General features: G+C 36.3%; 2 protein-coding genes and 1 long non-coding RNA gene across 4 annotated transcripts; 1 reads left to right on the top strand and 2 right to left on the bottom strand.

Moving 5' to 3' along the window:
* Positions 1–39,177: 39,177 nt before the first annotated feature.
* Positions 39,178–47,143, top strand: PAP16 (purple acid phosphatase 16). 2 transcript variants are annotated; one of them, XM_082898422.1, is made up of 5 exons: positions 39,178–39,810; positions 44,733–44,957; positions 45,585–45,861; positions 46,203–46,371; positions 46,714–47,143. In XM_082898422.1, exons 1-5 carry the CDS (start codon positions 39,558–39,560, stop codon positions 46,924–46,926), a joined length of 1,137 nt encoding a protein of 378 aa, XP_082754548.1. In that variant the 5' UTR covers positions 39,178–39,557; the 3' UTR covers positions 46,927–47,143. The 2 variants fall into 2 exon arrangements, with proteins under 2 accessions (XP_082754548.1, XP_082754549.1); XM_082898423.1 differs by lacking the exon at positions 44,733–44,957 and having other exon boundaries at positions 39,344–39,810.
* LOC145804470 (uncharacterized) lies at positions 39,359–42,452 on the bottom strand. Its single transcript, XR_014346240.1, has 2 exons — positions 40,795–42,452; positions 39,359–40,642 (listed from the first exon to the last, which is right to left on the bottom strand). It is a non-coding gene; the product is annotated as an uncharacterized LOC145804470 (long non-coding RNA).
* Positions 45,527–53,374, bottom strand: LOC114261193 (glucan endo-1,3-beta-glucosidase, acidic). The gene is made up of 3 exons (XM_082898424.1): positions 53,223–53,374; positions 51,191–51,751; positions 45,527–48,200 (listed from the first exon to the last, which is right to left on the bottom strand). Exons 1-3 carry the CDS (start codon positions 53,359–53,361, stop codon positions 47,806–47,808), a joined length of 1,095 nt encoding a protein of 364 aa, XP_082754550.1. The 5' UTR covers positions 53,362–53,374; the 3' UTR covers positions 45,527–47,805.
* Positions 53,375–72,089: the final 18,715 nt, after the last annotated feature.

The following is a 72,089-nucleotide window of genomic DNA, read 5'->3' as shown; positions in this document are numbered from 1 at the left end:
TTAGGGCGTCATGCTTTGTTTAGCAAACTCCATGATTTGCATCCACTTGTTTCACATGCATAGAGACTCGGTTCATCATTCTAACAATGCATTGTCGTTTAAATACTTCGTTGAATACGTGTTTAACCGTATGCTATCAAATTGATTCATATGTCATATTAGTAACCGAGCCTAGTAAATTGCACATTGCATGTGTTGCATTAGTCATATCGCATAGTTAGGATCATGCATTATTTTAACTATGTCATCTTTTTTGGCTTGGAGTAATAGGTAAGCTTTCATTTGTTTTAGCATATTGCATTTATATGTTAGTGTTGCCATGTCAAAGCATCTTTATCATGAGGCTAAGTGCTTAAATGATAAACTGTTTGAATGCCTATGGATGAAGGCTAATTGCTTGACATTGGGATAGTTTGATTAATGTACATTTAAGCCCACTATTCCAAGTGGCATATTCACAAACAATTTTTAAAACCAACATGAAATCAAATGTTCCGATTTTTGCAAATTAGTCTATACTTGTGTGCGCATCACATAGTAATGTTAGTCTAATAAATCGGAACAAGAGCATATAATGTAAATAAGATTCACATCATGATTAGTAGAGGCCGATCTTTGATCGAGTGAACGGGGGTACTCAATTCATAACCTTTCCCTCGTGTACCTAAGTTCCCAAGCCGAGACAATCTTGGTAATGACGGATACGTGGCCTTTGGCACGAGTCATGGTTTCGATTCAAATTTTAGATGCCCGAGAACAAGTGCTGAGGGGCAAGACCATACCCTTGGTGAAGGTGTTGTGGAGGCACCACAAATTGAGTGGACAACTTGGGAACAAAAGGCAGAAGTCTGCTTCAAATACCCATATTTGTTTAGTAGTGTTTAGCTAACTTGAGAAGTATGGTAACTTTTGATGTTGATTTGAGGAAATAGGGCAATATTGTGCTAATTACTTGTTATGAAAATTGTTGTGATTTTAAACATGAAGATTGCTTTGAATAATCAAAATTTTTGATTTAATTTCATGATTATGAATATTGCACCGGTTATTGTTGGGGCCATGATTATGACGCTATTGATAAATGATGACCATTTCAAGATATTATGGATGTTATGGCCTTTGAGTTAAAAATTGACTTGTTGTTATTGTGGGTGTTGTGAAAGATTTGGTATTATTATTGTTATTTGGAAGTTAGTTCTGTGATTGGAAAATGGTTGCGGTTATTGGACTTGAGCATTGTTTCTTGTTGAGAGTAATGGTTTAAATTCAGGGACGAAATTTCCTAAGGAAGGGAGGTTGTGATGTCCCAGGTTCTTTTGAAAACAAATTAAGTATTTCAATCTGGAATTTCCACTTCTTTTGATCATCCTTGCTACTTTAGAGCTTTATGAGTCTTATCTTGTTGTCTGCTCTTTCTTTGGAGTTATTCGAGTACATCCTAGTGTGTTTCAGGGTGTTGTTTGCATTTGTGGGTGTTAGAGTGAGTTCGGGATTAATGAGAGTGCATTAAGGTAATTGATGTCTCTGTTCTGAGTTGGGACTGCTCAAGCGGTACTTTCATCGCTCGAGCGGTAACGTCGTTCTTCTAGTATCTTGTTTTGCAATTTGAACTACTAGGAATATGTATTTTTCACTCGAGCGAAAGTTTCTGCTTAAGTAGTCTTTTGCAAGGATGAGTGAGATTCTGGGAGTTGGTATTCTTCGCTCAAGCGTTCCAAAATTTAAATTAACCACTCGAGCGTAGGATTATTCGCTCGAGTGGCATGTTTGCAGTCTGTTTTGAAAAATGTGTCCAATCATTTAAAAGTTAAACCCTTACAAACTTCTCTTCCACCTTTCACTTCACTCTCTTTTTACATTTTACTCTCTCTCTTTTCTCTCATCTTTGTCGAGAAACCCTCCACCCACCTTATTTATTTTCTTGATCTTTCCATATCCTTTCTTTAATATTGGATAGCTCATCAAGGGTTACATTGTGTGTGGTGGAGATCGGATTTTGACACCAGCAATTTTGAAGCTCTTCTCATCTTCTCTTTCCAAGACTTGAGGTAGAGAGTTTCTTTGAGTTATATATATGGTTTGAACATGTTTCCTTTGTTTTGCCTAGATTTTGTGTAGAGGGTTGGGATTTAAATGTGGGGTTTTGGAAATGTTGAACAAGGACTTTTATTGTAATAAAGTTTAAATAAAAATGGTTTTATGAACTTGTGAATCTTTTGGGAGCTTATAGAGAAAAGTGTTTTGAAAATAAAAGGAAAACTCTCTTTTACTAAAACCCTAGATTTGGAAAAAATCATGGGAAATTAGATTTTTGTGAAATAATTATGAAGATGTTAGAAATTTCTTAGAAAAGAATGATGAAATTTCATTTGTTGCTATTTTGATTGAGATATCCATAGGCTGGACAAACTTTGTGTTGGGAAATTTATATGATAGCATGATTTTGTATATGCTTGGACTACGAACTGAAAGTGAAAATTGATTGTGAATATGAGATGGTATCATATATTACATAGATATGGATTTTGTTATGATTTGAGCAAATGTTGAGAATTGTAGAATGTTACAATGAAACTTTATAATTACATTTCATTTAATTCATTTTGCACAAGTTTTGAATATCATTTATTATGGCTATGCCTTGGGAATTGATTTATTATTTTGAAAAAACAATTGGGAACCTTGATATGTTTTGGGGTAAATACGTTTGGTAAGTCTAGATAGAGGGTATAGATGGTAATATTTAAGTTGGCCTGAGTGTCCAGGGTGAAAACCCAAAAACACGCACGGATGAGGTATTACGTGCCTTCCGGTTAGGAGCGGTAAGTGAGAAATTGATAAGACTTGTTATGCCTACTTGCTGATACCAGCCTAGGGATTTTCTAGTTGTATTTACTACCTCGTATTTTAAATTTTAAAATTTATTGAGATAATAAATTATCTTTAAAAGATCATTGTATATGATTTTCAAAGGAATAAAACTTGTAAATTTTGGAGCATGCCATGGTGTTGTATTTATGTTTATAGGACTGCCTAAACATTTATATTTTGTGTAGATATCTCTACTGGATTTTGTATTCACCCCTAGTGGATTTGTGCAGGACAGGATGTAGTGCTCCCGCCTAACCCTAACTAAGGGCATGAGAAGTCTTTGAAGAGCATAAGGCTCTTTCTTTTGTTAGTTCTTTTGGACAAGCCAATGGCTTAATGTGCATGGTCTGACAACCATTTTTTTGTAACCAGGTTTAAGCCTTGAAAATTTTAGCCTTTGGACATCTACTTTGTTGTTATTTTCTTTTATTTTTATATTGTCATACATGTTATGGATTCATCATTTTAGAAGATTGAATATGTATTGTATGTGGACACTTTTGTATACCTCTCTTTTAAATGAATACTAACTGACAGAATTGATTAGTCAAATTAAGATCGTTTATTGGATGGACTAATCTGGCTTATTTTATGTCAAATTTTTGGGGTGTTACAGCTTAACAGCCCTATGTATGATTAGGAAGGAAGTGAGGCTCATATTATTAAAAGTGTAAGTTAAATTTGATTGATTGTTAAAAAAGTAATATGATATTCAAACATCCAATGATGTTTGGAGACATTTGCTTTTAGTAAAATTTTTAATAAGAATTTTAGTACCTGAAATTATCCACATTATAATTTATAATTGATCTGTGAAATTATCATGTAACCTCTTATAGATATTGATTAATTTTCTCATAATAACCAAAATACTCTCTTGTGGTTTTGATTAGGTAAATAGGTTATGAAAAATGCTTAGGGATCCTAAAATTTCTTCTAATTATTTATATAAGTGTGGGTTCCTATAATGTTGAATATAAAAATCAAAATATTATGTTTGAATATGGCAATTAGAATATGAATTATTTTCCTTATAGGAATCTTACGTTGTGTATATTGTTTCCTTATAGGAAGTTCACCTTGTGCATATTGTTTTCTAAAGTGTATCATGAATATATTATATATACATGGCCTCTAGCATCTGACAGCCTTTTCTAACTTCTTTTCTCCCTCTGATAGCCTCAGCCTAGCTTTAACCCAGTCTTCGCAGCCACTCTCATTCCCCGTCTTCTCCTTGGTAGGCCTTCTTTATCCCTGTTGAGGCTCTGGCTGCTGCCGACCAGACTTGGTTCTGGTATTACGTGCTTCGGATGCCTTTTTAGGTGGTCTGTGGCTTTTTTTTTTCTTCTGTGGCTTTTTTTTTTCTTCTCTTCTCGGGGTGATTGGACTGATGTATTAAGTTCCTTTGTCTGTCATGTTATTCTTTTGGGCTACCGGGTTTATTCAGTAGCATCTATTTAGATAAGCCGTTGAGTTTTTTTTGACTTCTTATTTTTTCTTGGACTGTGTTGCTATCTATGTGTGTTTTTCAGCCACTCTTCTTCCACCATGACTGATCCATCCTTTGCTGATATACCCACCAAGCATGTTCCAGTTAGTTCTAATTTTTCTCTTTCTCTTCACATTCATATTCATCATATTACGAGTGTGGTGTTAAATGGAAATTTTTTGCCACTTGGAGCAGCTTCCTTAAACTCTATTTAGTGGGCAAGGGAAAAACTCATTGGCTTTTATCTTCCACTACCTAGCCTGCTATAATAGATCCTACCCGTGCATAGTGGGATATTGATAACTTTACTATTTTGGGATAGATGTTCAACTCCATGAAAGATCATATTTATCACATGTTTCTCTATTGCGGCACAGTTCTCGGTCTATGGCATGTTTTGTCACAGATGTATGCTCTTGCTACGAAGTCTGGTTCTCGGGTTCTATTGGTCCAGTTATTTGTCATCATTGTGGCATTTTCCGTCATGTTCAAGCTCATTGCTTCAAACTTCATCTTGAGTTGAGGCAATATTCCTCTTACCCTCGTAGTGTTGGCATCCCTCGCACTGCGGCTCTAGTGGATTCCGCTACTCCTGCTCCTAGGTCTCCTCATCTCTTTAATTTATAGGAGTTATAGACTCAGGTTGGTTAGCTTCAGACTTAGCTTGGATCTCTTACTGCCAGTTCTCCTGGCCCATCATCTACCACTACTGCCACCTTTGCAATAGGTACTTCTACTGCTTTCCATGTTCGGTCTGCTAGTCCCGCATAGGTTCTGGATTCTAGGGCTAATGATCATATGACGGGTGAGTTTTCCTTCCTTTCTTCGTTAGTCTCTACTACTATTGCCCAATCTGTGTGTTTTACTAATGGTTCGTTATGCTCTGTTCTTCATAAGGGAGTAGTGTCTTTATCCCCTACCATTACTTTATTATTTTCTTTACATGTTTCAAATTTTGCATATAATCTCTTATCTATTAGTTGTCTTGCCAAACAATTTAATTGTATTATCATCTTTTTACCCTCCTCTTGCCTTTTACAGGACCTGAGTTTGAAGAGGATTTTTGAAAAAGACTATGAGTGTGATGGGCTATACTACTTTGGGGATCCACCGAACGAGCCTTCTTATTATTTCTTAGCTAGTTTTCAGGCCTTTGTTTTGCCTGCTTCCATGTCTTGTTTTTTTATTTTCAAACATTAGAATTATGGCATGCTTGTATGGGTCATGTTAATTTTCAATATTTATGTCAACTTTTTCCTTTATTTAATAAAGCTTGCAAAGACTCTAAGTTTCATTGTGTGCTTTGTGAGTTGTCTAAGCATGCCCGCACTAGGTATATCCCTCATATGACTCGTGTTCCTAGTGCTTGTGATCTTATACATTCTAATGTCTAGGACCCTTCCCCTGTCACTGCTTTTTCTGGTCATAGATATTATGTGACTTTTACTGATGATCACACTAGGTGCACTTGGGTTTATCTAATTCGTCGTAAGTGTGACGTCTTTCCCATTTTTGTCCAATTTTTACAGATGGTTAAAACTCAGTTTGATGCAGTTGTTAGGACTATCCATTCTGATAATGGTGTGGAATATATTTCTAATGCATTTTGTTCTTATCTTAATCAAACCAATATTCTTCAACAACTTACTTGTCCTCGGACCCTTGAACAAAATGGTGTTGCTGAACGCAAAAACCATCATATTATGTCTGTTGTCTGGTGTCTTCTTCGAGGTATGGATGTTCCCAAGTCTTATTGGTATATGGTTGTCCTTACTGCTGTTTACCTTATTAATACGACCCTTAGTCGTGTGTTGCATGGACTTACTCTGTTTTAAACCCTTATGCCCACCACCACTTTGTTTCCACTCTTATATCGTGTCTTTGGGTGTGCCTGCTTTGTCCAAACTCAGAGTCCCACATGCACAAAGTTAGATGACAAATCCATTCGTTGTATTTTCTTAGGATACTCTTCCATGTCCAAAGGGTATAGGTGTTATGACCATATCTCTCATCACTTTCACCACACTTTGGATGTTACGTTTTGTGAGGATCTTCCTTTTTTTGGTACTAACCCTTCTTTACAGGCTTCTCTTCCTATTACTTCCACTGTTCGCCCAGTGACCATTTTGGATGAGGTTGAGAATGAGGTTGTCCTCCTTCCTCCTTCTCAACATTCGCATTCTCCTCCATTACAAGTATACTTCCGTCACCCATACACTTAAACTCTCCTGCCACCTCTTCGATCTCTGGGTCAGGTAACTCTTTTCCTTTAGCATCTCCTCCACTTCCTCGTCATAACCCACATCAGGATCGACATCCTCCAAATTGTTTGACTTATTTGAGTAGTACTTATCATCCTATTTCCCAGTGTCTTTCCTATGATGGGGTTTTCCCTTCTTACCGTTCTTTTCTTGGCATGCTTGAGTCGAAGTCCATTCCTTGTTCTATATCTGAGGCCTTTCACAATCCTAAATCGGTAGCGGCTATGCAGACTGAGATGACGATCTTAGAATAGAATCACACTTGGGATCTTGTACCTTTACCTCATGGGAAAAGCACAATTGATTGCAAATGGGTTTTCACTATAAAGTACCTCGTTGATGGCTCAGTTGATCGTTACAAAGCCTGCTTGGTGACCAAAGGTTTCACATAGATTTATGGCAAGGATTTTGGTGCCACTTTTGCTCCTGTCGCCAAGCTTACTTCTATACGTCTCCTTATTTCCCTTACAGCATCTCATTCTTGGTCTCTTCATCAGCTTGATGTCAAGAATGCATATCTCCATGGAGATCTTTTTGAGAAAATTTATATGGCTCCTTTACTCAGTTTTCGGGCTGAGGGAGAGTATTCGGGAAAAGTGTACCAGTTACGCAGATCCTTGTATGGTCTGAAGCAGTCTCCATGAGCATAGTTTGGTTACTTCAATTCTGTTATTATATCTATGGCCCTTGTTCAGTGCCACTTCGATAACACTTGTTTCATTTGTCGGAATTCTGCAGGTTAGTGTACAGTCTTGTTAGTTTATGTGGATGATATTATTCTTATAGGTGATGACTCTGTCGGCATTGGTCAAGTAAAAAAGGACTTGGGCCAAACTTTTAAAATTAAAGATTTGGGAATTGAGGTGGCTCGCTCAAGGGAGGGGATCTCCTTATCTCAAAAAACGTACACCCTTGACTTGATTTAGGATACTGGTATGTTAGGGTATAAACCTACTTCTACTCCTATGGATCCTAATGTCAAACTCACATCAGAGTTTGGTGAGTTGCTGGATGACCCAGGCATGTATTAGCGTCTTGTTAGACGCCTCATTTATTTGACTAACACTAGACCTGATTTGACATTTGCAGCCAATGTTGTGAGTCAGTTCATGCATGCACCTCGTAAAGGGCACCTTGACACGGTTCATCATATTTTTAGGTATTTAAAAACTTCTCCTGGCTTAGGACTATTCTTTACCACTGGTCTCTAATTTGGGCTCTCCTGTTTCACCGATATAAACTATGCAGGATATAGGACTGATCGGCGTTCCACTTCTGGCTTTTGTAATTTCTATGGTGATCCTCTTATCTTATGGGAAAGTAAGAAGTAAGCAGTGGTTTCTAGGTCTTCTGCAGAGGCTGAGTATCAGGCTATGCCACATAGGACATGTGAAATTCTTTGAATTCGCTCTATTCTGGAAGAGTTGGGTTTTGAGGAGACTGTTCCTTCCTCTTTATTATGTGATAACAAATCTGCAATTATGTTATCCTCTGATTCTAGATTTCATGAGCATACCGAGCATATCGAGGTTGACGTACATTTCATTTGAGAAAAGGTTCGGACTAGCATTGTGTGTCTATCCTCTGTCTTTTATTCTCAACAGTTGGTAGACATGTTCACAAAATCTTTGGGACCAACTTTGCTCCAGTCTTCCATTGATAAGCTACGTTTGTTGAATATCTTCACACCAGCTTGAGCGGGAGTGTTGAATATAGAAATCAAAATATTATGTATGAATATGGAAATTAGAATAGGAATTATTTTCCTTATAGGAATCTTTCCTTGTGTATATTGTTTCTTAAGGTGTATCATGACTATATTATATATACATGGCCTTTACCTCATTGATTGGTAAGTTAAATAATTCTTTTCATTCTTTTTGTAACGTCTCGATATTTTGAGATCAAATTAAAATTCCAATTTCATAATTACTCATTCAATTTCATGAAATAAATAGAACAAAAGAATGGATTAACAAGTGACAGTAATCCAAAGTCATAATACTTCTCTTTCTCATTGAACTACTAGCAAAATATGATAGTTTATCCCCTTTCCAAATTACAATTAATTAGATTATTCATAGTTCAAGAAGTTAAGAGAATTTAGAAGAAATTTCCCTAAAGGCTTACAACTTTCAAGGCAAGTGCCTTGGTTACACAAAAAGTGGATCTCTGTCCCAAAACACATTAGTTCGGTGCTTTAATACAAATATCATCAAAAAGCCTTCATGCTCTAATCAAAATCTCCACCATTTTCTTCATTTGGGTGGAGGCATAGTCTTGAAAAATTGTTAGGGTAAGAATGAATAAAATTGTCCAATAGAAATATATTTAACAGAGTATGTAAACATTTGATAATGATCATGCTATACATATGCTATGACAAATTCCATAATTTATTTTCCTTTTTAAAGAAATGATGCTCAATGCACTTTTGTTGTATCAAACTCAACATCAATAATGGGGTGGTAAATATGCCATAGAATCCCAAGGCATGAGTCAATTACATATATATATATAGATTTTACATCAAAATATCCCCACATTTACCGGCTCACAATACGGTAGGACGATAGGTACCTAAAACAAACATCCTTTCTACATTGCCAGCTCACAGTATGACAAGGCTATTGGACACCCAAAAACATTTTCCACATTCATCCGACTTCAAGCACAAGACAGGACAATTGGGCACTTTGACTCCCTGTGCGGGTGCCAATACCATATACAACTCATTTATAAATCCCGACTCAACTACTCGGATCCCTATGCTATTTACCTCCTTTAAAGGTTCAACATTTCTAAAACGAAAAGCCATTCCCATTTCGAAAATCAATGCTAATGCAGATGCAATGCATGAGTTGCAAAAATTCCAATTTTACCAAAGGTTCGAATTACAATTATAATCAATAAGCAACAAAATTCATAGAAGATGTAAATTTTATTTCATACTTCCAACATTACCAATATCATCCATTGTAAATAAAATTTCAAAAGTTACTCCTCGTCAATTATCATACATATCTCAAATGAATATCCACTCAATTTCATATTACAACTCTTAATTGGACCAAAGCCCGTTTGTAAAATAAAAATCAAAACTAGAGTTTTATGAAATTTGGGGTTTTATTATCAAAGAAACCTCAACAATCAACCATTATTTAACATTGTTATTCAAAATATAGAAAAAAAAAAAACCTTGAACAAAACATCCTCTAGGTACATCAACACTTTTTAAATCAAACTATCCATCTCATATATTCTTATAACTATAAATATACCACATATGTATATCAAAACATAGATATACTGGGTTAAAAATATTCCTACCTTGAAGAAGATAGAGAGTGAGAGAAGACCCAAACTTTGGCCGTGGCGAAAACTTGATCTAATCGTTTCAAAACGTTGATCTCAATGTGCTCTACGTTTTTGCCTTAACTAGGTAGATTTTTAGTAAAAGTAGATGAAATCTAGGCTTCAAGGATTAAGGTTTTCGGAAATGGAGGAAAAAGAGAGAAGAGAGTAAGAAAAAGAGAAAAGTTTGAGGCAAAAAGTTGTCTTTAAGTAACTGATTTAGAACAAACCGCTCAAACTCTCACTTTTGCGCTTGAGCAAAGGATAAGAGCTTCTAGTATATCTGGTGTATGGGGAGCAAACCGCTCAAGCGGTAAAATCTGCGCTCGAGTGTAGAATTTAAACTCTCAGAATCTCAAACTACAGACCACAATATTGGATGGTTCAAAAGATTACTTGAGCACTCACTCTTGCGCTCGAGTGAACCTACAGTCCCACAACTATGCGAGTGTTGATAGAAAATGCGCTAGAATTTTTTTGTTTTTCTTAAACATTGTTCATAGCTCATTCCGTTTTCTACCATTTTGTTTCCTACTAAAATTGCATTCATCTTATCTACAAAAGAAAAAAAATAATAAAATTGCATTCATCTAAACATTTTACACATGATGGTGATGTATCATCCAATTTATTATTTTTATTTGGATAAATTACATTGACCTCCTTTGATGTTAGAAAAAAAAATATAGTCCCATAATTTTGATATAATTACATTGAGTTTTTTGAAATTATTTTTTTATATAATACTTAGCTCCAATTCCATCACTAATTTGTTAGTTATATAGATAAAAAATGATATTGTTATATTTTTTACACAAAATATATTTTAAGTTGTTTATTTTTGTGTTTTCGAACCATCTGATTACTTTCGATCCATTTTACATTATTAAAAGAGATATTAATATAATTATGTCAAAATTGTGAAACTTATTATGTTTTTTCTAAAACTTAAGGGGTAAGTGAAAAATACCCTTCTTACGTGTATTTTATGTGAATACATAAAACAAATGCCACTTGTATATAAACAAACAAGAGTATCCCCAAAAAAAATAAGGACAAGAGTGAAGTCAAGATTTTTGCTTAGGAAGTTTAAAGTCTTATCTAAACTATACACAAACAATTTTCTATTTGATAATGGAGGAAAGTTATGTATATATATATATATATATATATGAATATATATTGACAATCCATAAGAAAGAAATTATAAATATAAAAAATATTACATCAAACTGTTTTTTATAGGAGTTGGCTGTGTGTTATACTTTAAACCTTAAATTTATTTTATTTTAACGTAAAAATATGAAATTACAATATAAATGTTCTATATTCTAACCTGACATGGATTCACAAAAATGCAGTCTAAAAATATAAAACTTTCCAAATCATAATAAAAATGTTTAAAATAAGCCTGCTTATATATAATACATATACACACAAATCAAAAAGAGAAAAATGAAAATTTTGAAGCAGATAAGTAAAATTAGTTGTGAAGGGAAAATTGAAATTTTTAAAAACCATAGTTCTTTTTTTCTTTTCTTTTAGTTTTTTAGTAAATTACATTAGCTTTTATTGAGATTTGGATAAAACTACAACTTTACACTTTTGATATAATTGCATTGACTTTCTTTTTAGGTTAAAGGTGCTAGAATAAATACATCTAGTGTAAAAATATAAAGATAAATAATTAGAAAAAAATACATTTTAATGTAAAAAAATGACAACTTTATTTTTTAATTCATATGACTAATGAATTATTGTGAAAATGAGGCTATTGTTATGTAAATTAAAATTTTAAGAGAACTTAATGTAATTATGCTAATATTATGAGGCTTATTGTATTTTATCCAAATCTACGAAGAAATTAGTGTAATTTTTTTTCTTTCAAAATTTTAGTAGGATATTTTGAAAAACTTAATCTAAAACTAAAGATAAAACAACAATTTATTAAAAGTTATGGGGAAATGGCCCCCATTCGGTCTGGCTGGGTATCGTATAGTGTTATGCCATGTTTAGGATGTGTCATATCAGGTTTGCGGATCAAAGATGTGAACACAAACATAATCTGTTTAATAAACAGGTCATATATCTAAACATTAACACGACCTATTAATAATTATATCAAATCTATGGATAACACGATTAATTCGTGCACCTATTTAACACACCTATTTAACATGTATGACACAACATAGGTTGACCTGACACGAAAAATTTGTTTAACATGCTAAATTGTTGTTTGAAATTTTATTTATACAATCACCATTCAACAATAATAAAAAAAAACATAACCAATTTTAGGGTTTCATCTGTTTACTTTTTATATTATTACATCAATAGTTGAGATTAGTTTTTAAATTGAATGAGTGACTAAGATGATTTTTTATTTTTTTATTTTTATCAAATTATATATCTAATATATGTATACCAGTGCATGTCGTTGGTAGGCCATTATCGGGTTGTAGGTTAGTTTCATGTCAATGGGTAGGTTAGACGTGTCCATTTCGAGTTACACGAGTTCAATCCAAACACAACTTGTTTAATTTACATATCGCAAGTTGTGTCATATACGTATTCTTGTTAGAAAAATGTTTAACCCTAACTTGCTAATTTCTTATACGGTTTGAGTCACGTTGGAAATTTCCACCCCGAGTTGGAATCATCACTACAACAAAAATGAGCTATTAGGCACATTTTATAGGGTAGTTTGTCAAAAGATCTCTTAGCCTCCGTTTGGGAAGTGGGTTGGCTTTTTGGCTTTTTGACTTTTTTGGCTATTTTAGCCTGGGCTAAAAAGTTTGGTTTGGGAAGGGCTTTTTGACTTTTTGACTTTTTTGGCTTTTTTTGTGAGAGAAGAATGTAATGATTATGGGTTGGATGTGATATTTTATTTTTTGTGGCTAAAATAGCCTATTTTATTTTTTGTGGCTAAAATAGCCAAAAAAGTCCCGTTTAGCTCTTGCCAAATGGAGCCTTATAAAAAGATCAATAGGGCAGAAACATTTGAAGTGCAACGATTGATTAGGCTTAATGGGACAATTTGGCTTGCGTATGTCGAATAATATCAAATAGGTGATTTTACTGGTTATTTTAGTTAGTTTTTTAGATTTTTACAGAAAGACGTACAACAATGTAAGGAGAAGAGTTGACTTTTTGATTCTTTTAATTGGTTGCCAAAACAACCTATGTGCCTTAAAGAAAGCTTATATATCAGGATAGTTTGTGATTTTAGAACACAACGGGGTCATAGTTGGCATTACTAATGTTAGCATTTGTGTTCTCAAAAACCAATTTGTTGACTTTATTAACTGATTAAATAAATTGCTTGGCATTTTATTTTGCACTTTGTATATTATTATTCTGGATAATATTATATTTAATGTTACATATGATGTGAACACCTTGGGTAATATTGTAGAAAAACATGCTAATAGTTAATGAACCAAAAGCTGGGAGTTATGATATTTTGATGCTTTGTAGACCCAATTAATGTTCTAGACTATGGGTGTTGATTGGGCGTCGCACTACTATGATCTACACCTGTTTTGCTGCTAGGTGATAGAATGATTAACTCTATGATTGAAATAGTGACCTTAGGCAAATAAGTGGGTGTTATGCAATAAGTACATGCACTGAACATGATTGGTTTTGAGAACACTAATGGAATGATCACTGTCAGTTTAAAAGGTAGTTCTATTACAATGCACTTATTTTCCTTTGACATGAGAGTCTTGTATAAATTAATTAACTATTCATTTAACTTTGATATTATCAATCAGTGATGCCGAACCAAAGGTTATACACAGACATGTTGGGTTATGTGAGTGGTAATTGATTTATATAGGTGCTTAATGTGAAATCCACTATTCACAAAGTGAGAAAGTATATTCAAGCAATTTTTCCTATTAACGTTGGACCAAAAGAAAACCGGCCGCTAAATTTTTCATAAAAATATTTTTATACATGTATAATTACAAAAGTACTATTTTTGAAAAATGCTTTTGGGGTCCAATTAGAAGAAGCAAAAATTTAGAATTCGGGTACATGAGTTAGGGTTTTTTGATAGTGATAAATTTGTCTATACCTAGCAGCTTATGTGGAATATAGTTTGGTGGATGGAAGTTTGTGACTAATTATAAGAAAGGGCCTCACTTGTAATTCTCTACTTTTACGGTTTAATTGTAATGTGTTGATGGACATTATTGCAATTAGTGGAAATTCTATATTATCTATTTAAAAGATAATTAATGAAAAATTGGATAAGTTGTATCCTACATTTTTAAGATAAAAGATACATATTTTATTTTATCTTCACAACTAAAAGATAGAGATTCTTAAGGATCCCACCTACATGTAAACTCTATCATGTGTTGTGTAAATATATATGTATTTGATACAAAATTGGCCATCAGAATTTTTAAGGTCTGTAGAAAAATATACACAAAAATAAATTCAAGAGGGTGCAAAGTAAATCACTTTGGAGGAAAGACACTTGGATCGCTTGGTGAGGTATTATCAACAACACGCTTGAATTAAGGTAATTTAGATTGGGTAATCAGGTGGTGTTTCTCTTGAAAAATGTTTTTCAAATATTTTTTTTTTCTATAAACTTTCACTATTACTATTATTTTTTGGGGGGCGGGGGAAATAGCAAGCAATATAAATTTGCAGTCAAAAGTTTCATACCTAGAAGTATATCTGACCACTGTCCTATATTGTTAATGGAAGATGAGAGGGATTATGGACCAAGGTCATTTAGATTCATAAACGCTTGGTGCTTGCATCCTAAATTTATATCTGAAGTGAGGAAATCTTGGGAAAAGAATCAGATCAGTGGTTGGGCTAGTTTCATGTTAATGAAAAAGCTAGGAAATCTCAGAGTACATCTCAGAAGATGGAATTGTGAAGTGTTTGGTAATATTGATGAGCAATTGAAACAAGCTAAGGTAGAACTCCATGACTGGATATTGAGGCTAAAGGTAGGAACCTGCAAGAACATGAGGTCAAAAGGAGAATGGAGGTTAGAAGGCTAGTTTGGGAGTTGAACAAAAAGAAGGAGTGGTTATGGCATAAAAAATCTAGACTGACATGGGCAGCCAATGGGGATAAAAATACAAGGTTCTTTCATATTTTGGTTACTAGCAGGTAGAGGAAAAATTTAATAGATTCTGTAAATGAGAATGGTGTCATCTTTGATTAACCAGATGTAATTAAACAAGCAGTTGTGAGGTATTTTAGTCAACTATTTTCAGATGACTGGAAGATTAGGCCAAAACTGTCAGGCGCATTTGTCTCAATTACTCCTGCAAAATCTGGTTTGTTAGAGACAGAGTTTTTAGAGGAGAAAATTTGGCAAGTAGTCAACGATTGTGATGGTAACAAAGCTTCGGAGCCTGATGGGTTTAATTTAACTTGCATTCAAAAGTGCTGGAATATAATGAAAAGGGAAGTAGTGCAGGTTATTAATGAATTCCATTCTAATGGTAAGTTGGCTCGAGGAGTGAACAGTTCTTTCATTACTCTAATTCCCAAAAAAGATAATCCCATGGGTCTGAGTGATTATAGGCCTATTAGTTTGGTAAGTTCAGTATACAAAATAGTTGCCAAGGTTTTATCAAGAAGATTGAGAAAGGTGCTTTCAAAGATTATTAGTGAAATGCAAACAGCCTTTTTGAGTGGAATATGTATCTTAGATGGGGTGCTAATTGCCAATAAAGTGATAGATTGGTGGAAGAGATCAAAGAAACAAGGTATCATTCTAAAGTTGAATTTTGATAAGGTAAGGTTACTATCCTTCTATGAAATGGTATATGTGTTTAGACCCTCTCACTGGTAAGGTGCATATCTCCAAACATGTGATGTTTAATGAATCTTGTTTTTCATTTTTCACCCTTTCCTATACCTCTTCTCCACATTCCTCCTCTTTCTTACTCAATTTTTCTAGGGTTCTTCTTCTTCTCTGTGTTCTTCTCTTCTTTAGTCCGCTTCATCTCTATCTGTCCTTGCTTTTCTGTAGCCTTGTTCTTCCTCTTCACATTCTGGTTCTTTAAAACCCGCTCCTCATTCTATTGAGCCTTTCATAGTCAAAGAGGCTCTAGTGTGCACAAGTGTCATAGCTCAGGAAGGATAGTAGCCTAGCATGCATACCTGTAACAATTAGTTAGGAAGTTAGATAAGTTTGTTAGTTTGTTATACAAGTGAGTTAGTTAGAATAGATGTATATTGATTCCAAGATCCAGGATTGTATATAAACATCTATAGAACTACTCATTTGAGTATGAAATAAGAATTTCCTCAGTATTATCTATGTGCTCGTTTATGTTTGTCTTTGATTCAGTTTGCAAAAGATAGAATTGAAGGTGATTCTTGTAATAACATATGTGTTCTTATATATATATATTTGTGGAATCCAAATATCTTTTTATTAAAGGAGTGTTGCAATAATAGAAATTTCATTCTGTTGTCAGGTACTTCTAACCGTTGTTTTGATTGTGTTATTGTAAACATTTATGCTCCAAATGAAGTACTGAAAAGAAGGCACCTATGGGAGTCTTTAGTAAAGCTTAAATCTACTTTTTTTAGTCCTTGGTGTGTAGGTAGGGATTTTAATGAAATTAAAGTGATGAGTGAAAGGAAAGAGTGTTTGAGGAGGGACAGAGGAATGAAGGATTTCAATGATTTTATTGATATTTTGGAATTGCTAGATATTCCAATGATAGGCAGAACCTTTACATGGTGCAATGCTTTGGATGAGGACAGGTGGAGTAGGATTGATAGATTCTTAATAGACCATAAGTGGTTAGAAAAGTTCTCATTTAAGCAGTGAGGGCTACCTAGAAGTATATCTGACCACTGTCCTATATTGTTAATGGAAGATGAGAGGGATTATGGACCAAGGTCATTTAGATTCATAAATGCTTGGTGCTTGCATCCTAAATTTATATCTGAAGTGAGGAAATCTTGGGAAAAGAATCAGATCAGTGGTTGGGCTAGTTTCATGTTAATGAAAAATTTAGGAAATCTTAGAGTACATCTCAGAAGATGGAATTATGAAGTGTTTGGTAATATTGATGAGCAATTGAAACAAGCTAAGGTAAAACTCCATGACTGGGATATTGAGGCTAAGGTAGGAACCTGCAAGAACATGAGGTCAAAAGGAGAATGGAGGTTAGAAGGCTAGTTTGGGAGTTGAACAAAAAGAAGGAGTGGTTATGGCATAAAAAATCCAGACTGAAATGAGCAGCCAATGGGGATAAAAATACAAGGTTCTTTCATATTTTAGTTACTAGCAGGTAGAGGAAAAATTTACTAGATTCTGTAAATGAGAATGGTGTCATCTTTGATCAACCAAATGTAATTAAACAAGCAGTGGTGAGGTATTTTGGTCAACTATTTTTTGATGACTGGAAGATTAGGCCAAAACTGTTAGGCGCATTTGTCTCAATTACTCCTGCAAAATCTGGTTTGTTAGAGACAGAGTTTTTAGAGGAGGAAATTTGGCAAGTAGTCAACGATTGTGATGGTAACAAAGCTCCGGAGCCTGATAGGTTTAATTTAACTTGCATTCAAAAGTGCTGGAATAAAATGAAAAGGGAAGTAGTGTAGCTTATGAATGAATTCCATTCTAATGGTAAGTTGGCTCGAGGAGTGAACAGTTTTTTCATTACTCTAATTCCCAAAAAAGATAATCCCATGGGTCTGAGTGATTATAGGCCTATTAGTTTGGTAAGTTTAGTATACAAAATAGTTGCCAAGGTTTTATCAAGAAGATTGAGAAAGGTGCTTTCAAAGATTATTAGTGAAATGCAAATAGCCTTTTTGAGTGGAATATGTATCTTGGATGGGGTGCTAATTGCCAATAAAGTGGTAGATTGGTGGAAGAGATCAAAGAAACAAGGTATCATTCTAAAGTTGGATTTTGAGAAGGCATATGATTCAGTAAACTGGGAGTATTTGTATTCAATGATGACCAACTTTGGTTTTGGAGAGAAATGGGTAAGGTGGATGAAGACTTGTATCTTTACAGCTAGAGTCTCAGTGTTAGTTAATGTTGTGCCCACATTAGAATTTTCTCCAATGAAAGGCCTTAGGCAAGGTGATCTACTTTCACCTTTCCTTTTTAACATAGCTGCAGAGGGCCTTAACTTATTAATGACAAGGGCTAAAGAAGTGGGTTTGATTAGAGGAGCTTCAATTGGATCAAATGATCTGAGATTATCTCACCTTCAGTTTGCAAATGGTACCATCATATTTTGTGAAGCAGATTGGGAGGAAATTATTGCTATTAAGAGAATTCTAAGATGTTTTGAGGTTATGTATGGACTTAAAATTAATTTTCACAAAAGTCAGGTGTGTGGGATAGGTGTTCAGGATGATTTAGTGAAAGAATTTGCAAATAGGCTTAATTACCATAGCCAAAAGTTGCTTTTGAAGTATCTGGGTATGCCTTTAAGAGCAAATCCAAGGAGATAGACCACCTGGCAGCCAGTGGTGGATAAATTTAAAAAGAAGCTAGCTTTATGGAAGAGAAGATGCTTGTCTTTTGCAGAAAGATTAACCTTGATAAGATCAGTGATGTCAAGTTTGCTAGTCTATTTCTTATCTTTGTTTAAAATGCCAATGGGTATTGAAAAATCACTTGATAAAATTCAGTCTAACTTTCTCTGGGGAGGATCTGAATTGAGGAGAAAAATACATCTAGTTAGTTGGAAAAAGGTATGCTTGAGCAAGATTCAAGGAGGGTTAGGGGTTAGGAATCTGAGGGAGGTAAATGAGTGCCTACTTCTAAAGTAGTGGTGGAGGTATGGTAGGGAGGAGAATGCTTTGTGGAAACAAGTGTTGTGCAGCAAGTATGGAGGGTTTGGTGGCAGATGAAGTTCGTTACTAGTGGGTTCAGGTATGATGTCTATTCTATGGTAGGATGTCTTATCAGTAAATATATCTAATCCTATGTTGAGTGAATTCTTTATAAAAATGTCAAAATAGTTGTGGGTAATGGTAGAAGGATTCAGTTTTGGATTGATAGATGGTTTAGCAATCAGAGTCTTTGTAAAGTCTTTCCCAGATTATTTTCATTGTCAACTGAGAAAGGTGAGTCATTGTTGCATTTTGTCCAAAGGAAAGGAGAGGGTCGTGACTGGAAGCTAGCTTTTAGAAGGCCTCTTTTTGCTTGGAAAGAGGAAGAAGTGTCCAAGTTGAATGATTTGTTGCAAAATGCACCTACTATAAGTGCTTTGGTGGAAGATTCTTGTTCTTGGCTAGTGTGGAAAATAGTGGAATCATCCAATGGTCCTGCAAAATCAGTTACACGGAACATTTGGAGGAATATAGCTCTGCCCAAAGTGCAATTCCTGAGTTGGCTAACTTGGAGAGGTAGGATTAAATCCTTAGCTTTTTGCTTAGAGTAGGAGTGTTGAATCCAAATGCCAACCCATTGTGTGTGTTTTGCAAATTTGAAGTGGAGACCATGAAACATGTGCTTCTACATTGTCATTCGATATGGAGAGTATGGTCTGATATTGTTAACTGGTGGAATTTGAGTTGGATCATCCCTGGTTCAGTGGAGGAACTCTTACAATGGTGGTCAAGTATATGACATAAGATTCAGGTGACAGAAATTTGGAAGGTAGTTCATTTAGCAATGATGTGGTCTGTGTGGAAACTAATGAATGAGTGTTTGTTTACAGAGGCAAATCTAGATTTCAATTAACTGAGTTTGTCATGACCCGAACCTGCCCCCGTGGGTTAAGGACATAACCAGCCAGGAATCAAGAGATTACCTACGGCCTTGAACCAAACCAAACGTATTTTAACAGAGTTAATGGGGGCCAAACGGAAGCAATTTAAAACTTTGTCCATAGAGCTGTGCTTACATTGCACATCATAACAAACCATACGTATGCGTATTAATAACTCACCACAAAATATGTACTACATAAGGTTCTGTACATATAGAATCATATAAGTCTAAGTTAACCCATCACGACTATATACAACAGATGCAAAGCCTTCGCCAACATGATAGAATATAAATACATAACAAAAGGGCGAAGACAGGTCTCGTGCGTGAGACACAAGGGCTGACTCTCCCATAACCTTTGTTGTTCCACCTAGACTTCACTGGGGCTGGGTTTGGACTTTTCTTGGCTCACCTACAAAACACATGAATGAGCGTGAGCGAAAGCCCAGTGAATAATATCAATTAAAGAAGCTATACAGACGATATGTAGAACAACATGCTTCAAACGGCCTTAGGCCCAATTCATATTTCTATTTAACATATATACACAATTTAGGTCAAGTGACTGCAGTTCCAAACAAACTGGCCTTTGGCCCATTCGAACTTTCATTCGTGTCAAAACGGCCTTTGGCCCATTCAGATGACAAAATGGCCTTTGGCCCATTCACTCGTTCATGTCGAAACGGCCTCTGGCCCATTCATTTATGTCAAAACGGCCTCCGGCCCATTCATTCTTGTCAAAACGGCCTCCGGTCCATTCATTCTTGTCAAGGGGCCTTTGGCCCATCCATTCATGTCAAAACGGCCTCTGGCCCATCCATTTATGCCAAAACGGCCTCTGGCCCATTCATTCTATTATTCAGATTAGACTGACCTCTGGCCTACTCATTTGGTATAGCAAACATTGTCCACCAATCGAATCAATGAACTTATAAAACTTACATAGAAGTAAGCAATTGGACAACAACATATTTCAGATATCTCTGTTAAGATATTACTCACAGTGATCGGTCGGTTGGTTTGCCCTGGAGCTTGACCCTACACATTCTATGAACACAAAAGGGTCACAAACAATTCAATCCGTCCCTTAATTCACATATTCCTCTTTAGGCTTCATTCTTATCTCTTTAACTCATTTAGAATGCTCAATGCATGCCTAAGAGTGCTTACAAGTGAAAGAGGACGGAAAACGAAACACAAAACGCATAAACAAGATTTCAGAAAACAGGGTCCCCGCTCGAGCGTGGACTTCCCCGCTCGAGCGGACCCAAGAGGCCTGCAAAAGTACTGGCTATGTCAAATTTACGCTCGAGCGTGCATTCTAGCGCTCGAGCGGAAGGCCTCTCTACATGGCTCCCCGCTTAAGCGTGAACTTCCCCGCTCGAGTGAACATCCAAGTCTGCAAAATACTAGGAGCACGAAATTCAACCTCGAGCGGCGGTTTCCCGGCTCGAGCGGACATCAAATTTTCTGGGTTTTCCAGAACATGTTCTTGAGCTCCAATTCGACAGTCAATGGTTCTAGATGCATGCTTTTGGCTCAAACTTCACATAATCATATACTAACATGGTACCAACACCAAATTATAACACAATGGAGCTCAATTTCACAAATTAATCACATGCATGTCCCAATCTACACCAAATTCACTTTCAACATAACAATTTCATGCACTCAAGCTCATACTTCTTATGAATGGTACATGCATGTGAGATATAACCTCCATTTCAACTCAAATTGTACAAATGGTGGTCACAAGCATGGATTCTAGCCACAATTCTACATGGATCACATTTTTCATGCTCAACTATACAAATTCATGGCTATTATGCACATGCATGCATTCCATGACTTCAAATACAACAAAATCAACTCAATCTCCTTATAATGAAATTAATTCATGTTCTTGACCATCAATCAAACTTGAATTCACAATATTACACATTAAACTCATGAATTCCCTTACCTAGGAGCTCAATCTTCCAAACTATAGCAAATTCTTGAGTTTAATCTTCAAATTCCCCAAACCTTGAGCCAATATTACACAATTCTCTCCCTTTCTCTCTCTATAGCCGGCCCTCTCTCTTTCTAAGGCACAAGACCTGATTTTGAGCTCAAGTGTGTGAATAGAGTGTATAGTGCCTCTCTTTACAAGTCCCACTAACCATAATTATCTAATATTAAATAATTCAAGCACTATGCCATTAATTAAATCAATTTAATCTGATCCAAATCTATTTTCAATCAAATTTCACCATAGGCTCTAAAAATTATGCCAATCGCAATGGCGCGACTAATTTCGGTTTCTGTGGCCGATAAGGCCTTCAATTTAATTTCCAAAGCAGATAATCAAACAGATATTCCTACGGTGAATAGACAGAAATTCAAAACCACATATTTTCACATAATGGCACACAAAATCATATGAAACACATAATCACATTCATGTTAAGGACCAATTAACATATTACAGAACAAGGATATCACAGAGTTGGTAAAGGTTAGAGTTGCTTTATGGGTATAATCAAATTTGAAAGAGTTGCAGTACTCAGTGCATGGCATAGTATCTAATGTGAAGCAGGTATGCTATTGTGTATAGTTGGAAGTCATCCTAGCAGTTGCTGTAGATATGGAGTGTAAAGCTTGGCAACTGCTGATATAGGGCTGCTACTAGATTTGTTTCTTCTAGCCAGAGTTTATTGTTCTGGTCTGTGCTTGCTGCTTTGTCTCTTTGATTGTTTGTCCTGTTATCTGTGTCTATGTATATCAGGTTCACATTAGGGAGTGAGGCTGTATCTTGTGCTTCTGGAATGGTGGTTGAGTTTGTGACTGCATAGTCTTGCTGATTGTTGAAGGGTGTGATGGTTGAACAGATCTGTTGGTTTGCTATGCCTAACTGGCTGCTTTGCTGCTATGTTCAATTATAGTTTTGTAGCTGATAGTCTTGGTGATTTTTGCTGCTATGCTGTGTTGTGGTTTGGAAAGAAGTTGGTTGCAAGCCTTGGTGGTTGTTAAAAGTTGGTTTTGTATGTTGGTGTTTTGCTTTTGCTCTGTATGTTGGTTTCTCACCAACTTGAAGCTTGGAGCTTGGAGCTTGGAACTTGGAGTTTGTGCTAGTAGATGATGCCGGGTTCATCTTGGTGCTAATCTGGTTGGGATCTTGATAGGTCACTGTGATGCTTTTTGCACTTTCCTCTTTATTGATGTACTTTATCATACTTTGTACGGTTTTCATCAATAAAGCTTTCTTTTTGCTAATAAAAAAAATATATCTTTGTATGCATGTGGGTATATACAACCTTTTTTTTGTTATTTTCTTCACATGCAGTTACCCACTTTTTAGGTTCTAAAACAATTTCTATAATGTCAAAGTTGTGAATTTCATTCGTTTTCATGTGATATCTATGATTGATTCCACTTAATCATGTCATATAATCTCTTTGCGTAGTGCAAAGCAGTCCCAAGCAAAATGAGAATTTGGAATGGGTTTAGATGAGACAAATAACCTTTTAGACCACTAATTAATCAAGTGTGCTTATTTGACTTATATGACTTAGAATTTATAGCACTTATGTTATATTCTTCACTTGTTGCAAGTATAGTGATTTATTGTCCCAGACTCCCAGATAATTTTTTTCCCTATTGCCTAATTCTGATTGCCCATGATCTATTAGGCCTTGTTTGGTACCACTTTTGTTTCGCTTTTTTTTTTTCTTCTTCTTTTTCTATTTATTTGAAGAATTGAAAATAAAAACTTATTTGGTGTACTGTTTTCATATTAAAAATGAATAAAATTGATTCCACAATTTTGAAACTAGTTTAGATATATGAAACTTTTGCTATGTTTCCTGACCTCTTCCTATGAAGCACAGGTGCGGGTTTGAGTACGGTGCAGGTGTGGGTACGTCGATACGGTAAAATTCAAAAAAAGTATGATACGAGTATGGTCGCGGTACGCCGATCTTTTTTTTTTTTATAATTATAATTATGATTAAAGGATCCAACCTACAAATTAAAATTAAATATGAAAACTAAAAAAAGAACTACAAAACTAAAAGACAAATCATATTTCAATTCAACAATGCCAACGTTAAAAACTTTAAGCATAAAAAATAATATTTGTAAAAATCTTTTCTAAAATCTTAATTTATTTTTAAAATCTTTTTAAAATCTGTGTCTGTCTATGACCATAATTTATTTTTAAAATTTGTGTCTGTGATAATAATTTATTTTTAAAATTTTTTTCTTGCTCATTAATTTGTTATTTTTATAGGGTGAGACCAAAGAAATAACAGGGGCACAAAAAATTGCTGATCTACAGGGGCGCAAAAAAAAAAAAAGTGAGAGAGAGAGAGAGAGAGAGAGAGAGAGAGAGAGAACACTCACCGGAGGGAAGACGAAGATGATGAAGAACACTTGCCAGTTGTTGATCTGCAAAAAAAAATGAGGAAACGAAGATGAAGACGAGCCGAAGAAGAAGAAGATGAAGAAGAAGAACACTCACCGGAGGGCTTCGTCTCGTTGTGTCACCGTCGGCTTCAAAGTGAAGAGATGTTGTTGTTGCCGAAGAAGAAGACGAAGAAGCCTACGCTAGGGCTTCGCCTCTTTGTTGTTGTTGTTGCTGCTGCTGAAGTGAGTAGATGCAAGAAGGGACAAAACAAAACTTAGGTGTATATATTATATTCTTAACATTATAAAATGACCCTGTATTTTTTGTTTTTTTTTAATAAAAAACATAAATAAATTGCTCCGATAACCCTAATTCTCTTAAAAATTTGATTTTTTGTCCCGGCATACCCGAAACGTACCAATGGCGTACCCATGTCGTACTTGATTGAACCAAACGTACCGGACCCCTTTTTGCTGTACCCGATACGCATGCAGCTGTATCAGTACACATACCCGCACCCGATAAGTGACCGTTACTTATACGACACTATTTTTGAAGTACCGATACTTCATAGACCACTTCTTCTTACTTTTCAATCATAAGTGACCAAATGATATATTTGATTTTTTTGGGGAGCAAGTTAAGTTGGAAATCTAGGCTTGGAACCTTTTTGCGGTTCACCAACTAGTTGTACAAACAGTATAAAAAAGTTGGTCAGTTTTGGCTTTTTTCTTACGAATCATAACATAGGATAAATTCAAGATCCCTCTAGGAAGAAACAACTTGAAATTCTGTTAACAGCTGCTCACTTGATAATAGGGGTCCATTTCTTGTCTATGAAGAGATTTATCTTTATATCCCATTTTTTGTCTCCTTGCTAGTTCATGAGATTTGGTATTGTTATAGCTCAAAGTCCAAAAGACAAGTCTAGAAGCCTATCAAGTATTATGTCGAGAGTGTATGTAGCAAATATGATCAAATACTCGTTGCCTAAATATACCCACAATAATATTAGGGATGACAATTGATAACCTACTTTGTGGAGATGGGTACCCACTAATTTCTCCATATATATATATTTTTAATTTTTTTAAAGGATTCACAACCAAAACTAAATATACATTCAATATTTTTTCTTTTATTTATTTATTTATTCAGGTTCACAACCAACTTTTTTTTTTTAAAAAAAAGATTCACAACCAAAGCTAAATATACATCAAATTTTTTATTTTTTATTATTTTTTTTTTATTTTTAAGGTTCACAACCATTTTTTTTTTTTAATTTTTAAGATTCACAACCAAAGCTAAATATACATTCAATCTTTTTTCTTTTGGTTTTTTTTTTTAATTTTTTAAATTTTTTTTTAAGGTTCACAACTTTTTTTTTTTTTTTAAACGATTCACAACCAAAGCTAAATATACATTCAATCTTATTTTATTTTATTTGGCTCAACAATAAAATCAAATACACATTAATTAACATTGTCACATTATTCTTGTCAAATTTTAGACATATCTAATATTTTTTAAATTTATTTAAAAAAATTAAGGATACTATCTAGTGCAGGTTTCGATTTGCTTTTCTATGTTATTTTATTTTGTTATGTATTGTAATTTTCAGAATGGTTTGCTTATTCTGAAATTTCAATTAACGAGTATGAATCTATTTGTTTTATGTTATCACACAATTTATACAATATATATATATATATATATATATATATATATATGAATGTATTTGAAAATAAGGAATTGTAGAGAATCGAAACAAGCATGAGTCGTGATTGGTGGGAAAGCATGGGTACAAAGATTTATTTGCTGGAAAAACAAAAAGGGAATACAAAGTCTTACTAAATAATTTTTTTAAAAATAAAAGAATTTTTCTTAGTTATGAACAGATTTAACTGAAATCAGCTTGTTTCCCAATGTTATGCTTCATTTATTTAGGTAGAAAATATTTTTTAATGAAAAATATTTTTTATAAAAAAAATTAAAAATATATTTTTTTATATTTGGTGGTGGTGGTGGTGGTGGTGATGGAATGAAGGTGAAAGTAGAGATTGTGACATAGTGGTGGGGTGATGGCGGCAATGATGATGGTAGTGGCTATGGTGATGGGTAGTGTGATAGTGAAGGTGAGAGTAGTGGTGATGGCGTTGTGAAATTAGTAAAAATTTAATTGAACAAATATTTTTTGTTTTTTTAAAAGTAACAAACAACAAAATTCGTAGGGGACTAAAGGAAGAAGATGGAGGATGGATTGAGTGTGGTAAGGCATAGATATCTTAAAATGAGCGGTTCAGATTTGTTAAAAGGTATAATTAGATTTTGGATAAATTAAAATGAATGGTTCAAATTTGCTAAGAGAAAGATGGTTTAATGTAAAATGTCCGTGGCTAAGAGATCAACAAATAATTCCTAGTTTATGCCCGGATGCAATTTAATATGGGTCTTATAACACTTTCTTCAAACAGGTTCTTTCACATTTTATTTCTTCAAACAGGCTCTTATAACATTATAAACAGGTTCATATAACATGTAGGGGAGAGAGTGAGAGTGAGAGTGAGAGTGAGAGAGAGAGAGATGGTTGTAATTTTTTTTTTAATCTTCCACGTTCTTCCACATTTTTTTTTTCAATTACTAAAACTTTATTTGATTGTCTCAAAATTATATATTTGATTATTATAAAACAAACTTTTTAATTAATTAATTAATGTGTATTTGATTTTGTTATTGAAGCAAATAAAATAAAATAAGATTGAATGTATATTTAGCTCTTGTTGTGAACCTTAAAAAAAATAAAAATAAAAATAAAATAAAAAAATAAGTTGTTAACATTAAATATATTAAAAAAGAAAGCAAAAAGATTAAAGGTATATTTAGCTAAAACCTTTAAAAAAAAAATTTGTTAACATTAAATATATTAAAAAAGAAAGTAAAAAGATTGAAGGTATATTTAGCTTTTGTTGTGAACCTTAAAAAAAAAAAAGTTGTTGACATTAAATGTATTAAAAAAAAATAAAAAAGATTGAAGGCATATTTAGCTTTTGTTGTGGACCTTTAAAAAAAAAAAGTGGTTGTTAACATTAAATATAAAAAATAAAAATAAAATAAAAATGGGGATAAAAGTAGGTTGGAGAAAATTCAAACCCATTAAGAAATGGGGAGGGTGGTACCCAGGAGGAATGAGGAATGGGGAATGGAGAAAATTTATTATAAGGAAATAGAGATGATGAATTAATATTCACCCCATTAACTCCCATTGCCATTCCTAAATAATATGTTTGTCTAATGACCGATAACTTTCGAGTTTTGCCTTTTCAAACATCCAATTTATGAGATTATCTATCTCTTCAAAATTTGCTTGTTTCAAACTTCTTGTCAACTATCTAGACTCTCTACTCTTAAGGGGTGAGAAAGAGTTTCTACCTCTCCAAGATGCTATTCTCTTGGAGCTTCTTGTCATCTAACTTGAAGGGAAACTTTCTTGTCATGAGTGGTGCTCCAAGTTCTGTAACCATATACTAATTTCCCATTAATGATTTTCGATTTAATTTTGTTTTTGTTTACTTTCATGCAAATATAGTTTTAACATCTCTTGTAATGTCAAAACAAGTGTTTCTGGTAAAAATTTAGTATAAGGGGTTATGTCATAAATGTTAATATAGGTATTTCTGAAAGAAATATATATATATATATATATATTACTTACATCATATATTTTGTTACTTTGACTTAATGGTCAACGAAGGAAAATGGGTATTTTTGTTATGTGCATAAAAATCTCGAGGGAGTGGAATGTAATTTTTTGAACGTGATGGAGAAATTTATATTTTTAATAAAATTTTAAAGGGTGTATTTACAATGTACTCAACATATTAAACATATTTAGTTTCTTTTTACGGAATATGTTTATTTTTAAGTACTATGTATTGAATCGAGCTATGATACTCTTTATTTTTTTATAATATTTCCTTTTTTTTTTTTGTCTTCCAAAAAATCTCTATCTCTACTACTAGGGGTGAGCATGGTCTGGATTGGACCGGATTGGGATAAAACCAGGACCAATCCATTTTCTACAGTTCTTAAAAAATTAGAACCAACCAATCCATTTAAATCATGGAACCAATCCGAACCAATCCATTTAAATACGGATTGGATCGGTTTAGAATCACGGATTCACATAATTAAATAATAAAAATATATTTATAACACTTTAATTTTATAAAAATATAAACATAGCGCTATATTAGTTCCACAATAGCAACATATTTTTCTATAATAGCGACATACTGTTCTAAAATTTAAATAATCATAAGAAAATTAGTTTCACTATAAGTATTTAAACTATTACAAATTAAAAGTAAAAACCAACAAACAAGAGTAATAAAAGAAGATATTATACGATTTTAGGTTTGAGTTTAGATTTTATATAGAATTAAGAGAAGATATTATGGGGGAGGATGTATAATAAAAATATAGGCTATTTGTATACTGTTCGGATCGGTTCTAATCCGGAACCATGGGGTTCAATCCGGAACCAATCCGTAGACTATGAATTTTTAATTCTTCAATCCGAAACCAAACCGTGAATTTAAAAAACCAATCCAAATCTATCAAATTAGACTGAACTAGATCAGATTACGAATTTCACGGATCGCTTGCTCAGCCACGATAAAAAGAGCGAAGGTTTAACAAGAATTTCTATCATATCTTTTTTTAATCCATAAAAAACAATAAATGGTCATCTCTCCATGAAATAGAAAATCTATAATATAATGGCCCACATATGACTTGATAAGATTGCCATGTGGTTTCAGAAGAAAAATCCAAATAAATAATTCTGGCCATATAGCACAGTTCTTTATTATTTTCTCCACCAAGGATCCTCTAGAGTGAAATTTCCCTAAAGTTTCCTAGAGTGCTATATTGTGTGGTTGAGATTTACTGACAAGTCACATCAGAAAAATTGATGTGACTTGCCAGTAAATCTCAATCATACACTGCAACACTTTAGGAAACTTTAGAGAAAAATTACTCTAGAGGATCCTTGCTCTATTTTCTCAGGGCACTTACAGGCCGATCTTGTTAAGCAAAATTATTTACTTATAAATCCTGTTCATTTTTCACCTATCAATATTCTCAAAACACTCTCTCTCCACATTTTTCATCCCCATTATCAATAATAGCATAACTCTTCTACCGCCTAACTATCACATTTGGTCATCGTCTCCGACTGTCGGCAAATATCTCTAGCCACCATCTCCGATCACTGGAGACCACCTCCAGTCTCCAACAATAGTTTTTTGGTGACATTTTTCAATGTTCTCTAGTCATTTTTTTTAATATAAAAAATAATGTCATCTTCACCACCACGACTTACATTGTCATCAATATTTTCCAGCAGCATTTGTTCGACCATTTTTTTAGCAAAAATAACGTACATCTCCACCACATCACCACTGTCACTACCTCCTTAGATCTGATGTGACAAAAGAATAGAAAAAAAAAAAAAAAAGAGAAAAAGGAGGAGAAGAGAGAGGAAGAGAATGAAGAGAAAATGAAAGACCTTACTAAAAAATATTTATCTTTACTGTCATAGATCAACATAATCATACCTTTGCCAACTGCTTTCTGTTCTCTTTCTAGTGATAAATTTATCACTGATAAATTTCTTAAAAAATTTACAAATGGCATATTTGATTTTAAAGAGGGAGGGGCATCACAACATTCGATCATGAAGCACAATAATCAAACACCAGAATATGGCTACAAAAATTTATATATAGATAAAAAAAATTTAAAAAAAAATGGCACATAATCATATACAAAAATAGTGCCAGATGTGCACTTGATAAAAAAAGACTTCAAGAGAGTTCAAAAGAAATACAAAATAAACATAAAAAAAAGCATAAAGACACAGAAGTTACATATACAGAATTAATAGCAGAGAAGTCACAAATTTACTGATAAATTTATCAATGGTAATCAGTGATAATTAGCGATAAGAGTGATAAATTTGTCACTAATGACTTTATTCAGGCCGGTTCTTTCAATTTTTATACAAAGTAAATCTAGTTCACAGAGAGACTCAACGTTGATAAGGGTTATAATACTAGATCGGCATATTGAAGTAGTAGATCGGTGATGGAAATGACCAGATCTAAAGCCTTCAGTAAAGGTCAGAATTGAAAATATTAGATCCGTAATAGAAGTGGATGGTGGTAGCAACGTCAAATATAGCAGATCAATGATGGGAGAGAAGAATGGTGATAGCGGTGGTGATGGCAACGAGGGAGGAGAACTGGTGTAAGGAGAGCAATGAGGATGGCTGTAGACATCCCATTTTGACCAGTCCTAAGATGTGGGCGCTTTTTTTTGATTACCCAATGATAAAAATAAGAATATATTTCTCGCAGAATTCTCAGTAAGAAATATGAAATTTGTGCTTCATTTCCAATCCTAAGCCTGTTTTGGCCAATTGTTTAATTCTCGTTCAAAGTTCTCTTTCAAAGCCTTCTTTCTGCGCTTTGTTCCGAATATTTTCATAGTGTTCCAAGACTCACTTTTAAACTTCAAAATAAATTTTTTTTTGAGGAAATCAAGCAAAGAAAAATATGGAAATAGGAGGAAAGGATGATAATTCTGTCGAAAAATTCTGTTTTGTGCAAAATAGTCAGCTATGGCCAACATTTTTGGCTAGCCAGCCAACTTTTTTGTTAGTTGGCCGACTGACCAAGGTTTTTTGGCTGGCCGGCTAATTTTCCCAGAAGCAAGGTAATTTCTATAGAATTCTTGTTGAATGCTTGTGGGTCATGCCATTATAGTTGTTTCTTGATAGATTCATGTACGAGATACGCACCCACCCCCCTCCATTGGCCTCCATTGTCAAAAGGGGAATTGTCTTGTTCCTAAAAAAGGACATCGATTTTCAACCACCCTTGTCATCCAATCAACCTTGTCTCCCACCTTGTCTCTCACCTCCTTGATTGAGCTTGCATTCATTATCTATAGAGAGCATCAAAATGGAGGGAAATGGAATTGAAGTGGAGGGAATGAATTAAGAGAAGAGAGATAGAGAGGGAAAAAGAGAACTTGATGCTTTGAACCAGAGCTTTCATTTTCTTCAACATACACTGATATACCACATTTTCATACATCAAAACATCCTATAAATTTTGTTATAGCCAAATTCCAAGGGCCTTGATCAAAAGAGAGTGAGTGCTATTAAAAGAGAGAAAAACAAAGAGTTGTAACTCTCCCCCCCCCCCCCCCCCCCACACACACTGTTAAACCACCCAAAAAACACTATTTGAACTAGAATTTCAAATTTTCAAATTGAGAATTGAGAACACACTTCCTAAACTTGAAAGTAATCAAAAGGAAGTTTAGAAATCAAATCTTTTTGAAAGCTAAATTTTGTAAACTTTTCATTTTCTTTTACTTTCTTGCATTTTCTTTCTTGTATTACTTTTCTTGCTTTGATTTCATGTTATAAACATGTTGAAAGCTAAATAGAAGTGGTTAGTTAAGCCACTTGCATATTTTTTGTTTTTTTCTGGTGTTTGAAGCAAAACAGAGTTTTCGGCCTGGTCTGATTGGCCGGCCGGCCAACTTTTCGGCTGACCAGTTCATCTTTTGGCCGTCCAACCACTTTTTATTGGACATAACCTAGCAGTCTCCTAGTGTTGAGCAGGACAGTCTCCGAGCCCCCCTTGAAGCTTTCTATTTTTCTTTTAATTAGGGAGTGTTTGCGAGGGTATATTTTGTTGTAATATTTTTCCTCTCTCCCTATTCGGATTTGTGATATTCAAAGTGATGTAATAATTCCCTACTCTCACTTCTTTCTATCCCATTGTTTTTTTTGCTTTCCTAACCTGTACATATGTAGTGTATCATGATTGTCATCATATTCATGCTTTGCATTCATGTTTTATGCCTTAAGATCCGGCTACATTTGCATTTGTGAGTTTAATCGATTATTATGTAATTTTGTATGCTACCTCATGTCTTGAGATGATTCATGTCATATTTTAGAAGCCGGATCTTTAGTTGCATTTCATGAGTAAATTGCATTAGGATCTTGTATATAGGATCATGCATGTTTTACTAACTGTTTTTTGTGCCTATTTGTGGAACGTCAGTAAATATGTAAGTTTTTTGTGCTTTAGCATCCCTTCTGTATGTGATTTTCTTACTATGTTTGGCATTTTACCATTTGGCTATTTGCTTATTTGATATAACTCTATGCATGCCAGTGGGTGAAGGTTTGTTACGACCCAAACTCATCTCTATAGGTTTAACGTCGTAACCGGCCAGTAATCTTAGGATTACCAAAGGCCTCTAACCTGAATATCATATAAGTAAAGGGGCTACGGAAGCAAATATACACAATACATTGTCCATAGAGCGGTGCTGACGTATATGGGACAGAAATCTCAAAACTTTATATACAAATTTGTGATGTCAAAAGAAAGTAGTCTTACATTACATACATTACAGATATTGTCAAAAGGGGACTTAGCTTGATATATAGATAAACAGAAAACTTGTTTATATACCAGAAAGAAAGCAAAGTCTCATATGTTTACAAAATATGACTATCTAACATTTGGAACCTCCTCGGAAGGCACGATGGCGGCTAGCAAAACAAAACTCTCCAGGCAGCAGCTTAGGCCTGGTCACGCGTCTGCTCACCTACATACATAATATAAATAGTGAGCGGAAGCCCAGAGAATAATAACATAGTAAATGTTTTAATGAATGATGTCCATATTAGATTCAGAAATCAAAATTCAGATTCAGAAACAGATTCATATTCATATTCATATTCGTGCTCAGAGTTCATACAATTCATATGATAGTACGTGGTACATCCATTAGCGTTATCAAATCCGATGACCCATGAAGGGACGACCGTGAAGGTATTCCGATGACCCATAAAGGGACAACCATAAGGCATTCTGATGACTCATGTGTACAGAGATGTTTCTGATGATCCATAAAGGGATAACATAAGGCATTCCAATGACCCATAAAGGGACGCATATCATATGATTCTAAGGATGCCATGAATACATTTCAGAAACTTGAACAATCAATCATTCAACAAACATAGCATTTCGAAAAACTGATCATTTCGTATCATCAGAAATAATTAAAGTTAAACATAACTTTACAGAGTTATTATTCACAGATGACTCCGATAGTAAAATAGAGAAAGCGGACGATTCAGATAGTCTATGGCGCATGACCTACACAAACACATAGCAGATACATATTGAAACATACACTTGGAATATACTTAACTCATTACGTTTCGTTCTTAGTGTGTTTCTAAGTCTTATCCTCATTATCATATCTTAACTAAGGCTTAAGAATGTCTAGGATGCAATGAGGATGCTAAAATGCACTTGAAAATACTTAGTCAAATATGCGGGAAACAGGGATCTTGCTCGAGTAGACGTCCAAACATGAGAGTGGTCGCTCGAGCGATCTACAAACTTTGCAAAAGTACTAGTTGCTTGATTTTTCCACTCGATGTACGCTCGACGGTCGCTCGAGTGTGAGACTGAAGTCTTCGCTCGAGCACAACTCTTGTCGCTTTGCGGTCTACAAAAATGGTAAACTTCTAGGAGCATGCATTTTAAGCTCGAGTTAACTTGTGATCGCTCGAGCAGAAGTGCCAAAATACGAGTGGTCGCTCAAGTACAGGTTTTGTCGCTCGAGCGGAGAGGCTGAATTTTGGATTTTCCAGATTGCACTCCCTAGTTCAAAACTCAAATTAAGCACTATAAAACTCATCATTTTGGGCCAAAACTCAAGAAAACATTTAGAAACTTGTATAATATCAAGGATTGAAGATCATTTCGCAAAAATCAATGCCCAATAGCATGCCAATTGTGCAAATTCAAGCTTGAAAGATAGAAAACATCACATGCATGTAATTGTTTGTCTTCAAAGCTTTCAAAACACAATCAATGAAGGTAAAATGAGATGAAACTTGATGACTTACCAAACCTAAGGTGAACTAAGGACATACATAAGTAAATTACTTAAAATATAATTAAAAAAATGTGATGAAAGTGCATGCATGCATGGTAGGACTCAATTTCACCAATTCTAGCTCAATTCTTGCATTACACAGCTTAATTCTCTTGAATTCATGGCTTAGGCTACAAAATTGTACAATCTAAGGGTTGAATTCTTACCTAGACTTTCCAAGGTGAGAGCTAGACGCTTAATTCTTGAGTCTCTAAGTCTAATTCTTTTTCTTCCTAGCAAATCCTTTAGCTTGAGCTCAAGTCTTCTCCTTTCTCTTCCTCTCTCATGTTTGTTGTGTGTGTGTGGGCTCAAAGGTGTGATTAAGGAAAATAGATGAGTGGTGGTACATATAGGAGCCTTATATAGGCTTGATTAGTAGTGATTAATTAAAGCTAATCAAATAGATATTGACTATTTTAATTTAATTGTTCCGAATTGGATTTTAATTAAACCTACCATAAAATTCTAGAAATTCTGAATAACATAGAAACCAAGTCAATTTTGGAATTGGATGCCGATAAGGCCTTCAAATCGCAGAACAAAACAGAAATATAAAAAGATATTCCTATAGCAGACAGATATAAATACAAATAATGCAACTCACACACAATTAATTCAGAATTTCACCTTAATTACATCTTAAGCATATTTAATCATGGATCAAGGGTTAGTCATAGGTCGGAGTTGTTACAAGGTTGTGTTATTTAATTTGGAATAAAATTGATTTTCATGGTTGCACTATTCAAAACACTTTCAAAGATACATGAAATCGAATTCCTCCAAATTGAATGACACAGTCTATATATGTTTGCTTCGTGTAGAAATTTTTAGGATTTACTACTAATTGGAACATGAACACATAAAGTTAATAAAACTTATATCATGGTTTAGTAGAGGCCGATCTTTGATCGGGTGAGCCGGAGTGCTCAATTAATGACATTCTCTCTCATACCTAAGGTTCCAAGCCAAGTATCCTTGGTTATGATGAATAGTGACCTTGACACGAGTCACGGGTTTCCTAATTTTTCTAAAATATTAAGTGGCGACTCTGAGATTTGATGACGCAATCTATTTTTGGCAAAGATTAAATAAAATGAATTTTCTATAAAAGTTGCCAAATTTGGACACTCACCTACGTTTCACATTCCACTCATGAAACTAGATCGAAGAAATCGAGAGTCTGAACTGTTAACGTGCGCAGATACTCCTTGGGAATGTTACAATGGCGGAGGGGGGGAAATGACCATGACGGCGGTAGTTAAGGTGAATGGCATTGAAGGCGACGAAAGACGACGATAGTTGAAGCAAGCGACGCTAAAGGAAACAAAGGAGGACAATGGTTGAGGTGAGCGGAGCGACGTTAACAGAAACAATGGTATGTACCAACTGGAGAAATAGTTGGAGGAAGAGAGAGAAAAAGAGAGAGAGAGAACAACGAACATTATTTAGGGCAAAACAAAGAGAAGGCAGACAATAAAACACTGAAGAGTAGAAAAGGTAAAACAATGAATATGACGTGACTAATCCGTGCATAAGTATATTCTTCAAGACTAACAAAGTAATAAGTCCCAAAAGGGGGACCAAACCGTAATAAACCCTAATTTCTTTTCCTCAGCCATTTGAAACACACTAAACAATTTCTTCGGAGCTGTTCTTTCTCATCCCTTACTATCTATGTTTATGAATTTTTTCTTAGTTTGTTTCTCTCACAATTCAGGTTTAGAATGTTTCCCCCCCCTTTTTTTTGACCCCCCCCTCTCTCTCTTTCTCTTTCGCTGTCTTGATTTCACAATAGAAATTTTGTATCGCAATCGATGACATGTGAAAAATCTCAAACTCTCAATTTTTAGAGTCTAATACCATAAAGTCTAAGGCGAAAAATATAAACAAGTAAAGAGAATGTTAGTCTAGCAATACAATTAACAATATATTAAGCATGGATATTATAATAACAATAACAACAAATAATAATATATATATATATATATATATGTAGACAAAAACAGGAGTAGAGAAAAATAGTTGTGAAATTATGAGAGTTGTGCTGTTACTGTCCTAAAACTGCTTTTACTTCCCTCATGAAGGTACAACCAGAGCGAAACAGTTCTAAGATAAAATTTAAGTTGCTCAAAACGTCCCTCATCTAGTGTTCATAACCATGAAGAGGTTTGAATCATTCTACGAATCAGAGTTACCCAAAATAATATATAAAACATATATGAATGTATATAACAATATAAAGAATTCTCCCTCAAGATCTTTCATATTTTTATCATTTTTATTTTTTTTTTCTCCCACAAAGAATATATGGTTTCTTAAGCGTGGGGGAAACAACACAATTTTGATAAATAACACCAGAAGGACTCAATAATAATTGGCAATACAAAATAACCTTGTTGATAATTATATTGGTTGCTAAAATGGTCTCTCTCTAATAAGGTGTGGCAAACAATTAATATAGCAAGTATGGCAACATTGCAAGCAGTTGAATTATCATCAAAAGTTGACAAAGAAATGGTTACTACCAGATGTGTTCACATAGAAGGATCTTATAATTGATTGCAGACGTACATCGCACGTCCACTTTTACTACTAAAATAAAAATTTATGTGCATGTCCAAAACAAAATTCAAACCAATAAACAAATATAAAGCATGCATAGCAAGTTAAAAACAGCAAACAAAAAAAACACTTGACACCAGTCTTGTGTCTTTAAGGTATGTTTCTCTGATTTTCCGAAAGACAATGGCAAGATATCTGAGGTGCTGGAGCAGGACGATCATGTCCGTCACTTTTCTCTTCTTCATCTTGGCCGTCGGATGGACCGTAGCTCTACCAACCATGCCTGAAAAGCATCTACATGTAGGGCCTGGAGGAGTGTTCAAGATCGCCCTGTTTGCAGACTTGCACTTCGGGGAGGGGGAGGAGGTGGATTGGGGTCCTCAACAAGATGTTAATTCTTCCAAGGTCATGTCCACTCTACTCCATATTGAAATCCCAGGTTTGCATTTGAATTTGAATTTGAATATTATTATTATTTATTTATTTATTTATTTTTTAGGATAGATTACACTGATTTTATGTGAGATTTAGAAAAAAAATACAATAATTCTTATAATTTTGATATAATTGTACAGACATTTCTTTTAGTAAGGTTAATTAAATAGAAATTAATGTAGTTGTTGCGAAAATACAAAAATAAATTACATAAAGTATACATTATCGTATAAAAGAGATAATAATATTATTTTTTTTCATTCATATAGCTAACGAATTATTAATGAAAATGAAGTTAAATGTTATATAAAATAAAATTAAAAAGAAACTCTCAATATACTTATATCAAAATTAGAGATTTATTATATATATTTTTTTCTAAATTTCAAGTATAATTTAATTTAATTTATTTTTTATTTTAATCAACATCTGTATTAGCTTGAGTGCTTGTTTGCCAAAACTCAAATACTTCGAAGTGGGGCTGCCGTACATCAACAGCTTGAGCTCGCCTTGTTTAAAACTCTTTGGAGTTCGGTTTATTTATTAAATTAACGAGTTTAAATTCGTTTTTTAGATTCATTTATTAATCAGGTCAAGTTTGACTAGTCTCAAACTCAGCTTGATAAACATAAAAATAAATAAATAAATATTTAATTTTAATAATATATTAAAATAAATTGTTAATAATTGATTTAATTTTTCTATTTGTGTTTAGTATTTGTGTAAATTTACTTATTTGATTGACGAAGTTTATTATTAATATAAGTATTTTTGTATATTTTGCTCACAAATTTTTTATTTTAATAAGTAAATTAATTAATTTTTTTTTTAAATATCTGTGGGTCGAATTTGAACTCGATTATTTAAATTTAATTGAATTTAATTAATTTTTTTTGTAAATAAGTCAAAATATTAAAAAATTCAATTTGACTCGGTACACTTATGCTGTGTTTGGTTGAGGGATTTGAGGAGAGATTTGAAAAAGAAAATGAAAATATAGATAAAATGTAAAAAAAATATACTTACATTTCACATAGTTTCACACATCTTTTTCTTTTTCCTTTCTCTTTCTAAACCCCTCTTAAAATTCCTAAATCAAACACAGCATTACAGTCTTATCTTGAAGGAATTGTTTGTTTGGTTGTCGTTTTCCGAAAAAGTATATTTCTTGGCATCATGCTTTGATGCCTTAGGGAAGGTGCCGTGGTGTGTTGAATGCTAGTTGTGTGGTTAATTCGCTCAAGGAATGGGTGCACTCATCACTTCTTAAACTGATAAAAATTTAATAAATAAAATATTTTTTTTAATAAAAAGAAATGGGTAATGCTTTGATGGTATGTACCATATGTAAGTTATATTATTTGTAAATTTAATTATCACAAATAACATAACTCAATATTATAAGAGCATAATTATAAAAAAAAAGAAGTTATAACCAAATATCACATGAAATATAATCAAATAACTTTTTAAATTATAATAAAAATAATATCATAATTAATATCAAAATGTGTTATAATTAATAATACAGTAAGTTATAACAAAAAATTCAAAAATCGTAATCAAAATCGCATATGGTACACACCCGAAAGAGGGCGTGTACCATAAAATTTTCCAAAGAAAAAAAAGAACTTATAACAAAATGGGTTAGGTTTCTCCCATGTTGAGATCTTAACATAGTAGAATTTGAGGGGCCTATAAAGCTCACCACATGTTCCATTTCGATGATTTGAAGTATTTATTTTGCAAGGACCTATAAGGTATAGTATTCATGAAAAAAATTAATTCGATTCGATAATCATAACATTACCATTTTATTGCATTTATGTCCAAAAAAACGAATGACAAACATACTTTTAAAATTGACCATCAAGAGACAAATGAGATAAAATAAAAATGTTATGATTATTGAATTATTCTAAATCTTTTTACGGATAATATACATTACAGATCTTACAAAATAAACAATTTAAATTATCATAACAAGACTTGTGTTGAGTCTTACATATCCCCAATTTTATTATTGAAAAGTGACTTTAACAATCCTCATTAACTTCTCTCCTAGCCAATTTTATTATTGAAAAGTTGAGTTGAAATTTTGAAACTTTTTTTTTTTTTTTTTTTTTTTGTCTTCACAACTGTTAACTAACTTTTTAAAACAAGTCAAAATATTTACAAATTCAAAAATTAACTTAAATTTAATGATCCAATAATTAATTAACATCTCGTACGTAACACCTTTTCATATATCCTCCATCACCAATCAATTACATTACATAATCTAAAAAATTAGTGTAAAACGTGGGTGGTACATAATTTTTCGTAGTAATAAAACCATAAATAATAAAATAAAACCAGTTAAAAACAGCAAAAACCCCAGTCCTCTTGTCGTTAGCATTCCTCTGCTCGACAATGGCGTGGTGTTGGACGAACCTGTCCGTCACTTATCTCTCTCTCCTCTTCCGCTTCATTGTGGCCGTCGGGTGGACCGTGGATCTACGAACCACGCCGGAAGGCTACCTCCAGGTACTTCCGGGTGCAGCGTTCAAGATCTCTCTGTTTGCTGACCTGCACTTCGGCGAGAACGCTTGGAACGATTGGGGTCCTCAACAAGATGTCAATTCTCTGAAAGTCATGTCCACTGTACTTGATTTAGAAAACCCAGGTTTGATTTTATCAAAATCTATGAGCTTAATAAGCCTTGTTTGTTAAAACCCAAACACTTTCAAAAAAATCTATGAGCTTAAGGCATTGTTTGGATGTTGTTTTTCAAAATGCATTTCTGGGTTTTCTTGTTTGATGCTTTAGGCAGTAGTTCTGGTTAACTTGCTTTACCAATAAATAGGATAAGAGCCTTCATTACTTTCTTATTTAATGGTTATTTCTATATAGAATATTGACAAAACATTAGTGAGACTAGCATCTTCAATCCTTCATATTTTTTTCATCAAATTTAAATTTGATGAAGAAGGGAAATTTTTAAAAATGATTTTGATGAAAATATTGGAGTAGTTCATGTCAAATCAAATTTTTTACTCAAATTTAGAATCAAATTAGTTGAAAAAATTGGTGAAGGGTTGGAGATAATCTTATAGCTAGAGACAGAGACAGATGCATGATGCTAATCACGGCTGAGCTCAACATATATGTAACCAAAAGAAATTTCTAACAAATATGTGAAATACAATATGAATTTCTATTGAAATAAAACGGGATCAATACTACAAAAATATATCATTAGGTGTTTCTATTCAATTTCAACCTATATAGCTACAAAAATATGAATTTATTTATTTATTTATTTATTTTTTCTCATTATAGTTTTGTTAATATTAGAGTCATGCCAGGAACCCACAAACAAGGTGTTGGCTTTGAGGAGGGAGTTTTCAATCCACAGCCTTCACTTAGAAGGCCTACTCTTGATCAATTGATTCCTTGGGACCGGCCTAAGCTATAGTTAGACAGAGCATTGTAGGGCTTTCTTTGGGATATAGACACTAAGGCCAAGTTTGGCTAACAAAAAAAAGTGCAATTATTTCATCTTTTTATCTTTTTTGGGTCACATCAATTAACATCTTCTCTCTACTTTTTCTACACATAATATAAAAAAAGTCAAAAAGTTCACTTATTTAGTCTTCCCAAACTTGACCTAAAGATGATTATTGATATGCTTAAGGTTCTTTGGGTATTTGAGATGAGTGTGGTGGATCTTTTTTTTGCTTGGATAGGAGGAAGGGTCGGTAAGAGATTGAAGAACACTGGCGGTTAAGAATCACGGACATAGACCCGTGACACAACACGGACACGCGGACATGTAAATTTTCAAAAAATATTAGACACGATATGTTGGGAATATGTGCAAAACATATAATTTTATATATTTATTATATGCCATATTTTTAACTATTTAATATGTATTTTATGTCAAATATTTAATTTTATCAAATTTATTAACATTAGGCATGCTATTTTAGTAAAAAAAAAAAATTATTATTTAATTTTTTTTTTTGGAAAAAATAGCCCTCAATGTATCCTTAACATGTCCTAGCTTGTCCAAATGTGTTTGTAGAGTGTCCCATGTATCCCAGCATGTTTGACTCTTTCCAATGTGTTAGGTTTTATTCTTGGCAATCCCGTTTGACAAAACTCCTTTCAGTTGTATTTATTTTCGCACTTTTATTTCAGTGAGGCTATGAGTGTTTAGATGTGAATCCAACCCGAATTGTGCTTTTCAGAGAAGTTTGTGATGCTAATACTTTCAAGATTGCCACTTCGCTGATTATGACGGGGATCGAGCTGCCCGGTCAGCTCGCGGGGGTCCAGGGGGCAGCGCCCTTTGGCGGGTCCGGGGCAGCGCCACGGCGGGGTCGAGGGGCAGCCCCCCGAAGCAAAATGCAAAAATGCATTCAAAATTGCCTGTCCGCTCGAGCGGACATACCCGCGCTCGAGCAGAGAATCCCTGGTTCCAGCAGTTTTGGTCGCCTGCAAAAATACTGAGATATGTGATTTTGCGCTCGAGCGGGCTTTCTGGCGCTCGAGCGGACCTCTGTTATATCACGCGCATATTTTGCTGAAGCCGCTCGAGCGGGCTGTTTGGCGCTCGAGCGGAGATCGCGGGACAGATTCTATAAATTCGCGTGTTGGGTCAGATTTTAGTATGACTACTCCAGATCTTCTTTTTGGTTTCTAGGGTTTATATCTGGGGATACTTTGTGAGTTTTCTTTGATGTTTTATTGAGTATTCAACTCATGGTTTAAAGAGAGTACATCAAATGTTGTGTTTTGTTTGCTATACAAAAGAGAGTGTTGTTCTTCGGTGGATTCTGAAGAATTCGAGCCTGAAGCTTTGGTGGATTCCGGGGTAGCTCATCGTACAGACAATTCCGAGGTGAAGACGGGTTGGAAGAGGCACATAGAGGTTGGTTTAATTAGGCGTGGATTCGCTAGGTAATTGAGAGTATACCTGTGTAATTCCTTTAAATCTTCTTAGTGGATTGTTTTGTGGCTGTTGCCCGTGGTTTTTTATCACAGTTGGAGGTGTCCAATTGTGGTTTTTTTCCCGTAAAATCGTTGTGTTTCTTTGTCTTGATTGTTTGATTGGGATTGTTATATTCTGCTTAAAATTGATACATAATCACAAATCAACATCTAGGGGATTTCTAGATTTTTCACAATGTGTCCGACACGTGTCTAAAGCATGTCTGGCACGTGTCTGTGTCCGTGTCCATGCCCGTGTCCAACACATGTTGGACACCTGTACGTGCCCGCCGGAGAGATGTCCGTGCATAGACTGGTGGAGCTATAGCATAGGGAGTGTTGTCAAGTGACACCATTCAACTTTGAAATGTTGTTAAACTAAATTTGAAAGTTACCTAAAATGTTGAGATTTTACTAACTAAACCCAGTAAATTAGAAAAACACAAGAGAATTGTTGTTTCTATTTCACTTTATTATAAATACACTCTAAAATTTATCTTTAGTTTTAAAAATTACACGTGTTAATGCACATTATAACATAAATTTTGGAGAAAATTTGTAAATAACGGTAATGAAAATAACAACTATAATTGTTATGGTCATTAATTCTTCCAATTACAATTACAATTACAATTATGAAAAAAATCTTTTGTTTCGATGTAATTAATAAAGAACCCAATAAGAGAGTTTTTAATTTATTTAGAGTAATGATTGAATCAATGATTATTTGGCCACATACATTAAAGAAAAGAAGAAGAAGAAGAAGAAGAAGAAGAAGAAGAAGAAGAAGAAGTATTTAATAGCATAAATAATAAGGTTATCATATAACTATTTAAAAAAATGGAAACTTGTTGTCAATAATTGTGTAAGTGTAGATCTTTGCTTAATTTTTGTTGAAATATTAATATCACAACTTTTGTTCTGTATGTAATTTAACAAATTTGAATTCTTTTATCGATGCGATTGGAAATATATAAAATTATAGCATAAAAATTAATTTTGATATAGGTTGTGTAGAACGTACACATGCATAATGATATTGATGATACTTGTTAAATGACCCCACTAAACTAAAATCCTAGCTACGCCACTCTTGAAGAAGGTTTGGGTTTTTGCATTCCATGTTTGATCTGGCTAGTCTGGAGAGAGCATAATTAGAGGACCTTTGAGGGGTTGGATCAACCTCTTTTAGGCTAATTTGTGGGGATTGTTAATCCATCCCTAGACCAATTTAAAAAAATTTGTAGAGACTAATGAGGTTTGAGATATTATATAGGATCTTTGGGTTGTTTTTGCTTCTTTGTTGTATATGGGGGCACCTGGTTGGTACCTTGTTAATAATACCTTTACTTGTCGGAAAAAAAGACAAAAGATCATACAAACTTGAGCTATGATTTCAGCACAAATACGGACACGAACAAAGGACACATGAATTTCAGGAAAAAAAAAAAAAGATTATGGAACGGCAACAATATGACAAAAAGAAAAGAATATTTTATTTGCTATGTATATAAATATTACATCTATAAACACCAAAATTAATGAAAACTAATATTAATATAACATAAAACATACCTTATCCAAGACTAGATTTGTGTTGCATTAGGGCTTCAAGCATTGTTAGAAGCCAATCTCTCAACTTCACAACCGCAGTTAGATCTTTGTTGCATTGTCAATGATTTGGTATGAGGCTTCTTTTTATTTTTTTTTATTTAACACTCATGTTTCCAAATATTATAATGTGATCTTAGAAAATTAGTTTTGAAAAAATAAAATAAAACCTTGATGTGTCCCCAAGTGTGTCATGTAATGTCCTCATTGTGTTCAACAAAAAAATAAATTGTTAAAAAATAGACATGCCACTTGGCGAGTCGAACACGTATCCCTGCCATGTCTGCGTCCAATATGTCTATGGCATCTGTTTTGACATGTTGATGCTTCATAGGACTTGAGCATTCAACTGAAACTCTTGAGAGATAGGTTGAGTGTTTAAAGTTGAGAGCATTGCAAAACACCACAATTATGTGACTTTCTTTCTTTGTTCTTCTTCATTTTTTGGTGTTAGAACCCTCGTGTTCCTCAGTATTTTCTACTCTTACCACCCACCATCTTTCTTCTAACGTCATGTCTCTTATGTGTCTCAACTCTTGACCTAGTTAACTGTTTATGGAGCCCTAGGATCCAATTTCCTCATTGAATAATAATATAATTCCTTGTAGCCCAAGAAATACACTCAAGAATATTATATATATACATTGTTGGGTTCTATGTTTGTCTTTTCACGTGCAAGACAGGGTTGCACGTGAGAGAGAGTATTAGATAGCTTGATATACATTGTTGGGCTCTATGTTTGTCTTTCCATGTGTAAGACAAGGTTGCCCGTGAGGGAGGGTATTGGATAGCTTGATATATATTGTTGGGCCCAATTTCCTAACAGCTTAAACTTTTGGGATGATTGGTGACTTAGCTTGACATACATACTTCGGCCCATTTCCTAATAGCTTAAGCTTTGGGACGATTGGTGACTTAACAATAAGTTGTTGTATGATATATTTAAATCATGATATGGCTGCTACTTAATTTCTGTAATTAGCCTCAATTGCATGGCAGATTTTGTAATTTATCTTGGGGATGTCATCACGGCTAATAACATGGCAATTGCAAATGCAACCTTGTATTGGGATCAAGCAATCTCTCCAACAAAAGCCAGAGGCATACCATGGTCAAGTCTGTTTGGAAACCATGATGATGCACCATTTGAGTGGCCAATGGAGTGGTTTTCGGCCAGTGGGATTCCTCAACTTCAGTGCCCTGCATCAAGGTCTTCTTACTCAGGTGAGTCCAAAGTTGAAAAATTAATGACAAAGCTGTGGAGAAAGAAAAAGAATCCCTAATTTGTAAATATGAAAACCATCCTCTCTCATCCCTTGATTTCATCAGGTTTGGTGTTTTGCATAACAATAATCAAAATTTACATAGATTAGCATCAAAGAGCCTGCCTGTCCAATTTGTAAATTGACATCATCATGCGCCTTTTAGACGGTATTTGATTTTGCGAATATAGGTACTGTAGTTACCTGAATTTAAACTAATTATAGCATTTATATGTTTTGTCATCTAATGAGGTACATCAGCTAAGTAAATTGAAATCAAGTGGCAGATTTTTGGTACATTAGCCGATTATATTGAATTTTTAGTTTAATAAATTCATTGTTTAAGCACTTTCTGGACAAGATCTCCTTTTGACCGAGCTTGAATTTCAATGATTTTTTTGGTTTCTTTTACGGTTAGAACTTATGTGGTTTTGACCAACATGCAGAGTTCTTGATGTGGATTCTTTTTCTGCCACTACTGTCTTAGATATTGCAGAAAAGAAACAATTTAGAATTTCTCACTTGAAACAATTGCTCCAAAAGTATTTCATATTGCATTCCCTCAAGCAAAGTCAAACTACAATGTCAGGTGAACGACATTGTAGCTTCAGAGGCACACGACGTTTAGAGCTGATGAGAAATGAGATTGCGCACAACACATTATCATACTCTAGAGCTGGTCCTAAGGAGCTTTGGCCAAGCATATCCAACTATGTTCTTCAACTCTCATCATCAAATGATTCCAAATCACCAGTGGCATTCCTGTACTTTATTGATTCCGGTGGTGGTACCTATCCAGAAGTTGTATCAAGAAGTCAAGCAGACTGGTTCCAGAGAAAATCCCATGAGCTTAACCCTGATTCAAGGTAGGGGAAAGAAATAAGAATCCTCATGCCCTCCTAATTTTTCTCTAATGATTACATCTTATTACTTTGTTCTATAATAATGTGTTTTTATTCTAAATGATCTTTCATTTATGCTATTGGTTGCCTAGAAAATGGAGGAATAGAAAATTTAGAATCTTATATCTGCCTTTGTCTGGTACAAAAGAAATTGAAAAATGACTCGGTTGACATTGAGTACTTATTTTAAAGGTCCATTGAATTGAGTTTTTGGTTTCTACACAAAACAAACAATGGCAAATGTGAAGATTCTGGATTTTCTTTTATCCACTTTCTTAGCAACCAAAAGGAGCAGTATTGTGTAGGGTGCCCGAGATAATCTTCTGGCATATACCAAGTAAAGCCTATGAGAAGGTGGCTCCAATGCTTCTGTTTATGTCGTCATGTGTGGGTTCCATTAACAAAGAGAGAATTGCTCCTCAACAAGCTGAAATGGGCATTATGAAACTTCTTGAAGGCAGGCCGTCTGTCAAGGTGAGAACACAGAATTATATACAATCATTCATATGAAATGATGGACTGTCAAGTCATGCTTCCCAAATTCTATTCTCATGTGCCAAACTCGTATTTTGTGTTTGTAGTAGCAAACGGGCTAAAATATTGAATTTGAAATCCTAGAAAGGCCTATGTTTGCAATGTGAAGATTCAATTTTGAGCTTGCACATTTTATACTAATGATGAAAACATTTTTGGGAGCAGAAAATGTTTCCAAGCTGTACACTGTGTTTGGTTAGTTTCTTGAAAAATGGGGTCCAATGGTTGTGCTTTGATGGGTAGAGTCTAATGTGTTTGTTGTATTCTTTTGCATGGTGGCAGGCAGTGTTTGCAGGTCACAACCATGGATTAGACTGGTGCTGCCCTTACAAGAAACTATGGCTGTGTTATGCTAGGCACACCGGGTACGGTGGATATGGAAACTGGCCTAGGGGAGCTAGAATTTTGGAGATCACTTCGCAGCCCTTCTCCCTCAAATCATGGATAAGGATGGAAGATGGTAATTCGCATAGTGAAGTTATCTTGAGCTCTTAAAGTGTTTCCTTTGTATTTATTTAATTTTCTTCCAAGGGAACAGTAAATACTTGAAGAAAAAAGAAAAAGAAAAAAAGAGATATGCATGTACGTATCATGTAATTATTGTTGGATGGCAAGAAATAAGCCGAAAACAACTTTAGATTTGTGTATATATTGTGTAATTGGCTACTTAAAACATGTTTGGTATTAATAAAAATTTGATATTTGTGATGGAGATTTAGGGGAATATTATTATTATTTTTAGTTGATGGGATTTGAACTGTTCCCTCTGCTTCTCAATAGCTTCCACGCTATTGTTGGGAAGATTAATTTTGTACTTCCAAATAACTGGGCATAAGATAGAGAATATGCAGTAGTAGTAGTACTAGTCATTGAACACCTCGGTTGTGAGGGATGATTATATTTGATTAACCCTCATAAATTATATAAATGAGTCTAGGCCTTAACTTTCTGCATTTTTCAATCACTGTTAGAAGAAAGGGCTTTTTGCTTCTAACATTTTTTGCGTCGATTTCTTGCCGACACAAATATGTATATATGTTTTCTATATTTGCAACGGTTAGACAAAAAAGTATTATATGCAATGGCAGGTGAGTCCATGTAAAAAATTGGTAGCAGAAAGTAATATTTGTGACGGCTAATGATCTGACACAAAAATCTGATCATAAAATATTGGCCAATGAAATGAAATGTATGGTGTAATATCAAACAAATTGTGATAGAATTGAAGAAATAATGTAACTTTGTCTATCACAATTGTTAATTTTCAGGATGTACCTAGCCTTTGTTTGGGTGTTGCCATCAACCCTTATTCAGAATATCATTTTACTTAGGAAAAATGCTCTTATTGCCTTACTACACTTAATTTGTGATTTCCTAATTGAAACTAATTGGGTATTTAGGCTGTTTGTTTGGAAGGAAAAGACCCCAATGTTTCTCAACTTCTGGGTTCTTTTGACACTCATCAAACATGGCAAACACATAAGTTTCTATGGGGCTTCCAGGCCTTTTTGGTGTTCCTCGCTTTACATGTTCAACCAACTTGGTGTTGTAAGTTCTCGCATTATCAATGGTAGTGGCAGTTCCACCACCAGCTGAAGGCCATCCACTCTCTGACACAACGATCTCCAAAGAAGCACCACTCGCCTTTTCAAGTGCTGAGTAAACAGCATCCACGATAGCATCAAACAGATTTTGATACCCAGATGGAGCATCTGGGGCTACAACTCCTGGAGCTGTGAAAAGAGCATAATCAAGACTAATTTGCGCGTTGTTAGAATTTACCATAATATATCATCACCTACCACCTCCACTCAACTCACCTACCACACACACTCACCTACTCCCCAATCCTCTCCTATATAATTAGTACCTCACCATCTGTAATTTACACCACAATCAATTGTAATATATCTACATCAATCAATAATACATACATAAATTACATAAATTCTTACATGGTATAAGAGCAAGGTTGAGAAGCTAATAATTCTGCTTCACCGGCGGGCGGCAGCCTCGCCTTGGCCGCCCGCCGGACCTCTACCCATACCTTCACTCCGCTGCTCTCTCTCTCTCTCAAAATTTCAAAACTTCAATTGATGAGTTCTGCTCCGATGCTCAGATCCGAATTGACGACGTCGTCTCGTTCCGGCGACGGAGATGTTAGATCAGCGCCGTCGGGTTCCCTGCGATTCCGCCACTGTCGTCTTGCTTCCTCATCTCTCTCTCTCGTTTCCGACGCCGCCTCAACTCTTTATACTCATCTGTTGGTGGCTCCGCTAGATCTAAGAAGATCTGACCACCGTAGGCCCACACACATCCGTCGCAATCCTCGATCTAATGTTTGTCCTCCACAATGGACGACAACCCCATGCCATCTCTCGCTCTTCTTCCCTCAACTCTCGCGCCCACATCGAGGAAGAACTCCAGCAAGTCTTCAACAAATTCGCCGTCAATGGTGACGGCAACCATTAATTTTCTTCTATCTTGAGTATTCCTTTTGGTTTCATAACCATGAAAAGGATGGACCTTTTCTGTGCATCTCCAGCCTCGGCTACTCCGCCACCGATGACGAACTCCAGACCATGATCCGTGAGGTCGATTCTGATGGCGATGGAGTCATCGATTTGGACGAGTTCATCGAGCTCAACACCAAGGACATCACTCAGAATGTGCTGAGTAGCATCACTCCAGAAAAGTGGAGACCCAAACACCACTCAAGAAAATCAACTTCTCTGTGGACCTCTCGGCATCAACCTCTCTCTCTATCCCTCTTTTTCTTATGACCCAAACATTTTTATGTTTTTATAAATATTTGCAAAGCTTTACCGGAAACCCTTTTTCTTTTATTTATTTAACCCCACACACACCCCACTTCTTCTCTCTCTCCTCTGTTTCAAACCCACAAATTTCTTTTGACAAAAGTGGGGCAGTGACCAGACAAAAAAAAAAAAAAAAGACAAAAAAAAAAAAAGTGGGCTCTTAGATGCTTTGCTTCACGAGGCGCACACACATTTCATCATTACATTTCAAATTTTGCACACCAACCTGTTCCCCCATTGATTTTATGATTTCATTTATTTTATCACATATCTATTTAAACATTCATAAAAAAAAAAAAAAAAAAAAATAACCAAATCATAAACCAAAACACACCACACATCGTTTTATTCATGACCAGGTATTAACCCCCATCACATTTCTACAAAAAAAAAAAAAAAAAAAAAAAAAAAACCACATCCACAGGTGGGATTTTTCTTCTCTACTCTGCCGCCGGTCTCTTCTTTTTGCCTCCGTCCTGGGCGGCCCTTGACGGTACTGCCTCCGTGCTTCCTCGACCACCAAGCCAGTTGCCTCCTCTCTGCTCCTCCACTCCCGCATCTGGTGGCCCTCCAAATCGGAACATCACGGTGGCCTTCCGCTTCAGCTCCTTGTTTTCTGCCCTTAGCACGCTTATCTCTGCTCGCGCATCCTTATACATGCGTTGGAGCAGAGCCAGCTGGGAGTTTAAATGCTGCACCTCATTTGTCCTACTCTGCAGCCGGTTCGACAAATTTGTGACCGCCGTCATGCTTTCCACACATGCCTTCAAAGTATACTGATTGGCCTCCACATCCGACTGCACCGCCATTTTTTGCTCCACCGACCGCATCGGAAAGTTCAACGGAGCAAACACCGAGGTGTTTGGTTGAGGTTCACTGGTCTCCGCCCCAGTTCTCTCTCTTGTTGACTCGTTCAGTTCGGGAAAGAGAGTAAGCAGACCACGGGAAGCAGAGGAAGAAGAGGCCATTGTCTGGGCAACTGAGTGTTACAGACTCTCTCTCTCAGCACAACGAAGAGTTTTTCAGACTCTCTCTCTCAGCCAAACGAAGAATTTTTCAGAGGTTTCTCTCAGTTTTTCTGTCTCAGCTTCTGCCTCAGCCTCAGCCTTCGTCTTATAGCCGAGGTAGCCACGCGCATCGCGCGCCTCTTGCCACCAGCCGACAAACGGGCACGCAAGCCAAGGCGCCCACGTGCCTCGCCATCATGTCCGGCACACCTTTTGATGAATTGGGCACGCCTTTTGATGGCACGCCTTTTGATAAAATTGGGCACGCCTTTTGAGGGTGCAACTTTTCCATCGGTCCGACATGACCCTATAAACTGTCCCGACATTTGATTCCGGTTAGCATCTTCAACGGTCCGACATGACCCTATAAACTGTCCCGACATTGATTCCGGTTAGCATACAGTGTCCTCTACAACGTTATGACACCCCCTTCTGTGTCCTCTACACCGTTATGACACCACCATACAGTGTCCTCTACACCGTTATGACACCCCCTTCAGTGTCCTCTACAACGTTATGACACCACCATCCAGTGTCCTCTACACCGTTATGGCACACCCATCCAGTGTCCTCTACTACGTTATGGCACCACCTTTCAGTGTCTTCACCAACGGTCTGACACGACCATACAGTGTCTCCTATCTTTGTTTTTATTTTATTTTTATTTTTATGTATTTTCTTGTTTTGTTCCTCTCTCCAAACTCAAGTTGGTTAGTTCCTATCCTCCTTGAGTTTGCGGGAGGCTGTTAGAATTTACCATAATATATCATCACCTACCACCTCCACTCAACTCACCTACCACACACACTCACCTACTCCCCAATCCTCTCCTATATAATTAGTACCTCACCATCTGTAATTTACACCACAATCAATTGTAATATATCTACATCAATCAATAATACATACATAAATTACATAAATTCTTACACGCGTTGCCTATGTAACTAAAATAAGGGTACACATTAACAAGTAAAGGAGCCTTGTTGTTTACTAAGAAGCCGATGATGGGATCAAGAAATGATCGAATCTCAGACTTGAATGAGCCCTTCGATGGAGGGGAGGACTCTCCAAGGACTCCTGTCTCTATGGCAGTGGAAACACGTATTTGGTTTCCAAGGCCGGCCATGGATACTGCATTGTACACGTTTTGCATTGCTAGGAGAAGGTATGGTGCGTACTGAGCAGTGTCACCCTTCAATGGACTAACTTCATTCCCAACCGCGATGTATCTAAATTTGACATTGCCATAGTTTTTTACATTGTTTTGGACCCATGTATTGGCATTGGCTTGGCTAGAAGCAAGACTCTGAAGGTCAGTGTTGGGAACACCTAACATGAGCTCAATGTTGGTGCCTCTGAGGGCTTCAAGAGCAACTTGGTTTGGATCGTAGAGTCGCATTCTTCGAATGCCTTGTTGGTTGTAGAGAGCTACAACTTCTTGTTGGGGAGGTAAATTGCCATGCATTCCATAACAAACTCCTACTTGTGCACCTGCAATTGCATTGGATTTAAGATGAACTTAATTTACGGTTTTTGATATACAAATAGGAGCCTAGATCCAGACCTAGAGGGCTAGCCTGCCCATGACGATTAGTGTCAGGCCTAGTTGAACTTGATTGGCCCATGAGACACCCACATTTACCTGATCAAGACGTCTATTGGATATAGAGATCAATTCTGTATGAAGTGTCTAGGAAATCTAACCTGACTAGGAGGCCAATTCTGTATGAACATAAGGTGGTCCCTTCCACCAACTACTGTCAGTAGTTAGTAGAGAACTTGTCTCATAGCTTAGGCACGTCTCATCATGGTGATATTCCACTATTGGCCAAGAGGCTAACAAAATTATTCCCTCACGTGAGATGTCAACTGTGAGAAATAAGCTCTATATGCATACACATTCATACTGTGTTTGGTTGAGAGATTTGAGAAGGAATTTAGAAAGGAAAAAGAAAAAAGTATGTAAAATTACATGAAATATAGGTATATTTTATTTACATTTCACCTACTTTTTCTCTTTTTCTTTTCCTTTTCAAATCCCTTCCCAAATCTCCGAACCAAACACAGCCTTATACAGTGTTTGGTCGGAGATTTTGGGAGGGATTTAGAAATGGAAAGGAAAAAAGTAGGTGATACATAGAAATTGAAAGGGAAAAAGTGGGTGAAACATGAATAAAATATATCTATATTTTACCTAATTTTACATACATTTTCTCTTTCCTTTTCGCCATGCTTTTATATACTTTCACTCTACGGTTATCTTCTTTCACGATCATATCTAACTTGACCGTTAGAGGGCCTTTGAGGTGGGTTCTCAAGGATATGTTGCAGGTCTTACGAGGAGGAAGCTTACCCAGGCCCATCTGAAGCCCAACATCCATATTTGGTCTAGTCCATAGGCTGTCTAATTACTGATATCATTAGTTGTGATCTACCTGAAATTTCCAGTATGTACATGTTGCCATAGGGATTAAACAAAAAAATTAGGGAGATATTACATATGCTAATCACCCCAGAGGCTGTGAAAAAAAAAATTTGACATAGTCTCACAACCTTCCCCTTCAGCAAAGTTAAAAGCAAGCAACAATTGCAAGTAGTGTGGATAGGGTATAGTATATATTTTAGAGTAAAAGTGACGATATGTATCACTATTTTTTCTTTCATAAATAACTAAGAAATTAGTGATAGAATAAGTGTAAAGCGTTATGTGAATTAAATTTTACAGGATTGTAGTTATTATTATGATGTTTAAGTATATTTTTTCCAAACCTTATGGAAAAAGCAGTGTAATTTATTCAAAAATAATGTCAAATTGTATTAAAAGAAGAATAACCCTTTATCTATTATTATCAGAGAGAGAGAGAGAGAATAAACCCTCATCTTCTATCTACTATTAACACAGAGAGAGAGAGAGAGAGAGAGAGAGAGAGAGAGAGAGAGAGAGAGAGAGAGAGAGAGAGACCTGTTAAGTCTAGGCTAGCCATTAGCACCACAAGTAGTAGCATAGTAGCAATGAGGGAAGGTATTTTAAGAGCCATGGAAAGAAAAAAGGAAGAATAAGCTATGGTGGTGTGACAATAACCATACAAAGCTACCATCATATATATATATATATATAGAGAGAGAGAGAGAGAGAGAGAGGCCTCCATGGCTCCACAGCCAGGTCAATCACGCCATAAACATATTGACAAGGACCGATCTAAATCATTCAATTTCAAAGCACACCTGTGAGCTTATTTGTGGATACATGCTCTATTGTTGGAAAAGTCCTTAGATTTTTTTTCTTTTTTCAAAGTCCCTTGTGGAATGACTTACAAGTTACAATCAATTATACTCACTTAGCAGCCTATGTTTGACATTTATTATACCACATACTGTTGTCCATAATATGCACAATGGATACTGCCTATATGTAGAGAACCGGTGGATTTAGGTGGGTCAAAATGGGTAATATATTTAAAATAATTCAATTTGAATATTTTAATAGAGAATTTGGTTAAAATCTTCTAATTATAAAATTTTAATACATCAAGGATCAGTAAAAAAATGTTTTTCTTGAAAAGTCTAACATGAATATCTCTAAATGCACCCCAAAAATTAGATTGGGCAATGGATATACTTAAAATAATTCAATTTGAATAGTTTAATGGAGAATTTGGTAATAGCCTTCTCCTAATAAAACTTTATTGCTTTAAGGACAAATAAAAAAAAAAATTTCTTAAAAGGCCCAGCACGAATAGCTCTAAATGCACCCCAAAAGTCAAGTTGGGCATCCCATTACTTGGAACACCCCAATTGAAAATTAAAATATTTATTTTTTTATTTGGACCCCCAAATAATACCTACTATAATCTTAAAAATAAAAATAAAAATAAAAAATCCTAAAAATTCCACTTTGTACACCTCAAGACTAATAGCTTTTCCATTAGACACTGTGCCAAACAAATTATATATGTCCGCAAACTTAAATCCGAACATATGAAATTTCTTCGAATACTAAGTGATGATGACGAACAAATTAAATATGTTCAGATACCCAGTTCTGAACACTAGAAAATTGGTTGCAGCATTTTCATCTAGATACTCAGTGTTGAACAAATTATATATGTCTGGATACTTAAAAACTGAATCTATGAAAACTCTTCAAATACTCAGTTTCGAACAATAGAAAATTGGTTGCAGCATTTTTACCTGGATACTCAGTGCCAAACAAATTATATATGTTCGACTACTTAATTTCGAACCTATATGAAGTTTCTTCAGATACTTAGTGTCGAACAAATGAAGTATGTTTGAATACTTAGTTTCGAACAATAGAAAATCGGTTGCAACTTTTTCATCTAGATACTCAGTGCCCAACAAACGAAATATGTCTGGATACTTAAATTCAAACAAATGAGACATGTGTGGATACTTAGTTTCGAACAACAGAAAATTGTTTTAAGCTTTCCTATCGAGATAGTCAATTCTAAAAATATTAAATTGCCTCAGTTCCAAACAATAACTTTTGATACTTAAAATACTAAATGCTTACAATTCGTATCATTTATAGTATTTAATGTTATAAACACATTGAAAGCGCTTAAAACCATATATATCATATTCAAGCATTTCATTAGAAGTACCTAAAACAATAAAGAAGATATAACTTCAAGTCTATTATCTCTTTCGTTGAAACATCAACATTAACAATCTTTTTGAAAACTTTTATACGAGTATTGTAAACAGTGTCCCATCCTGTAGCACATGGGTGAAGATATGTTTACCAATTTATTGTTATTGGTGGAACAGAATGATCCAACGTCAATTACAAAATCATTGCCACCCGTATCAGCTCTCTTTGTAACAATTACAAACCATTCTTCCTTCCTATGTCACAAACCTACCAAATTAATACTTCTCGACTCTTGAATATCTATATACAAAAAATAAAATAAAATAATACTAGTATTCATAGTGATAATACACATTACAATTACTAATTTTATGTACTTAGCATACCTCAGGAGTGACAAATTCACTAACAAAATTCTTTCCATATTTTGTTGAAGCCTATAGCTAGTTTTTCGTACTCCTCGAAGGGGTTTAGTCTCCTCAGATACTATAGCCTTACAGTTTGGACCCCCATGGTTCTGAATCTGGTTTCACAATGCAATGTAAAATAGAAAAACGCAAATGAGAGTCCAAAGCTGGCAAATCCTTGAAAAATCGATTTACAATCAGAAATGCAAAAAATGGACTGCATTGCTAGATTTCAGAGTCGTCACCTAAATATTTTTGAGAAATTCAAGAAACCCGTGACTCATGCTATAGGTTGCTTGTCCGTCATAACCAAAGTATCTCAACTTAGGAACTTAGGTATGAGAGGGGAAGGTCATGAATTAAGCATCCCACTCACCCGATCAAAGATGTGCATCTACTAATCATGATGTGATTTTTATGTACATTATATGCTCTTGTTTCAATTATTATTCTAATTTACTATGTGAAGCACGCAAGTATAGACTAAGTCACCCACTTTGGAATGCTTTGATTTCATGTTTGTTTGAAAAGAGTTTTGAATATGTGCTACTTGAAAAAGCAAGCTCATATGTACACTTTATCAAAATCATCCCAACTTAAGCAAATCAGCCTTTATCCACAGGCATTCAAAGAGATATATCAAATAAGCACTTAGCCTCATGGTAATTTGCTTGATATGGAAACACAAATATAGATGCAATATGTTAAAGTAAAAATGCTCACCTAGTACTCAATCGAGGCAAGCCAAAGGAAAGGAAATAGTTAGAAAAATGCATGCTCTAATGCAAAGTGACTAATGCAATACATACAAAATGAAACTACTAGGTTTGGTTTTTAACATGTCATATGGATCAACTCAAAGCATGTGGTAGCGCACGTATTGAACTAAGTAGGAAATGACAACAATGTTAGAATGATGAATTGAACCGTATGCATGCAAAAATAGATACAACACATGGAAATGATATGAAACAAAAAATATGATGCTACCATGATAAGCATATAAATAAAAGGGAGAAAGAAATGGGGGATGAAAGACATACACAATATTACAAGTGTTACAAATTTGCCCTCGCACAAGAGGGTCCGAATGAATGTCATAATTAACTAATTATTACAATACAAAATAAAAGAATTAACTACATTAACTAGCTATTACAAATTCGAATAAGTTAACTAATTAATTACAACATACTAATATTAAAATGCTAAGTTAATAGACTAGAATGGAAGGTGAGGAACCGCGCGCACACAACTGAGAACATCCTCCCGAAAACATCTCTGTTTACTGCTAGAATCTCCTCTATATACAGTCAGAAATTTATTCTATTTTGGCCTCAGGTTCTACTCTGTTTTGCCACAAAAATACAATTGCCTGTACAAAATAGGTGGCTAATCGGCCTTGGAAAGTGGTCGGTCGGACAGAAAGGTGGCCGGTTGGCCACCGCTTTTTGGGAAATGTCTTGCTGCTACATAGTTGAAACAGAGCAAAAATAGAGTGTTTCCAGGAGATGTTTATCCTCTCTGCCCTTCCTTATTATGAAGATGATCAAGGGAGGAGTAGATTCGGTTCACAAATCATCAATTATTGCAAGTTTGTTGGGTGATAACTTAGAACCGATGGGACAAAAGCTCAATAAAAGTAAATGAAAGGCCAACAACACTTCTTTCCTATCATGGCGTTACCTCAAGGAAAGGAGTAGACATTGCTTCTTGAATCATTGAACATCACTAAAGAGTATGTAATGAGTCAAGACACAATAGGTTCAATATAATGTCCGATTGAACCCAACTCAGTTTTATTACCTTTTTACCCTTTTTTATTCGAAATTTATTAGCCTCTTTTAACGTTACCTTTCCATTTCTTATCTTTTCTTCCTTTTTTGTTCAAAAGTGATAATTACGTCCACTAAGTCCAAAAGCAATAAAGAGTATCAAGTATTGACTTAACCCAAGAAATGAGCTTTTCAACCCTTTTCTATGGGGGAAATTATAAAGGAGGAATCAAACTCATTTATGAGCAATAATGAATTCAGAGTCAAACTCGAAAGGGGTGATAATGACCCCAAATCCAAACCCGATAACAAGTTATAATGAAACCTTCCTTTATGATTTCTAAGGGTCTAAACTAGGAAGTTAGTCCCTTAGAAATAAATGCACTGGCGATAAAAAGAAGTGTCAAACCAGAGGTTGTACTTAGCATGAGAGAGATGTAATGCCTTGGTAATGAAGCTCCGAAAAGATTAAACCATTAAGCATGAAAAATCTCTTTCTTATGCTTTGAGCAATAATCTAGTGTTGGATACAACTCTTTAATCAAAATAAACAAAGAATGGAGGGAGGTTGCAGAGATGATTATGCGAAGGTGATTACAATGGTGTAAGTATGTATAAAAGCTATAAAAAAGTGCAAGAAAGGACTATCAACTCAAATGGATTGAAAGTTATATCCACGAGGACTTACAACAACACATCTACAATATTCAAAGCATATTTTAACACACAAAACAGCATTGAAACAACACAAAAACAGTGCTGAAAATTGAGTTTTTGAGGTGGAAAAAGTGAGGAAAATAGGCTAAATCCAAGAGGTTTCAAACAACCAACGAGCCTAAGGAATGGCGTCTAACCCCTCATCTTTTTTTGTGACTTAAAATCACATTTTTGAGCTTAAAAAACTCTGAAAAACAATATGAAAAAGCAAAGAAAAGAGATACAAAAAATGGTATATAAGCTCAAAGTATACCTCTTTCAAAAAGAGGATGCTCTTTAGTTCACAAACCACAAGTTGAACACTCTCAAGAGCTGAGATTTGAGTTAAAGAATCTCAACAAGAGGGCTCAAGCTTAGGCTTAGGAAGTGTATGTATAGTGTATGTATAATGCAAAAGAGAGAGGTAGTGTGTTGGACAAGTTTTGGTTCTTGGAGAAATTTTCTAACCCCAAACCATGAGGGGAGGTCATGTATTTATAGAAAAATAGGTCCTCACGTCAAAAATATCTGTAATGAGCCAGCTGGTGCAAGATATGCACATGGGGACAGCTGGCAGCTGAAAATATCTATTTGTCGGGAAACATAGCTGATCGGCCGTGAAGGGGGACGACCGACCAACCAACCAAAAATGGTCTGCTGGCCACTTGTTGGCCAGCGGGTCTCTGAATGGTCAAGTTAGAAAAAAAAATTAGATTTTGGTCCAAAGGGGGTGCAATGTTTAGGTTCTTAAGCTAAAAAATCGAAGCCTTTTATTGAAGAAATTGAACGATTTGCACAGCATAACAATTCATCATGAGTGTTCAAAGTGAGGCGCCCAAGTCTTAATGACGGTCAAAATGAGGTATCTACAGTTGCCCCTCATTGACAGGATATGGAGTCATGAAATGGCATGAGTGAATGTCAAAGTCCAAAGACGACCCATTTAACAAGGCCGGAAGACTTGGGCAAGTAATCAAAATGTAAATGCAATTGGTTGAACTTGAAAGATGCCTACGTATCCCTCTGCAAGGAATCAAACCAGCGTAGTTCAAGGGCAAGATGCAAATGGTATGAACAAGAATACACTTGAAAGCTGGACTTACACGTTTCGCGAAGCTAATTATTTTGAAAATCCATGATCATGCAAGACAATGCAATGAGCAATAACAAGATGACAGCATATGAATGAAACAAGCCTTAAGCTTAAATCAAAACAAATCTAATCACGCCTCACACGGAAAGGAGTAAGCAAACAACAACTCCAAACATGTTTCACGTGAAAGGAGGGAAAACGATGCAACCAACAAGCGTATCTCTCTGTATTTCATATAAAGAGAGGGAAGGTTGTAACCAGGGAAAACAACATCTTGACGCATTTCATGTGAAGGGACGAGAGGGTGGTATAACTAACAGATGCATCTCACTGTATTTCATACGGAGAGAGGGAAGGTTTTAAATAGGAAAAGAGTAACCTAATGCATTTCATGCGAAAGAGGTACAGAGGTAGCGTAACCAACAGGCGTATCTCACCATATTTCATACAGAGAGGGAGAAGGTTTAACCAGGAAAAACAACGACTTAACGCATTTCACGCGAAAGGACGGAAGGGTGGTGTAACCATCAGATGCAACTCACCATATTTCATATGAAGAGAGTGAATGTTTTAATTGGGTGAAAGAAATATGGTATAACCAATAGGCGTATCTCACCGTATTTCATACGGAGAGAGGAAATATTTTAACTGAGAAAAATGTGAGCAAAACTACGTTTCACGCAGAGAGGAGGCGAGACAAAAGGTACAAGCCAAACTACGCTTCACGCAGAAAAGGAAAAAGGTACAAGCCAAGTCACACTCGTGCAACAAGGGTGAACACAATAAAATGAAAATCATGATGCACAAATGGATGCGACATAATTGCTATAATTGATGCAAAATATGATGCGATGCATGTTCTATGCAACATAACATATAACAAAATTGAAAAGATAAACAGAAAACGGTGTTTCGAAAACATCTCATAAAGATCTCTGACTTACAGCTCGGATGTCTTCAAATGCTCAGAAAAGGATACAACTTGCTCAAGCTTGAGATCGGGGCACTTTCCCACTTCGGAGAAATGATGGGACTTGAAATGGCGCATCTGGAATAGCATTTTAGAACTGTCGGAAGCCGAAACAAACCCAAATTCTTCAATTTTCCACTTTAGGATGAATACATGACTCTCCATGCACAGAATAAGCAAGGCCTCAGCAAAAATCAACTCTGAACTACTTGAGGAGTCAGCTGGCCACAAAAAGGGGACGGTCGGCCAAAAGGTGGATGACTGGCTACCCGTATTGAAATCGGGGGCAATTTTGGGTTTTCAACTCGTGGTTTACTTAAAACATGTTTTAACTCACTTTTGTCACACACACATCATCAAAAAACACTCCCCCCTCTCTCTTTAGGTGTTCTCTTTCTTTACATTTTCACCCTACACTTGTTATCTAACGAACCACACTACTTTTTTTTCGTAAAACCCTCTTGGCCTTCTTCACTTTGAATCGATTGGATTTTGTTTTGGTATTTGTGCACTGTCACGGGTTTTTCTTGGTATTTGTGAACTATCTCAAGTTTTGACTTTTTTCTCTCTTTTTCTCCCTCCTAGGGTTTGACTTTGGGATTTTTCACCTATTTCTCTCATTTTTCCTCATTTTCTCTCACCACCCACTATTTTCTCCATGGTGGATGAGATTCCACATGGTGGTGCCCTTCTCGAGGTGCCCGTGCTTCCATCCATTGCGGGTGTTGGGGGGCTTATCATAGATGAGGCTGGCGGAGCGGCAGAGGACATCGATGCCGACATCGTTGAGGAGAAGATCTACCCTCCAGGGTTTCAGCCCAAGTTGCCACCACTGAAGGTGAGGCCATTCGACCCTGCTACCTATCACTCACACACGCATGTGATGGCTCCCGGAGGCATGTTAAGTTTCGAGGACTTCGTCCAGGGCACGCCCGAGAACTTTTTTTTAAGCGAGCGTGCCTCTCATCTCTCCCACGATACTGCTGAGGTAAGAAACTTTACTCCTTTTATGCACTTTGCTTGCTTTGATATTTCATTACAATATTTCATTATGCCTTGTACTTTACAAATTCCTCTTTCAACATAAGGTGATGCTCTCACTTAGAGGGGCTCTAGAGCCATGACTGCTAGAGATCGGTACCAGGAGCTCCCCCATTGAGTCGAGAGCTAGTGGACGAGGCAGGCTTTAGCCTATTCTGCTCAGGGCTCATACGACTATAGGCTAGTTGAACCTTACTTAGTGCCTTGGTGGAGAGGTGGTGGGACACCACCAACTCCTTTCACTTCTCCTCTGTCGGGGAGATGACGATGACCCCATATGACTTCTCCATGATCACGGAGTTGAGAGTAGAGGGTGAACCGATTCCCTTCGACACTACCATGGGCTAGTGGGAGGCAGCCTGGATACATCTGCTTGTAGCATGCCCTCCCCTGGACAGGTCGGCCATGGTGTGTTACAGCTGGTTTTACAACCATTTCCACGGGAGCCAGCAAGAGACTTAAGCGGAGATCGAGCAGTACACTCGTGGATTTCTGATCTATCTCCTCGGTACCACCTTGTTTGTGAACAGGTAGAATATTGTGGGTCTATATCTGCTGAGTGCCTTGGTGGTGTTGCTGCAGGTACGATTCTATGATTGGAGTGGTACTGGCCTCACCACCACGTATGGCTATATGAGCTCTGGTTCTCACAAGAAGGGGGAACAAGGTTGGAGGCTACTACAGAGCCTGAGAGGTACATACTGCACTTTCTTTTCATTTCTGTTTATACATTATGCTTTCTGTTTTGCACTTTCTGTCTTTATTTTTGTTTCTACTTGTTGACTCACAAACTGATATTTTCTTATAGCTCTGGGTTTATGCATATTTTCCCACCTTGTCACTGTCCCGAGAGACGAGGTGGAGGCTGTTGTGCCCTACTCCAGGCGGTACAACGACAAATGCCACCCTTGGCGTTGTGGTGTTACTGTCTTCACTGATTACTGCCATTTCTTCGATACGGTGACAGCACAAGAGGTAGTCTAAAACTCATACTCACTTCCACTCCATTCCTATTGCTTTGGCCTATTTCATTTTTTGACAACTAACAACAGCCGATAACTGTGAATTCTCTATTTGCAAGTGACCTGGCAGCCGTGGGTGATGATGCCAACAGGGACGAGGGATGAGTATACCGGCTCTTGGGACACCACTAGGCTGCAGATCTTGCTAGAGGGTCCTTTTTGCAGGATTTGGTATATGGGGAGAGGTTTATACGCCAGACCTTAGGCCTATCTGTCCCTGTTGTTCCTACTCATCTCCCTGCATCGATGAGGATAGTTGATGGTCTACCTGTCAAGGTCATCGTTCAGTTCATAGTAGGGCAAGACGCCGATCTCTTTCGCGAGGCTGGGGATTACATTAAGTTCTTCCGGGCCCACTTTATGCCGCTCCTGACCAAAACTCATGCGAGAAGGGCTGCAGATGCACCCGCTACTGGAGGCACCATTCATGCGGCTGAGCCTTATGCTAAAGGGGTTGCCCGTGTTATACATGTTGTGAGTCTTCCTGCGATTCTGACTGCGATCACATATTGGCGACCGAGTGGGACGGCCTACCATATTTCGATTGAGCACCCAAAAGAGGAGCATGAGTACATTAGGGACCCTGATGTACATTAGGTATGCACTTTGTCTCGTAATTTACATTTCATATTTCCTTTTTTGTATACTGATGTTCAAACTCATTTGCAGGTGTCGATAGGCTACGTAGACGGCCTCCTTCAGTTGGTCGGCTCTTTGATCCACATGGTGCGGAGGAGGGAGGCATTACTTACTCTCCATGGTTATCAGGTATTCCGCTTTTGTTATGTATCTAACACGTACTGATTCATACTCATACTAATTTTGTATTTGTTCTGATTTACCATACTCATATCGATCATGTACTGATACTGTTCTGACACTTTATTTCTTGCTTTCAGCTTCTGTCTACACCTGCGGCATCAACGACACCTCCTCCAGCTACGGGGAGGAGAGGTAGATAGGCTCACGTACATGGCAGGGGCGAGGGTAGAGGTCAGGGCAGAGGTAGGGGTGTCCTGAGTCAGAGTGGAGAGTCCTAGGCGCATGAAGCTTCCTTATCTTCGGAGCTGATTTTGAGTGGAGATGAGGTCGAGACCAGTGGCACTGAGGAGACAGTGAATAGGCGCTCTGAGTCTGGGAGCGAGGAGAATGATGCTAGTTCTGGGTCAGGGAGCAAAGAGAATGATACCGACTCTGAGTCCCATTCCTCTGATGACAGCGGTGCTGATGGTAGCAGTGCTCCTGAGTTCCCTCATTAGAAGAGGACGAAGATGGCCTCTCAATGTACTTGATGCAACTGATACCGATTTTTGCACTCTTTTTTGCTCTTTTCTTTTGCTTTGGTAGTTTAGAACTTTGTATAGCTTCTAATAGGTCTTTACTTTTTAAACACTTGTATTTTCTCTTTTGTAAAAACTATGATTGGGGTCAAACCCTGCAGTTTTATAAAAGGAGCTTTATTTTTGTATAGCATCTTGAGAATGGCACCACACTTGCATAAAATTGGCACTGAGTTCGAAACTGAAAATGCTTATATTAGAATGATATTCGTAACCAGATATTGAGCCTTTAAAACAACCTAAACACAACTATTTACACTTGCCAAAAACAAAAGACTCAAAAGCAAAACGGACCACACAAAACACTGTTGCCCAGTTGTCTGGCCAGCTTACTTGGTTGGCTGGCCACTAGAATGGATGGCCGATTGGGAAAGGTAGTCAACCGGCCAAGATCTGTGGCTGGACAACTAGCAACAATTGTCATCCACCCACACAACCTTATCTTCTATAAAGGTCTTCTCTTGCCATTTCTTTGACAGAACTTTATCTTGTTTGCTATTTTCTCTAAAAATGGAGATTTTTCTTGCTAAGAGGTTCAGGGATTAGACGGCTACATTGGAAGGCATGAAAAAGGTAAATTTTTGGCATAAATGCTTTTTCCTTGTTCAGTCGAATGCTGTTTTGTTTTCCATTCCTTCATGCCGCTGTCCGATATTGAAACCCGGATACTCATATGTTTCGCTTCGAAGCACAAGAGATGTGTCCTACTCTCGAAGAGTTTCAAGCATTAATGGAGTCCTAGCATAATGAAAAGATTATGCCTCAACCCTATTTTGTCCATGCATGGGCTTTTGAACGGATGTGTGGGATTACTATATACGAGGCTCGGTCCTTGGCTCATGATGAGGAGTTGGATATACCCGGCTTGATTCATCGATTTTTCGGCATTGGAGATAGAGGTGACCTTCTCTGGCGAGGTTATCGTCAACATGCCCTCTGCTTATGTATACTTGCATACTTCCTACTTGCCCCTCATTGCAGCGGAGCTAGCATTAGGTTGATTGAAGTGGCCCAATGTCTCAAGGAAGGCCGGAGTTGCATGGGTTTGGCATTGGCCGAAACTTTGATGGGTTTAGATGCTTTCTGTCGGCGAGAGACTTCTTGGTTTGCGAGGAGTCCACTGTTTCTCCAGGTATTGTTTTCCACCCTCTCTTATTTATGATTTCTCACATCACTTTGGCACTTACTCTCTATTTTCCTCTCAAAGCCCTTTCCTTGCTTTTCCTCTCAACGTACATCTCTCTATTCTTTAATCTCTCTTATTTTTTTATCCCTTCCCATGTGTGGTTGATGGATAATTTGAAGGTCGTGGACCCTTGTCTCGAGTATTCGGCCAGATCCTACTTTGTTCGTCTGCGGCTAGTGGACTTTCCCACAGAGGGACTGTGGTGCGATTGGGTGTGTAGCAGATCCGAAACTGACATTGCTTGGCGATGCCCTTAGCTTAACCTGATTGAGATGAGCTATAACATGTCCCGCCAGTCGGGTATACAGTTGATCGGCTTCATACACCGTGTCTTTTACTTCCCATTCCAGTTCAGATGCCAGTTTGAATGTGATCAGCCCCATCCAGATGCGGGGTAGAATACCTTGCTCCCTTTCCAGTTCGTGCTTCGCACTTGGATCGATACCGCACTGCTTATAGGACGAGAGAGCTTCTAACCCTTGCTGCTAGCTTCAGTTATGTCCTCTCTGGCAAGTGCTTGGCTTGGCTAGAGGATGAGACATAGGTTGGGCCATCCTTGGCTGCAGAGACTTTCGAGAGTGCGAGTAGGAAGTAGAGGACGATCATTTGACTTATCTGTGCCCCTAGTTTATTGATTTGACTTTTCTTTTCAAGTTTTTATGATGTAAAAGCAATTTTGATTTAATCAGAGAGATGGAGGATGCACTTGTGTTGAAACCATGCAATTGAAGCTGTAAGCACTGAAAATTTTCCTTTTTGGTCTAAAGAATGGTCTGTGTTGTAATAGGTAAAATTTTTAGAAAATCGGCTTCATTAAAACTTTCCAAAAAATAACTTTTACAAACGATCATTACTTGACACACATGGAATCAATCCTCAAGATGTACAGCCTCAAATCAAAAAGATCATAATTGCCCACAATTGCATTCACCATCACCGCTTTGTCTTGTAACTAGCCCTTCTGCCGAATGGAGGTAACACAACCAAGCTAACAGATGACGGAAAAAGACGAACCGATCAAACAAATGGACAAGACAGTTGAGTTGGAGATGGTTATGGTCGAATTTCGGGATGAAGTTGTTTACATATCCCAATGATGGAAATCAGGTCTTACGTAGTTTGGTTCAGGTTCACTCAAGTATTAACTCTCTCTTTTTGCGCCTTAACTTTTGCTAAAGCAACCCTTTCGGATTTTTAACCTCACGAGCTCTATTTTTCTTTATTTTCAATTTTTCATGCTCTAATTTTTGCCTAGGTTGCCCTTTCAGGATTTCGGCCTAGCGAGCCTCTCAGGGATAGTATTTATTCAACTTGTCCATGTTGATCGGTTGCGAGAAATCCAAGCCATTTAAATCCATGAGAATAATCGCTCATTCCGACCAAATAGCTTTAATGATGTAAGGACCAGTTCAATTAGGTCTGAACTTGCCCTTAGGGTCATGGATGGGAGCTCGGTTGTCCTTAAGCGCCATGTCTCCTTCTTTAAGGTTTTTGGATTTGACTTGCTTGTTGAAGGCCATGGCAATTCTGCACTGGTATCCGTGCATATGATATATAGCGATTTCGATTTTGATCCGACTCTTGTTGTATTCTAGATATGGGTTTCATGGTTCCGTACTGTTGATTATACCTTGCTTCTCTTGTTTTTCCCTTAATTTTGGCTATTGGATTGTTGTAGTTGTGTTTGGGATAGGTTGGTTGCACTATTTTCCAATTCTTGTTGCCCAAAATTTTGTTCTTCCGCTTAAGCGGCACTGCTTAAGCTTGAGCGGGCTTTGCAAACTCTCAGTACTTTTGCAGGTTTGCAAGACTACTAGGAGAATGTATTCTACGCTCGAGCAGGCTCAGCTTGAGCACCTATTTCTTACACTTAAGCGTTGGTCTGTTCTCTACAAAACTACTGGGAATGGGTATTTTGCACTCGAGCGTCACTTCTTGCGCTCGAGCAGAACAACTTATTGTGTTTGATGCTCAAGCGTCACTTTTTGCGCTCGAGCGGACTATGCATATATCAGTTCGTAAAAATGTCATTTTACATCACTTTTTCAGATCTATTTCTCTTCAAACCCTAAAGTTGAGAACCCCCATCTCTAAAACCTACATTCTCTCTACTTTTTCATCTAGATCTAGTGATTTCTCTACCCTTGTTCCTTTGTTAAAAAGGTAGAGCATCTCGAGAGCTACGTTTTGATCCAAATCAATCTTGGTTTTGGCATCTTTGGAGTTTCTCCACTTCTCCATCGGTCTTCTAAACATGAGGTAGAGACTTTCTACACTCTCCTATGATTTTTATCTTAGTTATTGGTTATTGTGTAAACAAATGGTGGGATTTGGAGGAGTTTAGACAAACCTAAGGTTTTAGTTTAAAATCAAAAGTGGGGTTTTCAAATGAAAGTATTGAAAATGATTGTGGTTGTAGATGTGAGGATGTGTTGTATGAAAAATTGTTGATTTTAACACATGGATTGAATTTTGGGAGAAAATGGAGTTTTGCCCTAAATTGTTAAATTAATTATTTGGTATAAATAATAGAATTAGTATTGAGAATGTGAAATCGGATACATGTTTACATAAATGGTGGCGTTAGATATGTATTACCTCTCACCAATGGAAATTTAGAGAATTTATCTGTCTTGGAGATTGTATATCTGTTTAGAAATATCTGTTTTGGGCTATCGGTGAAGGATAGCTATGATTATTGTAGACATTGCATAAGGATTAAGTGAATTAAAACTAATCTTTTATTGATTGTCATTGAATATGATTGTGTTTTAATACATTGTATATGTATGATTTTTGGGAGGAGAAATGAGATGTACTCCATGTTTGGGAGAAGAAAGGAGATGGATTCCAATAAATTTTGTTGGCCTGTGTGTCTAGGGTGAAAGTTCTGAAAACCATTTGTTTACATGGGTGCCGATCTCGTGGACGAAATTTTCGTAAAATGGCAAATGATTGAGCTTGTATGACAATTACATTAATTTGAGACCCAATAGGTTGTATCCTCAGTATTGGTTGATTGAATGATATGAATAGTGAAATGAGATGTAAAACTTGGCATAGTATGATCTTGTAAATTATGAAAGATTTTATCACAGACGTTGTATATGCACATCATGCTTATATCATTGTTAAGATTCATATATTGTGTTAGATTGTTTCTACTGGACTTTAGCTCACCCTACTTGGGATGGTGATATGCCTCTGCCAAGGACTTAGCTTGGGAGGACTGTGGGGCTGAAGACTCCTTCTGTTTATTTTGCGTTTAACTTTTGTACAAGCCTAGGGCTTTAATTGTATTGAGCTTCTGACTGATTTTGTTGTAACCAAGCCCAATCTTGGAAAGATGTAAGCCTTTAGGGCATTTGGATATTTATTTAGCTTTCATTTCTTATTACTAATTGTAACACACACTGTAGATTCAGGATGAACCATTTATGAATGTATAATGCATGTGTCACCTTTTGTATACCAACTTTGATTAATGAAAGTATCTTGTTTCAATTTTATTTCCTTTTATGAGATGGGTTTATCCTTTTTTTTTGGGTGTTACATGATATAACGCCTTCAATCTCCTCTCATCAAACAACATCAATTTTTCGAATATGTTCTACTGCTAATTCGCCTCTGTTATCTAACACTCGGCCATAATTCTCAGCGACGGTACTTCGATCTCAATCAGCAAAACAACTTCCATCCCATATACCAGAGAGTAAGGGGTGGCCCCTGTAGATGTTCGAATTGACGTTCTATAACCCCCAAAATGCAAATGGCAGCTTATCTAGCCAGTCTTTATAGGTTTCAACCATCTTTCGCAGGATGTTCTTGACATTCTTGTTTACGACCTCAACGACTCCATTGGTCTGTGGTCTGTACGTTGATGACTTATGAAAAACCACATTGTATTTCTCGAGCAAATCTACCACCTCTTTCTTGAAGTGTGAACCGTTGTTTGATATGATCTCATTCAGCACCCCGTACTTGTAGATGATGTTGTTCCTGATCAACTTGGCCACATGTGATGCTTTCAACGCCGAATATGACTACGCTTCCACCTACTGGGTAAAATAGTTGATTGGCACCAAGATGAACTCATGTCCATTTAAGCGTTTTGGCAAGACTACCCCGATGATGTCAATTCCCCAAACTAAGAAAGGCCATGGTGAAGTCATGTTGTAAAGCTTTGACGGCAGGATATTCATGCGATTAGCATGGATTTGACATTTGTGGCATCGCCAAACAAAGTTGATACAATCCTCCTCCAAATTTGACCAATAACAGCCCTGCTTGAGGATCTTCCTGGCCAGCATCACACCATTTATGTGTTCTCCACACTCTCCTCTGTAGATGGCCTCCATAAGACATTTTGACTTCCCTTCTTCAAGGCAGAGCTTATGCATTCCCAGATGCCCTCTCTTGTACAACTTATTTCCGCAAATGATGAGTTGGACGGCCAGACGCCGTATTCCCCATTTATCCTTGGCATTTTCCCTTGGTGCATACCCTTCATTCTCCAGAAAATTCCAAACGTCATAATACCAGGGGTTCTTGTCTTGAACTTCATCTATTGCGGCTATTATCTCATAAGCCGGTGTATACTTTTGTTTAATGATGATCGAACGCATCTTCACCCCAAGAGGTATGTCTACCATGGAGGATAGAGTTGCTAGCGCATCAGCAAACCAGGTGTTCTCTTTTAACAGATGTGTGAATGCCAATTTTTCAAATCTCGAAATCAGAATGTCCTGGGTCTGATGATAAACTTTTATTTTCTCTTTCTTGACCTTCCAGTCTCCATTGGCTTGAGAAACAACCAGATTTGAGTCTTTGATGACGTCTAACCTTATTGCCCCCAGTTATAGGGTAGCTTCCAATCCAGCGACACACGCCTCATATTCTGCTTCATTGTTCGATACTTTGAATCGGAGTTTGAAGGCTAGGGATATATGGGAATCATCGAGTGCTATAAGCAACACGCATATCTTGTAACCGTATTGATTAGCCGCTCTGTCGAAGTGCATTGTCCATGTCTTTTCTTCGATCTGTAGAATCTCCTCATATGGAAATAGGTACTCTACTACTTCATCTCCTTCCACGGGGTGGTCTGCCAAAAATTTCGCTACTGTTTTCCCTTTGACAAACTTGCAAGTGACGTACTTGAGGTCAAACTCAGAGAGAAAAAGAAACCAATGAGCTAGCATATCCGTAAGTGCTGGTTTCTCAAAGAGATATTTGATAGGATCTAATCTCAAAACCAAAATTTCGGAGTGAGCTAAAAAGTAGTGTCTCAACTTCCTAATGGCCCAAACCAAAGCTAAGAAAGCTTTCTCCAGAGGAGTGTAGCGGGTCTCATAATCCAGCATCTTCTTGCTCAGGTAGTAAATGGTCGTTTCCACCTTAGCTCCTGATTCTTGTGCTAGCATGTACCCCATGGTTGACTTTGTCACTGACAGATACATGATCAGCGGCTTCCCCTGTTCTGGTGGCGACAATACAGATGGATTCTGAAGGTACTAGTTGAGCTGTTCGAAGGCGAACTAACATCGATCATCCCATCGGAACTTCTTCCCCTTTTTCAAAAGACCAAATAGTGGTTCATAAGTCAAGATTAATTTTGAGATAAATTGTCTTATGAATTGCACCTTGCCTAGAAAGTCGCATACCTCCTTTTTAGTCCTTGGTGCGGCATTTCTAAGATGGCCTTGATCTTGGATGGATCTATTTCAATTCCCCTTTGCGTAATCAGAAATCCCAGCATTTTCCCTGTAGTCACCCCAAAAGTGCACTTTTGCAGATTCAACCTTAGTCTGTACTCCCTGATCCGTTCGAAGAAGTTTTCCAGCGCGGTGTAGTGGCCTTCTTGGTCTTTGGATTTTATAATCATCTCATCTACGTACACCTCAACTTCCTTATGGATCATGTCGTGCATAATTGTGGTTGTAGCTCTCTGATACGTAGCCCCGGCATTCTTCAACTCGAATGGCATAACATTGTAGTAGTAGGTACCTCAAGGCATGGTGAATGCAGTCTTCTCTCTATCCTCAGGCACCATCAAGATTTGGTTATACCTGGAAAACCCATCCATGAACGATAGTAACACATGTCCGGTAGTGAAGTCTACTAATTCGTCAATGTGCGACAGTGGAAAATCATCTTTCTGACTAGCCTTATTCAAATCCCGAAAGTCAACGCAAACCCTGATTTTGCCGTCCTTCTTCGAAACCGGGACAATGTTAGCTAACCAAGTTGAATATTCAGATACCATCAAAAATTCAGTGTCAATCTGCTTGGTGACTTTTTCTTTAATCTTTAGTGCCCAATTGAAACGAATCCTGCGGAGTCTGCTTGATAGGTCGGGCCTTAGGGTCAATAGGGATCCAGTGCTGTACAATCTCAGGATCGATTCCAGGTATGTCTTCGTAGGACCATGAGAAAACATCTTTGAAATCTTTTAATAAAGTGATTAAACGCTAGCGTTCCTCCAACGACAACTTGGACCTGATCTAGACTAAGCGGGGATCCTTCCCAGCACCATCTCATCTGTGCAGGGCTTAGAACGCCTCTCCTCCTCTTGGTCAATCAAGTTTTTCAAAGCTCGAGGAATTTCTTTCTCTTCGTTTTAATAAAATTTTAAAAATCTTGGTCAATGCAATAAATTAACGGCATAGAGAAGTAAACAGAATCTGCAGCATTCTTATTCAGAAGTTCTGGCTCCTCGGTTATAACAGACTCAAAAGAAAATGCAAAAGAGGACCTAGACAGGAACTAGGCACCTGGGTTACCACCCCCAGAAGTGCCAGACTCAGACTCCTTAGATGGACTCGAATCTGATTCAGACTCAACAGACTCGGTGGAATCAGATTCAGGCTCATCATCCGATTCAGAACTGGAAATAAAGCCTTTCTCCAACTACCAAGTGAGATGTGGCGCCCTCAACGTAACTAGTGGAGTCTACAATCGGTTCATCTCCAATCATAAAAATAGTAAAGGTATCCCCCAAGTCCTCCGTATTGGTCTCGGGACCTATCAAGAGATCAGCCAATGCTGCCCCTACTCCAACTTCACTGTTGTCTGAATCTTCCTTTTTGCTATGGCCAGCTTTGATACTTAGATCAGTCATCTCTTCATCACTATCTTGGAGCTGGTGGTCAAAGAAGATTTCAAAACCCGGGAAATGCTTTTTCGTTGAAGAATCCACCCAAGGCTCAGGAAAGTCGCAGAAGGGGAAATCCTCTCATTCTCTGATAAAGCAACCATTCAACATTCCTTAGATTGCCTGTGGACCAGCTCGTAATGTTTCCCGACTCTTTTAGCCTTGGCCTTTTCTCTTATTTCTTCTCTCTTCCTTCTCCAGTCCTCTTTCGTACGCACATAGCCCAACCCAAAGGCATAAGGATTATGTGGCACCTCAGCTAGCACCATAATACCTTTCCTCCCGCTCGTTCCAAGCCCTATTCCTCGAATATGCTGCAATTTGTTCATGATGTAAATGGACTAAGCACTGACATACATGCCTTAGTCTTCGACTAAGATTATTTGTACCACCTGGGTTTTTGCTAAAGTGAAGCTTGAAAGAAATACATCATCATCACCATGATTGATTTTCAGCAATGGTGTAGTTACCTCTGGCGATGGATGAATAGATGAATTCCTAAAAACGGTTGTCACTCTTCCCTCATGAGGG

The sequence above is a fragment of the Camellia sinensis genome, chromosome 12 (assembly GCF_055761805.1).
Source record: "Camellia sinensis isolate YWXY chromosome 12, ASM5576180v1, whole genome shotgun sequence".
NCBI lineage: Eukaryota > Viridiplantae > Streptophyta > Magnoliopsida > Ericales > Theaceae > Camellia > Camellia sinensis.
This window is presented reverse-complemented; position numbering and strand designations above follow the sequence as displayed.

What these genes read in the sequence shown, in the direction of transcription:
- LOC114261193 (XM_082898424.1), bottom strand. Translation starts at nt 53,361, where the DNA reads ATGATGGTAGCTTTGTATGGTTATTGTCACACCACCATAGCTTATTCT. An exon ending in GGCTAGCCTAGACTTAACAG is followed by an intron (nt 51,752 to 53,222) that starts GTCTCTCTCTCT and finishes ATGCAATTGCAG; the next exon opens with GTGCACAAGTAGGAGTTTGT. An exon ending in TTTTAGTTACATAGGCAACG is followed by an intron (nt 48,201 to 51,190) that starts CGTGTAAGAATT and finishes TAAATTCTAACA; the next exon opens with ACGCGCAAATTAGTCTTGAT.
- PAP16 (XM_082898422.1), top strand. Translation starts at nt 39,558, where the DNA reads ATGGCGTGGTGTTGGACGAACCTGTCCGTCACTTATCTCTCTCTCCTC. An exon ending in GAGCTTAACCCTGATTCAAG is followed by an intron (nt 45,862 to 46,202) that starts GTAGGGGAAAGA and finishes AGTATTGTGTAG; the next exon opens with GGTGCCCGAGATAATCTTCT. An exon ending in AAGGCAGGCCGTCTGTCAAG is followed by an intron (nt 46,372 to 46,713) that starts GTGAGAACACAG and finishes GCATGGTGGCAG; the next exon opens with GCAGTGTTTGCAGGTCACAA.